The sequence below is a fragment of the Parambassis ranga genome, chromosome 9 (genome assembly GCF_900634625.1).
Source record: "Parambassis ranga chromosome 9, fParRan2.1, whole genome shotgun sequence".
In the NCBI taxonomy this organism is placed as follows: Eukaryota; Metazoa; Chordata; class Actinopteri; family Ambassidae; genus Parambassis; species Parambassis ranga.
In genome coordinates, this window is record NC_041030.1 from 10,974,373 (window position 1) to 11,036,267 (window position 61,895).

Below are 61,895 nucleotides of genomic sequence, written 5' to 3' on the forward strand. Positions count from 1 at the left end.
CACACACACACACACACACACACACACACACACACTCTGTGATTCTTCTGAGCGTACTGAACTGGAATGCAGTTGTCAGATGCCGAACTGCGATTTGTTTCAGGACAATCAAGCTTCATGACCACAAACAATCACATCACACAGCACACAGGACCAATTTCCCCACGGGTCAACTCCCTGTGCACGGCTGATGAGATAACAAAGCAATGGCGAGAGCAACATCAACAAGTGTGTTAAACAGTGAAGCAGGGCAGAGTATACATTCTGCAGCTGATATTTATTATTATTATTAGTTGCAGTCTTTGACATGAGGAACTCAGAGGATCTCGTAAATCAAACGCCCTGATTTCACTCATGGGAAATTTATAGTGTGTATTTTGTTGTACAGAAAAAAATATATAGTATTATATATATTATATATATATAGTATTTCTCAATATTTGTCAGTTGCAATAAATATTAATGCTCAAACTAATGATTATTTTTTTATTAAGAGTTGATTGTGTTGTTTAATCAATCAGTCTATTGAGTCTCTATACCAGCACAACAGCTGTGATTGTTATTTAAATGTGTTGCTGTTCCAGTGACACTAGCCCATATTTTGATTTTTAATACTTTGATAACTATCTGTTGTCATTACACTTTCCACATAATGAGAATCAGACTGGATTACTATTTGTCAGCGACTGCACTGCCAACCTTGCAAAACTCGATCCCAGCTCAGAAATAGAGCAGTCTCCAAACCAGAGCACCAAAATACAACCAGCATACAAGTACATGGACCCTGGAGCTGTTAACTTCTAATTTCTCCTCAAAAACAAATATGTAATTAGTGGGGAAGAGATTATGATAAATATTTAAATCCTATCAAAGGGTATAGTTAAGTAAATTAAGTGTTATTGGGAGTGTCAGCAGAATATGCACCAAAAATGCACATATCTCAAATGAGTTTAAAGTCAACAAATTGCTGTCTAATGTTCAATCTTTTTTTTTAGGTTGTAAATTGTAGCTCTACTACAAAATATGAATTCCTTATCAAACATTTTGTCAAAGCCTGATCATTAAGCAGCTAAAATATGAAGCAAAGCAAGGAACCACAGACCCCAGCACAGCCTAATAACACTGCCAAACAGGAGAGGAAGCTGCCTTTGAAAGGGGGGAATTTTAAAATTTGTTCCAAGGCCCAGCAGGCTCCGACTGTGAGGCATGCAGTAAAATAACACTTCACCAACACAGGGACATTCACACAAACAATAAAAAGCAGAGTAACCAATTTCTAATTCACAAGAAGTCCAGCCACGATGACTGTGACTTTAGAGAAACTGCAAGATGAGCGAGAGTGTTGCGTTCACTTACCTGTACCTGAAGTAGTCCTCTGTCTTTTACGAGGAAATACAGTCAAAGCGTCCAGCTCTTCATTGTCCCGTTTTCTACAGAGGCTTGGGACTCTGTTTCGCTTGTTTGTTTGTTTTCCTTTATATGACTTTCAATAAAAGTCCAAAAACACAGCCTGCATCGCTGCAAGCTAATCAGCTACGTTAGCAGCAGGTCTCATTAGCACTTTACAAACTTGATAACTCTCTCGATAACTTCGTTTAAAATGATACAGCCACGAACTTTCTTCTCTTGTTACTGAATTTAACAAGGTTTCTCCTCAAACTTCACACACTTCACTGTTTCAATTCACACCGCATAATTTGATCATCACTGTGCACTGGAAGTGACGCCACTCAACCACACAGCTGATGTGTACGCTCACTGCATCCCAGGGGGCGCTGTTTCACCAAGAAAAAAAATCACAGCATTTATCACTGTTGTGTCATAAGTAATCTGACATCAGCAGAACTAGGTAATAATGTTATTTTTTTATTTAAAAAAACTAAAAAATAATATGGCATTATCTTTATAATAACAATATCTTAGATACCACCCCAAGCAAGAGCCTTTCATCATAACACAATTCAGATGATAGAGGGAAGATGCTGGCTTGTTGAGTTTGAAGGTGGATTGCTGACCATGAAGATAGTAATAGCACAAGGTCCCCTTCTCAAGGTGAATTCTCAGGGGGTTTTCAACCACTCCTTTTTACCTTGGTTCGAATATGAGTGAGCCTTGTGCTTTTCTGTGTTATATCAAGTTTATTGTGGACTACAAGTCCGAGAAGTATTCATACTTAAGAAAAATACCACTGCAAAGGAATATTCTATTTTAAGCAGACTAAAAAGTCTAATTTAGTGAAGTATACACAGCAATAAAATGTAGCAAATGTATTAAATACTGACAGACTTTTTTTATCACTATACAGCTTTAGTTTTATAAGATAAACAACCCGTCAGATAAATCTCAGGGGTCGTCAGATGATTAATGAGAGAGGAAATAAATAGCACAGATGAGTTTACAGTTTTTGGATATTTTTTAAATCTTTTTTCTTTAATTTTTGTAGAAATATTGGCTCATTTCATTATTTGCTCAACTGAAGACAGATACATCCTCACTTTGTGGAGCTGCTAACAACTCACAGAGACATGTTTGACCCAGTGTTTGTAAATAATAAGAGGACAAAAGTGGTTCTTGTACAATGTGTTCTATAGCTAAATATTATCATATCAATTCTGTGAAACCGTTCATTCATTTCTCTAACCTGCTTTGTCCCCTGCAAGTTCAGTGACCCTGGGTGGGTCACGGAGAGGCACACAACCACTCATGCTGACACTCACACCTACAGCCAAGTTAGAGTCCCAGGTTTACCAAACATGAATCATTGGAATGTGGGAGGAAGAGTACCCAGAGTAAAATCCACACTGGTACAGGGAACATCATGCAAACTCCACACAGAGAGGCCCCCAGCCTTCTTGCTAACCACTGCCACAGCATGCTACCTGTGTACAGCTGTGACATTGTTGTCATAGTAAAAAAATGCTGACAAATAAATGTATTAGAGTGAAATTACAGTATTTTCAGAAAATCTCTAAAATGTAGTAGAGGAATACTCATGTTAAGTACTTTCATGTGAATGTATGTGCTTCCCACCATTGAGCAGACACAGTAAAGGTGATATAAGAAACAGTATTATAGCAGAAAATAGGTAGCCTGACGACTCATTGCTGCCTTCCACTGTATCCAAAAAAGCACACTGTGCAGAACCAAAACCCATGAAAACCAAAATAAATTGCAAAATGCCATGTTAACCCCTGGAGGTGTCACATTTATGAGAAGTTTTTTTTTCCACTGTCCTATAATCCAGCTGCAGTGGGAGGGCAGCAGAAAGACACACACACACACACACATGGACAGACTGTGGCTCTGCTGCTCCAGTGGAGCACAAAAAGTAAAAACCAAACTTATTCAAAGAAATATCAATTCCCACTAGTTTCATCTCCTGGTACCTTAAAGCACAGAGAGAGGGGAGCTAGTTTTGGAGTCTTCATGTAGGTCATTTAGATCACAAAGGCTTTCTTGCCCAATCACAGTGGAGTTTTAATGAGTTCATTTTGGACTTTAAATTACAGTATATGGGCTTCAACTCGCGTGTGTTAAATCATGCATGAAGCAGAAGAAAGCTGTCCTTACATTGCCCTTATACTTTTGGGGACCCTCATTAAACAAGTCTGCTATAAAACAGGAAATAAATTGATTGTTTAATGTGTGATGCAGCTCCAGATTACAAATAACCTGCTAACTAACATATTTGTTGATTCAGCATGGTGTTATTTAGCAGAAATAATTTTAGAGAAATATAAAGAAAATAAACAAAATATTAAAAATAAAATTAAATGTTTTGAACAATTTTGAACAGATCTGTATCTTTTGATTGTTTCTCTTATAAATGACAACTGAATCTAAAAATCTAAACTATCCTTTAACTACTATTTGGCTGGACTGCTGTAAGTCTCGGTATTTACAGTCAGATTGACCTGATACATTGGTACAGACATTTTAAAGCTCTTATGGTTAAACTCTACAATACAACACAGATATCCACTGTAGCATCACATCCATCCCATTCTTGTGATTTTTTACAATTTGGAGGTCAAAGGTCACCGTGTCACAAACACCTTTTAAGCTATAATTTTTACTTATAACAACATTTCACATATATTTTGATGACATGAATAGAATTTATTATGTGTGATCAATTCACACCCTGTTCAGAAGTGATGGTTTCTTTTTTCTTCTTATTACTAAATTAAATTTTTGATGTCAGTCCTAAAAACAAAAGGTCTCTGTTCATTCATTAATTGTGCTGCATGCACAACAGTTTAAACCGAGAACAATTAAAAATATTTAATCTTCATCAACTTCAAATAACCCTGATTTCAGATGTTTTTACATACTTCTCACCTCTCTGTTCTAAAAATGAAATAGTAACATATGTGTCACTGGGACACATTTGTACCTGCAGCTCTGTGCTTCTCTTTACTTGGTCTAAGTTGAAATTATAAGTTGTGTGTCAACTGTTGAAGTTAAGGAAAACACTGTATAAATATAAAATATATAAATGTTCAAAAATTAACCTGGTAGACATTTTTCGAGGGCCTCGAGGGAACACTTTTATAATTCTGGTTTGATTTGTAGATATGTATTTTGGCAGCCTCTAAATGGTTTGGTCAATAACCAATTTCAGGTTCATACTGAATGCAGCACACAGAAGAACCAAGGTGATTGTTATATTTTGCAGGGCCAAATAGTACTTTTTGTATTTTTATATCATGTATAGACTGAGCTTTCATGGCAGTTGGAGAACAGATACATGGTTAATGGCAGCATGTTTGACTGTAATGAGTAAGACTGAATGACAAATCGTGGTGTGGGTGGTGGGGGGGTTAGGGTGGCAGGTGTTAGATCCAGGAAAAGGACAGCTGCTCTACCAGGTGCTGCTGAATGATGAACATTTTTAGGCATTTATGTAGTTCCTAAAAATGTGCTATGAAAAATGAAGAAAGACATGAAAGATTGAGTCTGTAAAAGTATTAAAAGTCTGTTGAAGCCTATTTCCAGACAAGGTTGTGGTCTATTATGCACTGCTGCATTTTTTCCATGAGGTTTTCTAGCAAGGCTGCCAATATGCACACACAGAGAAGTCAATCCACAGTATATGGGTATATGTGTGTGGAAAAAAGAGCATTAGTGTAGGAGAAAAAGTGTCAGGGATTGTGCTGTGAGGTTGACCCAAGTGCAGGACACAAGGCAAGGTAGAAGCGAACAACAGTCCTTTTAATCAGGCTAAGGTCGGCACACGTGTGGTCAGTCAAACAGGGGCAAAGTACCAAAGGACGAGACAGGTGGGTGGTCGGACATTGCTGGAGTCGGTGCACAGGCTGAGGTGACAAAAGGCTACGCTAAGGCTAAATCCAGGCAAAGGTCATATACAGAGCAATCAGATTGTCGAGGTACAAAGGACTAAGGCTACGGCAGAGTCCAGGAGACGGGTGAAGGTCATGCACTACTAAATTCACATAACCCAAGGAATACACTAGAAACTATGTTGCTCGGTTACACACTAGAACACACAATGCAATCTGGCACAAACAAAGGAGGTAACAAGACACAGGTGAACACAGGGCGGAGCAGGTAATCACAAAAGGTGGGAAACACAGGAGGAAGTAAAACACATGGGAATACACAAGGAAGACGAGACTTTCAAAATAAAACAGGAAACAGACCAAACCACAGGAAACCCAAGAGCAGAAAAGAAATACTCTAAGTACAAATATTTAAAAAAAAACTGGAAAAAAAGACTACCAGGCTGGTGATACAGTTTAGTAGTAACTAAATGAAACACATGAGCCAAAATATAGAAATACACTATAGCAACTCACAGCAACATGATTCATCATAATCCTGCCGGTTATCCCACTGATACTTCAGGAATATTAAATTATTGTATTGTTGCAGTAATTGTAGGTCACGGGTAACATGTGAATAGCAGAAACAACCAATAATGAGTGTAATCAAACCCAATCAAGCCTGGGGTTACAATCAGCCCCAACTGTGAAGGAATATTTCACTTTAGTCCTGACAAACAGCAAGAAGGTCATGAAGATCTCCAGCTGTGCAGCTGATTGCAGATGTTGTTGTAACGATGCTGATTGCACGACCTGCCAAGAGCCAGGTGCGGCACAAAAGATTTAACAGACTACAATGGCCATGTGCTAATCTGTTAATGTCTCAGGGGAAAAGAAAATATCTATTATGTTCTGTAAGTGCTTCCTAATTTGATGGAAAGACAGCTAGAAGAAGACAGATGCCATAATATTTTGTATCTGTGAAGAGGAACTTCTGTGAGGACCCACACAAAGAGGTAATATCACAACAAACCACTGCGAAATGAAGGTTTCTTCTATAAAAGTACAAAATTAGTTAACGTTTAACTTCCTGCTGCTTCATATGCTGCAGCCATTGTCCACTGTGTGAGACTGCCTGGAGGAAAAGATTGAATTTTTATGAATTTTTGTTATGTCAGCTTGATTGATGTCATCCCATCCCTGCCATTATCATGGTTACTTTCTATCTAAAAAAAGTTTTTTTTTGTTCATTGTGCCTCTGGCTGTTGTAGGCTTGTGCTTCATTTTGCGAATCAGAATTGGAAGGTTGAGGACGGCTCCCAAGGAATCCATGTGTGTCGTCCTCTTGTACAAAGAACTGACAGCCTCAGAGCCTCTTGGGTTAGAGAAAAGGGCTGAGAGGTGATAACCTGTCCAGGGCCACCAGGCATGGAACAGAGAAGCTGACCTGGTGGCTCCCATTAGCAGCAGGAGGAAATGTCTCAAACGCCCACAGAAGAATGACACATCGGCCACAGTCGGCCCAGTCTCTTTATTCTCTTATTCAGCAAGATCAGTTTTCCTATTCTTTTATGTCACATTGTCCCTGTTTGTTTTAGGACTACAGGAAAATATTATAATTTCTTATCTCTGCCTCTCTCTCCCTCCTCTCTACTATGAGCTCCAGGCTCTGCAGACCTAGAAGAATCATACACAGAGCCAGGAAACAAGGAAGTAATGGTCAGATAATACCTATATCACACACACACACAGTTTGTCATTTGAACTTAAACTCCTCTCTTTTCTAATACCACCAAATCTCTTATACGAACCTTTATCATCAAAACTAGTGAACTGGTAACATTTATTAGACAACAAATTGTCCTAATGATTAACTTAATACATTTTAGAATTTAGAAACTTAAGGTATTTTACATTACCTGTTTTTTTTACTTATTCATGGTTATATTTGTTAATGGTTAACATATAAATGAAATATGACAACTGTCTGGTGACACAATGGTTGCATGAATGGGTGAGCTCCAAAATCATGTTTTAAATCTATCCAGTTTTTGGGATTGTTTTTGTTGTTTCCTGTAATTAAGGTTTATTGTTTTTTTATGTATATATAAAAAAGGATTTCTTAGGAGGTATAACTGTAGAATTGCATGAAAACATGTGACCAGTGTCTGCATAGACTTTACATTTCCATGTATCATAAGTCCATCAAGCGAATGTGTTTAGGAAATTACATGAATGAAAACCTGGATGATTGACAATCTTCATCAACACCGTTTTGTTCCCTCTATTCCTGCATTATTTAATGCTTCGCTCTGGTGCATTATACTATATATAGGCAGCTGTTACCCGTCCATTTATATTGTATAGAACCGTGTGGCCGTATAGAATACGTGTGGCTTGTAGATGGAACTGTAAGAGCAAAAAAACAAGGCAACACTTTCCCCATTTTGTCCACCTTGCTCAGTATTTATTTAATTTAGCTAAATCCTGAAAGTTTATTTTAATGACCTTGCAAAATGATTTCTGTCTTAAAAATGTTAAAAATCCCTTTATTGTTTTTTTTTCAGTGCAAACAGAAACATGTGCACAACGTACAAACAAGTGAAGAAAAAAAAATCAAATCATCACCAGCAAGCAATCTCATCAGTTCTTTTTAATACAGAGCTTTTCGAAAAGGTCAGGGTTTCTGCAGTGGCAAAGAGACATCTTTCTCTCACTGCGGTTTTCTTGTTTAGTATTATTTGTTGACCAGCTGTCAGTTTAGACAAGCCTAAATGGCTCTGCAATGCAGCAGAGGGTGTGATGTGCAGCAATTAAACAGTGCAGCAAACGTATTGAAGACAAGGATAACTAGAATCTGTGGTCTGCATGTTAACTGCAGGCAACGTCAATGCTGTATGTTAATCATTAACCTGCGAGTGATAGATTTCATCTGTAGCGCTATGACACAAAGGTAGATAAAAATTGAGGCAAAACCCAGCAGATAGTAAAAAATAGAGCCCTTGGTGTTGAAGCCAAGAATAATAATTTATTTCCTGCTCCTCTTCCATCCTCTGGATAAAAATCAATGCTGGAGTCAATAATCTCTTAGCCGCTTGCTGAAATACATGCTTGTTCCCCACCTCCTCCTAACTACCAGCTATAGGTGAGTTTAGGAGGAAGGAGCTCAGTTCACAGGGAGATAAACTGACACATGGAATGACACGCCTTCTCTCCCCTCCTCCTGCTTTATGTGTAATTGCTTTGTGGTGATTGACAGCCTCAGACTTCTCCTTCTTGATTGGATGGGTTCAGCAGAACTTCACTTTAAATGGTGTTTAGAACCGGGTGGAGGCTCCAGCCGTGTCAGAGGTTAGATATTATTAAAAACTGCTAACAGTGTTTTTCATTTTTTTTTCATTTCTCCATATGAATACTGCATGGAGCATCCCCTTCACAAAACACAAACGTCTGAACAAAACCATAAAAATGAATATTCCTGTAGTTGTGATGTTTTTGTCAAAAATAAATCATTTGCATGTGCTTTACAAGTGCTTTTGTACCTACTCAAAGGTAGGAAAAAAATCAACCATTTGCATGTCAATGGTGCAATTACTGCAAGCAACTTTCAGATAAAATGTTTTGTCCAAACATCAGCATGCAGCCTTAGACGGGAATGGAACCACCAGCTTCACAGTTAGTGGTTAACCACTCTCTGTCGATGTCAGTGGGCCTGTAGGTCTATAAAACAACTCTTAGAATAGAAACATAACATCAGTGACATATTACACGCAGTCAGCTGCATCTCTATGTGTTCAAGGGGGGTGGAGACTCCCAGAGGTAGCTGGAAATGGTGACCATGTTATCCTTGTGAAGCCCATAGCATGGGTGGGGACAAGAAAGACTTATACTTACCACTATTTGAGCTCTACTTTACCTTCTGCTTGTCATGGCCTTTAATTGTTCAAACACACTGGAAAATAAATCATGAGATGCTTATTATCTTATGGCAAAGGTCTAATCGGCCCTGTGGATTTTAGTAAACATGGGCACTTATGGCTGTTACGTTATGCTAAACAGCACTATAACATAAAATATTCAAATTCATCACGACTGCCCAGAGACTTCCCTGAAAATTCATGCCACTAATGGTTCTACATCAGAATATGGTAATTCAGCAATGAGAAGATGGAGAGATGTTGGAGGCCACTCTTCTTTCCTTTTTCATTAGGAATGTAATTAATGCCAGTGCAGATGGATCTGCTGATTACTTGATCTGGAATTTAGAAGCAGCCTGCTTTATATATTATAGGAAAAGAGGTGAATTTTTTTTTTCTTAGTAGGAGAGGGTGTGCACTATAAAAAGGAGGATTTCATAAGAATGCTTATCATGTTAGGGCCTTTTTTATGAAATTTGTAATGGCCACAGAATTATATAAAATCAATCAATCAGTCATTTTATTATTTACAAATGATTGAATGATGAATGTTAAAATCAGATCTCATTTTATTGAATAAATACACATTAAAACCGTTATTTTTATAGTAATAATATATACAATTATTGTCTGTGTAAGTAAATGAATTTAGTAACAATTGAAGCATGACCATAAACATTTGTCTGATAATAATAATAATGGTGAGACACTAAGACACTATTTTCCATGTTTAATTGTTACTAAATATTACTCTTTAATAATAGGAATAAACAGAAAAGAAGTAACAAGGACATTCATGTGTGTCTTTGCTTCTTTTTATGTATTTATCCTTTAACAACATAATGTAATCTGTGATTTTAAAACTCAAGAATCCTTTCATAAAATATTTTAATCCTTTAAAATTCAGGCTTGGAATGTTTTTCAATAAAATTGAATATACTGCATTACAATATCCAACTCCACCACAGATGCTTTTAGAGAACCTTGGAAAACATAGCACATGTCTATTAAGTAGCAGCTTTTGCTGCAGCCATGCTCTCGAAAGTTGTTGTTTACATGTGTGCAGAAGAAGAAGCTAAGACAAGACCTTGACCTTCTAACTGTAAGGCAAGATCCACCTTTTTTTATTATTCAGTGTTGTTTCCCTGGCAACAGAGACTTGATATATTTGAACCAAAATGAATTGATGTTGGTTTTCTTGGGCTAATTAGCATAAAAAAAATCTATCACACTGTGAGCAGTTTGATGTGTGTATCACATGGCAGAGATATTTCTGTATGTTTCATCTTGTTTGAACTGCCCTGGCAGCACAGACATGTTTATGTGCAGCCATGTCAGTACCACATTACATACATAACGACGATGATGTAATCTTGAATTTATGACCCCTTTTTGGTCATCTACCCACAGGTCAGGTGAGCATTTCACTGTAATTGGGCTGACACAGCTGCCACTCTTTTTTTTATGGAGTAAGGAGGGAGCCACATTAAATGAAGGGCAGTTCCTCATTTGTGAACCAGTGCATAATGTTCCATTATAATTTTACTGCAGAAGAAGAATCATTAATAATCCTTGTCACCTGCCTGCCTGTTCACAGCAGTGAGGATGCCACCAGTGCTGCTAGGTTTAGCTTTGTTGGATATGCATCCCTACATGTGGTCTATCTGTCTGACACTCTATTCTTAGAAACGCTGTTCTGTTTTAAAAGGGAGATTGCGTGTTGTGCAGGGAGCCTCCTCAAGCAATGTGTCATCTGCTGCCTGACAGAACACACACACACACACACTCACACACATCATGACCGGTTTGGTCTGAAACAAGAAAGGGAAACATCTCTACAAGTAAAAATGGTCAATGCTTGAATGCTCTGTTACACAGAAGGACACTGGATGTCTTATTTCGTTGTTGTGACACAGTTACATGGCTGGAATCAATATCGTTTCACTTGTTGGACATCTTGACCTCTTGGTACCTTCATTAATTCGGCAATTATTGTGTCTGTAAGTTTAAACTGAAGTACAGCGCCTGCAGTTCACTCACTACATTTTTCATTTCTGTCAAAACCCTTTTATCTCTCAAGTTCAAGTAACAATTGTCTTTATTCACGGAGGACTATTCAGTGTAAAAAAACATCATGTTGAGACATTTGGCTGCCTGACTCAGACCCTCCCATTGCCTGCTCTGTTCTTCAGTAAGTCAGATTTAATATAACTGCCAAGTGACTCACCGCCCTCACACTCAAGATGTCAAAAAGACAGGAGTAATGATCCACGTCCACAGCAAAACGTCTGGCCGTGTTCCTAGATGGGTATGATCTATCTATTTATCCACCAGGATGGTTCATTTCTATCGATCCATCTGTCAGTTTGTCCATCCTTTCATTCGTCTCTCTTTCTGTCCATCCATCTGTCCATCCAACACTTTGTTCCTGTCTCCATCCATCTATCTTGCCCATCTGTCCCTCTGTCCCCTGATGTCTTTCTCTCTATCCGTTCTTTCCTCCATCCTGATTGTCCATCCATCTATCCATCCCATGCATTTGTCTGTCCTCTGTCCATCTAGCCTTTTTGTTTTTTGTCTCACTCTTCGTTTATCTATTCTTTGGCCCTGTGTCTCCATTCACCCATTTCTGTCCACTTTATTTGTCCATCCTATCTGCCCATTCATTGTTCTTGTTTCCGACATACCTCTTTCTGTCTGTCTAACTCTCTACTCATCTATTCATCCACCATACTGTCTGTCTGTCCATCAAAATGGATGTACAGTATATCCATCTTTTTTCCTTTTTTGTCCATCCATCCATCCATCCATCCATCCATACTCTGAACTTATGTCCATCCATCCATCCATGCACTTTTCCTTGTGTCATTTTCTGTCCATCCATGCATCCATCCATCCCACTTCCCTTGTCTTACTTTTTTTCTATCAATCTATCCACCCCTTCACCCCTCTATCCTTCTATCCTGCCTTTGTCTTTTATTTCTGTCTTTAGTGTGTCTATTCACACACTCTGGCCCACACTCTCTCTTCAGAACACATTATATGATTTTCCTGAGGGCTTACACTAGCCTTAAACCAAAGGACTCACTTTTTATCCATTCCAGCAATGTGGCAGTGTAAGCACATTGTCCCCACAACACAAATAATGCAAGTACACAGTACACACACACACAGTATGGTGCTGACTATTCAGAGAGGCTGTGACTGAGAGGCTTTGTTCGAATTGGCACTGCTCCACCTCCATACAGGAACTTGATGACTTTGATGCCTCTTTTATGTCTGAAATCAAATAAATAAATAAAAGGATGACAAGCCTATTGCTGTGCTGGTATTGACACAATGGCACAACACAGCTTTTAATTTTACAAGAGAATGTATGTGCAAGCACCCATGTGTAAAGACCCACACTGCACATGCATGTAAAACTTTAAAACCATAAACAGTCTGCATCTGCAGTACACGGGTTGCACAACCTGGCAGTGTGATCAACAGAGCATGATGGCCTAGAACCAAAATAGATCTTTGGTAATTACACAGCAGTGTTACAATTCTGATTTGTAAGCAAGCTCTCTGCACCTAAGCCAGGCAGGTAGAGAGAGTCTCAATACACTGTATGAGTGAACAAACAATATAAATCAACTTGCATTCAAAGCATAGGTTACATCTGCTGTGCGTTGATGGAACATGTGCTTACAGCTAAAGCTCAGACCTCACCCGGCAACGAGAAATTCTATTTTTTGATTGGCCGATATGTCGCTCCAGACAGCTGTACAGTAGGCTGTCTTTGACACATATATGACAGTCTATAGGAATTTCTGTGTGGTTAAGTGACTCATTTCTCCATGTGAGTAATGCCATGTGTGGCGTGTGAGCCTGTGAACTTGCTGACATGCGTGTGTCTCACACTTAATGCATGAGACTTGAGAACCCTGATCATCTATATTGCCATACTGTGCTCCTGGAAACTTCAAATCCTGACTGGGTAAAGGGATTCATGGACATAGAGATCCAAAAATGAGAACCCCACAGGTGGATCCACACAGACGGACTGGTTTGTTTGAGGCTAGCTGACATACACACACAATGTAGAGCCTAATCCAAACATTGCAAAGTATCCAAGAATTAGTGAGTTAGTCTGATTACACAAACTAAATTGTTTGCAAACAATAAGGACATTACCATTACAGTATTTGATGACTGCTCCATCTTTTTAGGTACTTGACCAACATCCATCATATTCATCTAATTGAAGTATGTGATTGCTGGTTGCCATCATCACACAAAGAAGAGCTCCATGATGTTGTGTTAGTGTAAGAGAAAACAAGGGTTAACAACTAACATGTGCAGCCTTTTACCTTAGGCCACAAACTTACCAAATTGCTGACTTGATTTACACTGAGGTTTATGGTCAAATTGGACATACAGACTGTGTTTTTGTCCAGCAGCATTCAAACAAAAAAATGTAATGTGATCAAAAGAGCGTTAGCCAAACTCAACGAGCAGTCTGTAATCTTTGGCTTTGAGTTGTTCTTTGAGATCACAAAGAGTGCTACGGATAATAGTTTTAAGCCCCTCTGAGAGCAAAGTAAATCAACCTTGTAATGTGAAAGGAAAGTAGAGAAATCTAGAATCAAATGGAGGGCAAAGTCATTTTGACCCCAGGTCTCATGAGGCACCAGCTACTGCTTCTCTGTCATCACATCCGTGGGGTAAAGCCAGAGTATGTGGTGATTACAGTCAAAGACACACAATGGTTACATGAAGGTTCCCTGATGGAAAAAAGTTGTAGTTTAAGGTTAATAATAATCTGAAAAAAGTTGAACTTCCCCTGAACTGCTCAGCCACTATTTCACACCTACAGACTTCTGACAAGCGACAGGTGACAGGAGAGTTCCCACCTCGGGCATACATGGTGTGACAGAGACAGTGCGATGCACACACAGCACTCCACTAGTTTTTAATACATCTTGCTTGACAAAGAACAAAATAGGAAAAGACTGCCTCTGTCACAGGTTGGTCTCATTGGTCCAAAAACATAAAGAGACATTCATCTCCCTGCTGGCTCATCTTGATCTTTCTCAGTTTGTTAAGCAGCACGGTTTGACAACATCTTTACGTTTTGACAAGAAATGAAATGGAAAATTGAAAATGAACATTCTGTTCTACTTCTGAGTGCCTCTATATGCAAGTCTAGTTTAGTGAGGCATCTGTCTGTCAAATACAAAACTGAAAAGAGGAGATGGATTTTTTTTGTCTACTCTGAAAGCCACAATATACCAAGGCCCTGTCAATTTAGAAACTGCATGTGAAAAAATAAATGGCGCCTAATGATTAGCAGAAACACAATTCTGTTCATGGTTTCAGAAAAGAAAACATCATTTAAACTGATTCCAAGAATTGCTTGCTTTTCTTTCCTGTTACAGAAAGTATCTATTCACTTTCATGGATGTCTGGAGAGAATATTATTAGCTCTGGCCTCATGACAAAAACAGCAAAAAAACCATGGAAGAAGAAGAGGCATCCACAAGGACAAGCAGGTCACTCCGGCAGGAGGTTTGTGTACCTATTACAAGCTTCACTGTATCCTCACAGCAGGTGACATACCTGCTATTTAACCGGAATATTGGAGGACACACATTGGGTGTTTAAAGTCTAACCCAATCTGCCCTCCATGATTTAATGGTTCTTTGAAAATAGAAACACAGAGATGGCGGCTGTGATATCCGCTCTTTAAGAATGCCATTTTCATGTTTCTCCCACTTGGCGCTGGCCTGCCTGGGTGACTCATCCCTGCCTAAAGACCCATTTCCCACCATTAATCTCAAAGAAAAGGTGATTACAAGGAGACATAGCATATGAAGATGATGTCCTCCTGTTTCCTAAATGCCACAGAGTAATAAGAACTGATGATGGCCATATATTCACATGATTCATTTCTCCAAAAATAGAGCACCAAAGAGGTTTGTATACTCATGGGGACTGAGTATTTACAAAAACTACATGTTTTTTAACATTAAAACATGAAAAACATCAATATATTAATGTAATTATTCCAAAAAGTATAAAATGTGTTTTACTATAAATAATAATTTTACTTTTAACAAGTGTTTTTTAACACAAATACTTTTTCACTTACACCGATGACATGTGTGTGTGTGTGTGTGTGTTGCCAGTCTGTTCTGAATGAAAATCAAACACAACAGTTATCTTATTAAAGAGTTAGGTTCAAATGTCTTTGGAGGTGCAACATGCCCCGAGACAGTGAAGGAATTATCATTGTTATTTTCTACCTTCAAAATCAATCTGGTTCCAAGCAATTGGATTGCACAGTTAAGGTATAGTGTGTCGCCTAACTGCCAACTGTAAATTAGGCTGGTGAAGAAAAACTGCTCTATTTTCTAATAGGAATTTTTCACACTGCCCGGAATAAGGGGATCTATATCTCAAGGGACTGATTTTTCACTTTGAATTACTCCTCTGGTCCATTCATCTCCCGGCCAATAAAGTCTAAGATCTTGCAGACGCCTTGTCATTTTGGAGATTTGGTGTCAGTCCTGATGAATTACATTTCATCTCTGTGCTAACACCTTCCTAATGCCCACAGCAGACTGATCCTGAGGGTCCAGAAAGAGCAAAAAGTCATGCAGAATTAAATGGCAATACAAAAGTAAACAGTGAAGAAAAAGAGGAGTCGGACCAGCTAACATATCTGTTTGATTGTTTTAACTTCAAGGCAGGACTCTTTGCAGAGCAAATTGATCTTGGATGTTTTGGAGCAAATGGAAGTCATTTACTGACATGAGGTAATGCAGACTGCATTGAATCTGTTGCTGATTTGTGACTATGGTAGAAAATCACAAGGGAACATCAACAATAAACATCAACATCAACAATAAAGAATGGGGTATTTTCTACATAACTACTTGGGTCATCACCTCCTGAACATAACAACTGAAAGCAGTCTTTTATAGTAAACTATCCATAGATGTCTGCAATATTTCATACAGCTATACAGTAAATAAAAACAGAAGCAGCTGTGGACACCATCAACCCTCAGCATCAGCTTCTGCCTGTTCTGCTACACCTCCTTTCTCCCAGCGGACCCTCAGCAGCAGCAGCAGGCCCTGAAGCTAATAGACCTTCCTTGTAGAGCAGACCTGGGCAAAGTACGGCCCGCGGGCCACATCCGGCCCGCTTGCGTCTTCAATGCGGCCCGCGGACTCCTACACACAATAGAAAAAAAAAGAAGGCATCAAAAGTCCATCTACTCTTTGGAGAGACACGGTCGCGCTGTGTACACTTTAAAAATGCTGCGCGACTATGCTGAAATGTACGGTAAAGCGAGAAGAAACGCCACGGCGCATTCAGATGTTACCGCGGTGCTGCAGCCGACATCGTCATCTGCTCTTAAAAAGCTCAGACCTTGTCCAACTTTCAGAGCTTTGGGATTGTTTTTAAAATTAGTTTTAACTCTAATGGTTTTCTTCTGTAAAAATATCTTTACATCATCTGTGCTGCTCTGCACTGTGCGGGAGTGTTTTTCAACATACAACCAGCAACACTCAGTGGACCTGGACACACACAGAGGACAGAGGAGTGAGCAGTAAACACACAGACCAGTTCACATCATCAACACCCTCCGCCACACATTGATTCTGAGCCTTTTTTCCGCCAATGCGACTTTATAATATCGCTATCTTTCCATTCATTCAACTCCGCGCAACTCTCTCTCTCCGTCCCGTCCGCGTTCACACACACGTACACACATAAGCGCGGATATGTTCACAGAGAAGACGAACAACGTTCTTGATAATGGAACATCGCACCCTAACTCAGCTCAGACAGAGCTGGTAACGCAGCAAACATTATAGGTGATTTAAGGGGAAACGCGGTTGCGGTTGAGACGTCACGTCATATGACAATAGTCACATATGAATAATAACATCAAAAGCTGTTTTATTAATCAGTTAGTTGCCTTTAGTAGTTCCATATATCTGATTATAGTATTTATGCTGTTAATGTATTTATGTGGTTATATCACATTATTTATTTTAACCTTTATTTTACCAGAAAATGTCATTTTACAAAACAAGAACAGGCTGATATATGAGGTCAGTGTTGACTTCATATAGTGAAATAAAAACCTTCAGCTTCAGATGTTTTTGTATGTTTTTGTGGCCCTTTGCTTTTCTAATGGAAGTCTATGTGGCCCTCGCAAAAAAATAATTGCCCACCCCTGTTGTAGAGGATCAAAATTACAGACTTTTCTGTTTGTGTCTGTTCCCAAAAGATGCTGTTTTGAGCTGGTTTCAGCAGGTGAAACCAACCAAATAGACACACAGCGAAAACAGACAGACTCTAAACCATTATATTCCTCAAGAAGAAAAACAAAATCTGGTGCCAGTGATGATGACACTAGATCATGGAATAAAAATTCTATATGATAACAACTAGTGTGCATATAAGCAGAAGTATTTTAGCTTTCTGAGCTGTTGCTGAAAAATCCATCTGTGGCTGTACAATAAGAAACAATTTGAAGGCATAGAGATTTAATAATGGAATTTTTCTAAGCAAGGTCTTGATACAGCTGCATGGTTTTTGTGCTACAAGTCAAACATACATTCACAGTTAACGATGTGTCAAAGTGTCTTTTGTGCATGTCCTTAGAACATCTACTCCTTTATGGTGGTGCAGGAATATAACAGTGATTTATGTAGAATAAAATTTTGAAGACATTCTTAAAGACGAAGCATCTGTTTGTTTTACCGCCTTACAATAACATAGACAAACATGTTATGAGGATCAATACAGGAAATGATATTGAAATCTGCAAAAACACATAGAAACATGGACATGTGTCCTTGGAAGCTCGACAGAATCTACCAGATGAATTAATGTGATGCATCTATGACAGGTGATGCAAACTAAAGAGGAGCACAGCTTTCCTGTGTGGTGGTGAGTTTACAGTTGTTTGTGTCTTTTGTTTGTCATTTCACTGCTTCTTTAATCTGGGGGCGGGACCTTAAAAACAGCTACACTTTTATGATGTTCACGTTTGTCAATACAAAGTCAGAGTCAACAGTTTTGTACAGTTAAAGGCTTGTATCCCTCGGGGTTGTGGGTCGCTCTCTCGCTGTTTGTGCTGCTTTTGTTTATTGGTCTCTCTCAAGTTCTCTTGCGCGGTCCCTGGAGATATCAACATTAAATTGCTTTTTTGGTTCAGAAGCTACTCAGTTGCATTAGAAGTTGTAATGGACTTTGCCTTGGTGAAGGCATCAGTCGGCGTATTGATTGTGCCTACTGGGTACAGCTAAAACTGCTTCACACCTCTGAATAATTCATGTCTCTATTACAATTATTGTCCTAATTGTAACAATGTTTGGATGGCAAACTGTGCGGTTGGAAGAAAGAACTTATTTCTACTCTCTCTCTCTCCGCTTGCCCTATATTATTTGAAGATGTGAATAGTAATGTGATCATTTTTCATACAACATTATAATCTTATCCATTATGAAGATGATAACTTGTGTTGCCTGAAAGGCAAACAAAGTTTTAGACGGATCACGCCTCTTAGTTTTAATTAAAAATCACAGACAGCTTAATTGCAGTGTAGTTGTGCTCTGCTGGCCCGTGATTGCTTCATAAACTGAAAGTGAGATTGTAAGAGGGGAGGGGGGGCTTCTGCTGATATCGCTCCGCGTTTCCTGCCCCAATGCCCCCCACCCCACCCCACCCCACCCTCCATCATCAAGCCTGGACTCTGCAAACTTTCTTCAAAGTTTTTTTTTTTTTTTATCAGGGTGTAATGAAGTCTCCTTGGGGAAAATATTCTTTAAATCGTTCTTTGATAGGTAGGTGAAAAACTACTGGGACAAAATGTCACTTGAACTCATTCAGTATGCAACTCAGAGTCAAGTGAGGCACTTAAGGTTCTTCTGCTCTTTGAGACTATTTTGTCATATTTGCATCTCATAAAGTAAGCTGCTTTTGAAATGTACCTCAGCAGAATTATGTATTTCTGAATTGATAATGCTGATCTGTAATTCACTGCAGGCTCTTAACAATATGTAAGATGCCATACATATTTATGAAAACCTCAGCCTCTGGCTTACATTTAGCTGATTGTGCACTTCCACATGCAGTCTGGTTTGGTCATAATCCATCATTATGTCTTGAAGTAGAAGCTGTCCCAACCTCTCACCTACACACACACACACACACACACACACACACCTCATTAACCCTTTATTATAAGAACTTTATGAAAATATTAAAAGTAGGAGTTTGAGACTTTTTGTTACTATCGTGTCTTTTCATTGTGCATGATATAAGTTCAAAAAAGTATATTGACAATTTACTGTGTTTATTTTATCTATGTCTCTTGGATTTCTGTGTTTTCCTTTCTCCTATTGATAATGTTTTGCTTCTCAGCCGCCGGCCTTTCAGCATGAAAGTCTTATGTGTCCCCACAAAAGTGATAATCACAGTAATCACAAATGTCTTGCAGTTCGGGAACAAATCAATCATAACCGATAAGAGCTGGCATCTGCGTCAACAAAGTAAAATATCATTTGTACATCACGAGATGTCAGCGACTTCACAAACAAGCATTCATTGGCCTGTTATTTGATATGCCTGAAAAAGGAACAAACATTCAGAAGCAGACAAAACATTATCTGATTGTCTGATACACACACAGCACAATGGACATGAAAACAGACTTTAGCTCCCTTAACTGTGTCAAGATTAGATGTTTCACCTCAGCACAAAGTGTTGCCTGAGACTTGATATCCTCAGTCATTAACCACAAAGTGACCACAGTGACACACCAGAATGCCACTGTGATTTGGTGCTACTGGTATAGCTGCTAATGTTTCTATCTATGTCTGTCTGTCCATGGGTAGAGTAGAGTAGAGTGTATAAGCCATGCCATGCCATGCCATACCCATGTTGACCTACTTTGTGTGATCCCATTGATGGTGTCCTGTTCTTAGACTTGTTCAAAATGAGTGAAAACTTTGGAGGCAATAAGGATCTTAAGTTCGTAATGGTTGAATTGCATTTACTTTGTGTTATTGTCTCTTTTGTGTGTGTTTGTGTGTGTCTCTACATGACTCCTGGGATGCCTGTGTGTGGATGCAAATGTAAAAGATGAAACTGTAGTTTAATTAAGAACAAAATAAATTTGTTTACAATGTATTTGATTACTCTCCTATGCAGAATATGTGTCATTACCTGTCCCTTAATACACTGTTATTTCATTCCAACTATTTTGATTAGGCATATCTAATTTCCTCCCAGCTTACTGTTAATGAGAATAAAGCTTGATTGTAATCTGTGACCAAATGTAAACAGTGCTGTAGGCCGATGACTGCAGTTCCATGAGTGTCAACTTGAACCCATTTTCAAAAGCAATGTGGAGTCCTCAGAAAGACTATGGGTAATTGTCATGGAAAACATCATCCATCCATCCATCCATTGTTGTAGGGGGCCGCAGCCTAAGCAGGGAACTCACTATTCCCGGCCACCTTCTCCAGGTGTTCCCACGCCAGCCTAAACATATGATCCTACCAGTGTGTCCTAGGTCTGCCCTGGGGCGTCGTCCCAGTTCGACTTTTGTAATGTGATTTAAGCATCCTAGCCAGATGCTCAAATCCCTTTTACTGGCTCCTCTCAACATAAAGGAACAGTGACTCTACCCCAAGCTCTAAGATCCCCCAGCTTTGCTTCCTCTGAGGAAGGCATGCTGATGGGATTGAGAAGTACTCCTTACGCAGACTGACGACCTCAGTGGTTCAGATCGGCAGCACCTCATCCTACACTGCACAAACTTGCCCATATTTATTAATTGTGTATTAATGTCATGAAAGTGTGTATTATATTTCAGTAGATCTTTAAAACAGGTCCTAGTATTGATTTGTAGCATCAGTAAATGTTTAAACATAACATTGCGTGTCTCTGTTATGCATTGTTGTGAATATATGAGTACATCTAATTGGACACATGTCAGCAAACTCAGTCAATTTTGCCCCCTAGCACTGATATCTGACATATTTGGTTATTGTTCCTCTGGGTGGTTAGCAGAGCAGCTGAAGCACACAGTGTGAATACATTAACTTGGGGTCAGTTGTTTGTCTTTGAGTAAAAAAAAAAACAAAGAGTAAAAACTTGAGCCTTGGTTTGTCTGCAGTTAATGAATTCCATGTTGATGAATTTGTTTAAACATGAGGCAAACAAGAGGAGTGCCGACAGAACAAGGTCAAATCATTCACCAGCTGAGCACAGACTCTTATGCAACTTTAAATGGAGCAAGGTTGTCAAACACTGGGAGTGCAAACTACTTACTTCCACTCTTTATATACAGTAATTCTACTTATTTGTCCCATTTCACAAAATGAAAAAGCCCTAGTAGTGCAAAACTTTATGTACAGCAACAACCAAGGAACGTTTAAAAAAATAATGACTGTAACCTGATTTCTTAACGCAGGAAGTGCAAGCGTGCACGGTGAAGTCAGTTTGTCGGAAGCTTTGAATTGTCATTGTGAAGATTAATAAAGAATGAGCTTCTTTAATGTTTCGCCTGAGCGAGCTCATAAAAGCCGACACGTAGTGAAGGAAGAGATGGAATACAAATAAACCAGGGCCCAATAAATGTCACTACTTCTCTTTTGTGTTTGCAAGGCATGCAGGAAATGGGAGACTTGGGTGTCTACGATAGGAAGACAGGAGAAAGAGGCAGAGAAAGTAATTTTTCACAAGATTGGCAAAGGCCATTGTAAAATGCTCTCAATTTGTCATACACAATTGGCTGCACGCTTTCAGAAAGCTGAGGGAAAGGGTTGTGTTTTCATGTAAGGCCCATGCTTTATCTGATTCCAGCTCATCAGTTGCGACTCAGTGAGAATCTGATTGCACACTGGAGCTTTTGTAAATGTGCAAAACTGTTCCTGGATCCACAGAACATTTTGTCTGCGCACGCCATTTCTTTTTGCTCAACTCCACCTTCAACTCACGTATTCTGATTCACCACCTTGTACGCTCTGGTGATTCAGTTGAGTCTTGAAGCATCAATCTTGTGTCCATGCTGAATGAGATTCTAATTGAAGAACTACTTTTTTACAGTGAGGAGCACCTGTGAAAGACGAGCAGCTGTTTCACAGAAAGGTTAGTCAGTGTGCTGAGGAGTTTTGAGGGTGGTCAGTTTTTGATGGTTTCCTTCCACAATTCTGCATAGCTGTGACTGCGATGTGAGCAAGCCTTTGTGGCCTTGACCATTTTCAATTCAGAGAAAACCTCAGTCACTGGTTTGAATTCTGGAGAGACTGTTTGGAACACAGTCCTTTGAAATACTGGAGGCAAAAAAAAAATGTTTACACTTTTATAAAAGGTATTTTTTCCTGTCTATTTCTGTCAGTATTGCTCAGTTCTTTCAGCTTCTCGGTGGAATGATGATCTGTCAGTTGGCCAGCCAATATGTTCATCAGAAACAACATATTAATACACGTCAGATTTGAAATATTTTGTTTTGATATTTGAGAGCATTATATGCGCAAAAAATGCTTCACTCCTTCATATAAACGCAGACATTTGCTTGTTTAAAGGTACAAAATGTAATCAAGGAGTGTTGCCACTTTCATCATGATGCCCTGGTCTATAGTCACATCTGTATATTTGCTTTTATTGACACAAAATGTCATTAAACCATTGTATGGGAAGTGTAAAGAACAATTATATGACTTTAACAAGTGTATTTCTGTCAGTATGAAAAAAAGCTGAGTAGATGTAGCTGAGTGGTCGCTTTGTCTGCCGATCATCTCACTGAAAAGCACAGTCTGCTGGAGTACAATCCAATTTAATCCACTGAGGAAAACATTAGAATGCAGGATTTGTTTTGAGCTTTAAGCCGAGCACAGGCACACGTCACTCTGAGAGGAGAGCGAGTTTCCTCTGCTTTGTGCACTGCTCCCCAAGCCTCTTAACTCCAGGTACCATAGAGGAAAGCAAGTGGAGATCATGCAGCTTGTCGCTCAATCATTTCCCATCTATACATGAACACCAGTAACTCCAAACCTTCATCCTCTCTTCCTGGACTGAGTGCAGGCTAGACACTGGGTTGGCTCATTAAATCACCTATTGATACAATGTGACAGAGAGCAAGCTGGTTGGCATGCCAACTTTCATAGATACCTCTTAAGCATAACAGCATATCTGTTGCATAGTCAGATCTTGTGGATACAGTTAGTTCATTTTTTAATGTTTCAAACCTTTATTAAGGTAGATTTATTACATGTTCTACATTTAAACATCCCTACAATCCTGCTGTGTCTTTGTACTCACTACACGTTCGACACAGGCATCCACTCGCAGAGTCAAAGCCAGCAGCATACTGTACATGAATGAAAAGAAAAAGGCTGTTAACAAACCTCTTTGATACACACACATGCAGGAACACACTCCTGTGTTTTTTCAGGTCTGTTCCCCCAAAGCCAGTGACCATCAGAGGAACAGAAGACACACGTGGAGCCCTTAAGCCGCGAGGGCCCTGGGCCAAAAAGCAACCTAAATCAATTCCATTTGATTAGGTGCCACGGCATACACTACATCATTATAATTCCATTAACGCAGGGATGGATTTTCAATGAATGTAACTGCAGGCAAATGGTTGAGCATAATTGTGTGAAATGAAATACAGCATAGGTTTGGAATATGGGTGTGAATTTAGTTCTTTTCTCCTTTTTCTCCTCCCTGTTTCCAGATAAGGACTGCGCCTCATCCTAATGCTGCAGTCTTGATCTATTCCTTTCTTGTGACACTTCTTTTCCCCACAGCATCTTAAAAAGCTTTTGGAATGCTTAGTTTAAATTATTTCACACTTTATTATATCAGCCACGGCTCAGTGGGCCGGGGGAAGACCACCATGCAATTGCCTGATTTAGCCCTAAATACTGATAAATAAATACTGTATATGTGCAATTAGTTACAGCACAGAGAGGTTAGGCATTTTAAATTTGATGCATTGTTATTTCTCCACTTTTTTTTAGTCAGATAAAAGTGTTGGGCAGACTTTTAATGGGATTACACACATCACCTATAAAGGCAAATGTCTGGTCCTCGGAGAACATCACAGCAGGAGTGAAGTGGTGTGAGTTTCAAAGACCCCAGTGTAAATTATCTATCAGGAAGCCAGTAAAGACAACCAGATTTACTGCATGACTGCTGCAATTTTATGCCTCACTAATCAACCTTTACTGTATACCAGACTAAGTTAAGGGCAAGGATGTTGGGACCTATGTTTCATGGCACTTTGGTCTATATAATGATTTGTCCTTTCACACCAAACACACCAAATAAGAAACTGGTTGTCAGTTAATCATGTATATATATATATATATATATATATATATATATATATATATATATATATATATATATATATATATATATATATATATATATATTGTTGTTTATATGTATTGTTTATTTTAAAAGTCCAGTCCAGCAGATGAACCTACACTTAAACTCCTGGTCTGTGTTTTTTAGCTTGTCTTTTGTATTTTGTCTTTGCGATCACTGATCACACTCAGTTCAGAGTAAACCGGTCCTTAAGCCGCTGCAGAGTCTGTGTCGGACACGGTGCTGCATCTTTAATATAGTGCTAGCTCGGGGACTCATCAAATATTTGTGTCTTTCCCAGTCAAGCGACACAGTGCTTACACTGACTGAATAACTCAGTGCCCTCATGTCCCTCCTCACAAAAGTTGTCCTGCAGTGAACTGATTCTGCAGACCTCTGCAGTGACAGGAAGTCGCTGATGAAGGTCAACAATCCATCAGGCCTTTTAGATGGAAAAAAAAGCTACTGAGTGAACATCCTAATCATGTGAAATGTAATAACATATCTTAATCCTGATATAGACATAACGCTTAGACAGCATTACAGTTAATTTATTGCAAAAGCCTTTTTCACCTGTTATCAAACAGTCTCATCCCATTACATATAATAATCACATAATATGATCCATTGTTGTCTTCACATGCTTGGCATTAGGGATTAAAACTAAAATAGCCTGCTAAATGTGCTTCAGACAATCCCAACTGAAATGCAATGCAATGCAAATTTTTGCCGGGTGTCACGAAAAACAAACATCCATGTCATTACGTATGAAAAATTTGCAAAATAATGTGATTACTTCATGTTATAGGAAAAGACCCGGTTGACACGGCACTCCTCTCTCTACAACATGGTTGCACAGTTGCATTGTCACCCATTATTAGCAATAAAAAGAAGCCATGTGTGACTGATAACAGGCCTTCCATGCTCATTTAGAGGCAGCTTTAGGTTGTTGATTCATGGTTGGTTTTCACACCTTGTTTGCTGCCATTTTCTATCACTCTTGTACCAGGTTTAGCATTCAAATGCATCCTTTCACACTCAAGGGAAACTTAATATGTGTTGAAAGTCTCCTTATGCCTCTTAAGAGGTCACTTCTTGTCATCATTTTGCCACTGATATCAATTGATGATGGCCATTCAGTGACCTGACAACTTTTGTATCACCTTCTATTGCAGCAGTTTAGCTTGTCAGGGTACATTTGTCAAATATTTCCAGCTCTTACTCACCCCCAGTCTCAGGTTCTCATAAGAGGAAAAGGATCAAACTCCAAATCCGCTCGTACGAATATTCATATTATTTAATTCATTACAATAACAGATGAGCAAAACTGTACCGTAGTTTGATATTTGGCTGTGAGGCAGCAGAGCTTGCCAGTGAGGGAAGGGAGCAACAACTGTGCCAGTTTATGTTGAGCAAGGGGAAATCAAGGGGAGATTTATGAGCATAATAATGAATCCTATGCCTGCTTCAATTACAACAATCCTGGACTCTTTGAAGTCTGCTGTTGCAGCTGGAACGCATTTGCCTTGTGTCTGAGTCCTTTACACTGAACAGATAAACATGGATCAAGTATTAAATTTGCATGTTGGATAGAATTTTTTTCCTCATATTTGTCAACATCAGTGTTAACAAAGTGCAGGAAAGGGAGCTTAATTACCAGCTCCACTTACATGTGTAATACAGGAAAGATTTAAGAATTCACTTTGACTTTCATTGTCTATTATTGAAATTGAAGCTGAAAAGGGAGCCTAACAAGGTTTGTGAGATACATTATGCTGTACTATTAGCAGCTCATGACTCATAAGAACGGATGTATTCTGAATGTCAACCTAGCATCGTTTTGTGGGGCAAAGAAGAACCCTGCGCAGATGCTTCTCACCCGTCTTGTCTCTGATGCACCTGTCCCTGCCGTATGTCACCACTGCAAACCGAGCCACACAAGGCAAATTGATCACAATCAGTGCCAAAGCAGGTGTGTGACAGTTCCACCTGTGTTTCAGCAGGGCCCTGGCTTCTCTTTTTTCCATGCCCAGATAAAGAGTCAGATCTCTGGCACAATAAAAAGGATCTGTCAGCTCTTGGCAGGTTAAAGCTCTCCAAAGAATCAGACTCCCACACCACCCGCCTGTTCTCCCTCGGTTATTCTGATAGGTGAGGTAGAAAGGGGGTTCCAGCTAAGTTGTTTTTGATTCTACATTTCCATATTTTAACATTTGGCCTTCTTCGTAGGCTCATACTGTAAACATTAAAGACCAAATAATAAGATATTAAAGGAGAGGTGTCCATTCTCAGAATGATGAAGAAGTGGGCTGCTGAAGTAAAATGTGACAGAGAGAGCAGGGAAGATGAGACTGTCCTGGAAGGCAGGTCTCCCCACAAGAGAATTAAGATCCATGATTTAAACTGGGCAGATCAAATAATAACTTATTCACAACAAGCTCCAAATGGCCGACGTGTCACCTCACTCACTTCTTGGGAGCATAACAAGAAGCAGATTTGACAGTCTTGACCATTTTTAGGGAGCTATTTATGCTAGATGAGACCTGGGTCCACCACCTTTATTAACAAAAGAAAAACTGGAACACTAATGATGGAGACAGGGAAGTCTCCATCTCCAAAGACAGCAAGACAGGGTGATGGTCTGTCTCTGCTGTATTGCCAGACTACCTGGAAAAAGCTCACAATTTTAAAGCTTTCTACTGCTCTGATCTCTTGAGACAGCTGCAGTAGCACATCAAGAGTATTTGGTGTGGAAAGGTTAAAAGAAGAGCTTTACAATACTACATCTCATTCCACGAGGAAGTAGCTCCATTTTGTGTGAACCATTTTCTGTTCTCAGATGGCAACTTTGGGGAAGAAAGGATCCATATGCTCAACCAGTGCTCCACTGAGTGTGTAAACGTGGAAGAGGTTTCTGAAAATGTGCTCTTTTCTAACACTGATTTCCACGACCGAGGCCACAAACTCATGAGGTTTTGCATTCTTAACCATCAGCGCAGTTAGAAAGTGGAACAAATGTATTAAAAAACCAGCAGCGGCGTGCACCAGCTGGGTGGAAAAGTAGGTCTTAACTCTTATGCCGGCTATGGCTGCATCCAACTTCATAATTGGAATTAATACCAAGTGCACCTAGCATGACTAACCATGGTCATAGCTGCACCTGGGCTTAAAAAGCACGTCCATGTGCATACATGCAGAGCCAGGAGTGTTGCTATGCAACATGTATATATCCATGCCCTAAATTCAGATATGGACTACATGGACAACAAAAATAATAATAATTAAAAATGAAAAAAAGCTATTAAGACTTAGAGCTGCATGCAGAGCAGAAAAATCTTTATACAGCCAAAGCATATTTCACAAAGTATGGTGAAAGGCCCTGTTTGCATAAAATCTGAGTGACACATGTAGCAGTGCAGGGGAGAGCTCCTCCATTAGCTCACATAGTATTTGCCTGCCAAAATGAAACCTCTCAATCAGCTCACTGTCTGAATTGATATATAATCTTGCACAGCTCATTCCAGTCTTAAGTTAACATTTTTTTTTACATTTTTAATTTGGTATTTTGATTGTGTGGTCAGTTCTCGATTTAATTCTGACTGGGGCCTTTCTGTGTGGAGTTTGCGCATTCTCCCTGTGCCTGCGTGGGTTTTCTCCGGGTACTCCGGCTTCCTCCCACATTCTAAAGATGTGCTTGTTAGGTTAATTGGTCACTCTAAATTGCCCATAGTGAATGTGTGTGAATGGTTGTCTGTCTGTATGTTGACCTGTGATGGACTGGTGACCTGTCATGGGTGTATCCCACGCCTCTCACCTGTAGATAGCTGGGATAGGCTACCCGTGACCCTGCACTGCAGGACAAAGAGGGTTCAGATGATGGATTGATTGTTATGAGAAAATCAGGAGATCCAAGGGCAGGCTCAATTAAACTATATTTATTTCTTTTCAAAAATAAAAGGTAAATAAAAACTTCCAAGGAGAAAAAAATCAGCAGTGAGCAGGTGCTCTGGCAGGTGCAGGCTGAGCTGGACTGGACCAGGTTGGGCAGCATCTAAAAGGAGAAAAAATGTGAGTACTAAAATGACAAAAAATGTCTGGTAGAGAGTTGACAACAGTCTTGTTACCATGAGGTAAGCTGAAGAACTGATGATGAGGAGTGGTGAGTGTCATGACCTTCCCTGGTCACCCCGGATTGTCAGATTCCGTCTCCTGTATTCAGAACATTGAGTGAAAGAAAATACCCTGGGTTTTGTAGTTTCGCCTTTTGCAAAAGGGAGAACACCTAGTGAACACAGGCCTTTCAGTCTGCTTCACTCCCGTCCATACGTGTTCTGCCCTTCCCCTGGACACAGGCTTGTTTTATTAAAAGTTGAGGTACATTTGCATAATAGATAAACAGTTCTTCAAGACCCTCGTAGGTATTCCCATATTGGGACATGTTGCCCTTTTATCTCCACCTACTAATTATAATAATTGGTCTAACATATTTATGACTATGAAACCCTTTGTCCCTTCTATGTTGGATGATTTATCTTAGTCCATGCCTCCTAGTGCTTCGGCCTTCACCGCATCAAAGAGTTCCTCCCTAACTCTCTGTAAGAGTTATATATGTGTTTTTCTCTAAGCGTAAGCTTATATAATCAAATACATACATGGTCTGTATCATGTCATTGCGTAAATAACCTTGTATACTTCACATGAGGCACCTTAAGAAGGCAGCAGGTAATGAGAGGAGTGGACACAGGTGTGCCTAATCCGCCTGCGCTCTGCCCAGTCAGCATTGCCACCTCACCAGAACACCTGAAAAACAAAGAGGAGAGAGCCAGGATGAGCACGGGGATAAAAACAGGTGGCCAACAGAGGGCAGTGATAGAGCTCACCACATGGATGGATTGTGTTACACCCAAGGGCGACCCATATCGAAGGTTTAAGTCTGAGTGGTGCACTAGTCATAACTTTAAGTTGGCTGTAACTTTTACTTCTAAGTAACTGGTTTGACCTTGTCTGACCTTGACTGTAATGGAAGCAACTCTTTTTAATAAGCCCTGAGTTAAAACAAAAAACAGTGAAGCACTCCTTTAAGTGCAGCACATCAAACAGTATAATTTATATGGTGAATCATCAAAATATGCGCTATGAGCTATAAGCTCTTCAAACTCACAGTAGGAAACGTTTGTAATGTTTAATTCATTTATAGTACATGTTCATAAGAAGTGATGCTGGAGACAAATTCATATATGATCTATTTATATGTGATAAAAGGGTGTCAGCAAACCACTGACATTTGCTTGAACCAAAACAACTTTTTTAAAATCTTTACGTATTCTCACATCACATCTGTTCGCACCTCTATATTCTGGGATTTCTAATCACTACTTGACATGTAAGAACTGCTGACTCACACCATAAAATGACGGCAGGTACATTGTGATCCTCACAGCACTGTGTCTCTGCACATGAGATGAGCAGCACACAATAAAAATACCCTGACCTTCAACTCAGCTCATCATCTGTAAAATCGACATTTTATCATGTTGCTTCATGCACAGAATGTTGATACCATCAATATGCTGCACATCTGTTTGGCCAATTTATTTCAATAGTATCTCCACTGTGAAAATCTGGAGAGTGCAAATATTTCCTTTTTACCTTGAAGAAGAATTGTTCATTAAAAAAATATTTTGTGCAATACTAACTATAAAATGCTACAATAGAGATGTTAGAAATATGTCCCGAACTTTAAACTGTGTTATTAAATATGAATTCAATCGATGGGTCGGTATGAAAGATGCCTTTACTAAAGAATGATCATATCAGAATTTTTAAAAGATGCTATATGTGTGTGAGGTCTGTAGGAATTCCGTTGCCAAAGACATTAGAACAGACTGGCAGTTTTATCAAACATGCATATGCAAATAATTTTATGCAAATCGACTCTGTGCCATCAATATGTGCATTTGCATGTAATGTTTTTTTTTGGATAAGTAGCAGCTCTTCTGTGTGAACAGGGAGTGCTGACAGGCTTTTATGATGGACTCATTACCTGTGTACTGAGTGTGCAGTATGTGAAGTTCAAGCTGCATTTCAGCCAGCACTCAAAGTGGATCCTGTTTTTACCAATTTATTCTATTCTTTGTGTGTTTTATTTATTTATTTATTTATTTATTTATTTATTTATTTATTTATTGCCAGGAAGATTTTGTTGTTGCGGAACAAGGTCAGAGCCCCAGAATACTGCAGGGGGGGAAACATGTTAAATGAACTGAGAGGAGCCTGAGTGAGCTTGATGGATGCTTGGCAGGTTAGAGTGGAGCGCCTTAAGAACTCTCTTGCTCTCTCTCTCTCTCTCTTTCTGTCTTTTACCCACACACACACACACACACACACATACACGCTGCTCTTTTCCGGAGACGGCTCAGGGTTGCACAGCCTGACTCATGGCATCAATCAAGAGTGCTCATGTGAAATTAGTAAAACTACAGGGAATGACATATTTTTCTCTTAATGGCTTTACGCTGGGATAAATGTGTTATTAGTGCTTTCTGGGCTTGTTTGATTTTGCTGAAATGGACTTCCATCGCCGCGACTGAGCAACACTGGCCTCTGTTGGTAGCCAGCTGAACAAAACTTAACATGAGGAACAGCAGGTGAAAAACTGCATTATTAAAAATAACAAATCTCTATCTGTCTGCCTCTGTTTTTAGCTTCCTGTGTGTGTGTGTGTATTTGTTACAGTTGTCTTTTCTTTCTTTGTTTTTTCATTTGTTTGTTAACATGTCAGTGCATGGCGTCGCATGCACACATCTGTTCTCTTTGTGGCTGTGTTTGTTAATGTCACTCAAGACAGCCAAATTGAAGGTGCCATTGTTAGTGCCGCAGGGCAACCGGAGTGCATTCGACAGCTTGACAGCTCTCATTAGCGTATTAGACACAAACAGTAGCACAGATGCTCCCGGTCAGTCCTTGGTCAGCCTGGAGCTTTGCTTAACGGACCACTGACAGGTGGCTTTGTGGCACTCTGTCTCGTGGTTGACAGGGTGGCAAAGCATGAGCTCATCTTCAATAGACTGCTGGGATCGCCAAGGACGATAGATATTTTTCAGAATACTTGTAGTATATAATTGAATGACTCGTGAAGGTTTGCAAACAGAGATACAGAGGCACAGAAGCTCATTCACGTGACCACACAGTTATATATATACAGATATGAGAGACAGATATGTGCAGCAAATATTGACATAAAAATGTCACATTTATGTGATTTGATGTATGTGTATATGTTTGTCATGTCACACTTTCAAAGAATAATAAGGGTAAGCGTTCATATGTTTGTGCTCATACACACATGTAAATGTATGTCTATAGTGCACTGCATGTGTGTAAAGGGCTAATGTTCACCATTGTGGGGACACCAGGACAGGTGGATGGTGCAAAACCAGTCAGTCCTCATAAAGATTTAGTTTATATGCAAACATGCATAATAGGAAGAAGAGTTCTGGTCCAATGGTTTCCTTTAGAGTCAGAATTTTGCTTTCTGCTAGCTATATTGTCATTTGTTAAAGCACAAAGCTCAAAAGTTCAGTTCTCGCTTTCACTCCCCACTCCAGCTTTAAAAAAAATATCAATGCCAGAGGCAAAAGAGTTCTGTTAAACCGAATAAAAGTTAAAGGATTTTTCCAACATACCTTTTGAAGTGTGTGCAATGCCTCAAGGGTAGTATAGAATGGGGTTTACAGTCAATGATAATCCTGAGCAGGCAAATACTGTAGTTTGAGGAGAAAAAAGTGAAAGTGGACCAAAAGAAAAAAAAAACAACAAAACTAAACAAAACAGTGTGACCTTGTGCAGAAAGTTTTTTTTTTGCTTCTTTTACTTTATTTTGAGTTTGAATCAGATTTTTAACAGAAATGAGCATAGTGGAAATTTTAAAAAAGTTTCACAGGAAACTGAGGTTATTAAGTTTATAAAGGAGTGTTTGGTATATTATTTTCATCAGATTATGACCCCACACCTGCCGTTTCTTAGATTTATAGTACAGAAAAAAACCTCCACCACTATATGCATCCTAGTAAATCAGAAGTGAAGCTACATCCAGTTTCTATTGAAACAGTAAATAAATTGCTGATACATGAGAAATGAGAAATGCAAGAAAGTGTTTTCACACCTCACATAACCTTCAGAAATGGACCTCATAAAAAGCTTGCTGTGGCTGGACGGGTGCTTGCGGCCAGGAAAAAAAGAGGAATGACAAAAATTTGTCATGTTTACCTCTGCTCTCCAGAATAATTCTAATCTAATCTAATTCTCTTTCCAGCCTGGCAGGTTTAATGTAGAATCCAATCATCAGTGCCCATTTTATTTCAGAAGAACAGCAAGTGGACAGTGGAGTGGGGGAGGGAAGGAGAGCCAAAACAAAGCTGCAATGTTGCATGAACACAAATCTAAGTATGTATGCTTGTTATTTTAGAGGCTTCACCATGAATGTGTAAGGGCACAGGCCAGTCACCTTGAGAGGGCTAGGTCAGCTACAGGTCTATGCAATTTCCTCATAATCTGCTTTAAAGATTAATGTCAAATCCTGCCACTGTGTGCATGCTATGAACTCCCATGGTGACCTAGCTGCAGGCTATGTGTGTCTGTGTGCATTTACTGTAAACATGTATGTTTCCCTCTTACCCAGACTGAGGTCCCAGAACACATTCTGACAGGCTGAGCCACTCTGGACCCCGTAAAACAGAGACAGTTTGAAAACACTGCTGACCTGGTTTAAGTGCAAAACTCCACTGAACGAGGAGACTTTTGGAAATGAGGGCACAGTCACCCAATTTCACTACTGTCATAACAACTTTTTGTCCTGTCAACATTTATGTGACTTTTGGATGCATAATTACATATCTGCACTGTCTCAAACATAGACTGTAGATACAGATGGATGATAAGGTTGTTCTGTTGTTCTGCCTAGCACCCAACTATTTACACATCAAGTGCATACACAGCATTTCTTCTTTGAAATTATAACATGTACGGTTAGTACAAAAATCCTGATGATGTTAATTTGGTACATTTTCATTTATTTGTGATTACAGTATTGGCACCTCTCTCAGTTTGACATGTTTTGCATGAAGCAATGGTTTAATGCAATTCTTTGATTAACAAATAATAACAAATTAGTTTGCAAAAAAAAAATAGGTTGGTGACAAAAGTATTGGCACTTATTATATTCTGTTAACTTTTCAAGAGTGGATCATGTTAGAAGGCTTCACCCAGAGATGAAAAGGGGAACAGCCAAGTTCTATTCACCTTGCACTTCCCTACTAGCTAAGCATCACGGTGAAGTCTAAGAAAGTTAGAAGTGAATTGTAACGGAGTACCGGAAAGGGAACAGCTACAGGAAAATTGCAGAAAAGTTCCAAAGGCCTAAGTCAACAGTAGGAGTAATGAAAGCTGATTATTTCTAAAACTAGGATATAAACACTCAAAAACATTCATCTAGAGGGAGATGGATTTTGCTTCCGATCCCTTTTTTAGATTAAAAACTGTGTTAGTATACAGAGAAAAAAACCTCAGCAGAGCTCAAAAAATGCAACATCCAGTGTTACCTTGGCCCTTTAAATCAAGCTGTAACAGAGTAAGACCTGATGAGGTGATGTTTCATCACTGTAATCAGGGATAAATGTAATATATTCACACAAATAATTCACTCTTCTCCTTCACATTCCACAAAACAGTGTAATTGTACAAATCAGCCCATGTCGGCGGCAATGATTCAAGACACCCTAAACTGAAGTGCTGCTGCCAAAATGAACTGTCCTCATTGATTAACACTATCCATTACCTCTCCACTCCTTTGTGGATCATTGCAAATCTAGACAAGGAGAGAGATGCTGTTTACGTTGGTGTTTCGTCTGCTCTTCATCATATACTGTAGCAGATTGGTTAATAACTCCAAACAGCATAAAACTGCGTCTTTCATTCAGCTGTATATTACACACAGCCAGTCTGTCTGTGAGGACTCAAGCGTGTGATAATGTTACCATAATTATATACATGGCTTTCTATATTATAATGCACAGTCATGTACAGGGTTGATTAAAGGTTTGCTTACAGATATGATTGATGCTGCGTTTCACTGAATGCTAATTGGCAGACTTAGATGAGAATGTGAGTTATTATTTTAGATGGCAGTTCTGAGTAGTTGTTTACACAGTGTGTTTGCACTCCTCTTTTTCACACTACGGCTCTGACATGGCTATTGACAGAGCACTCTGGATAAAAACAGCTTGTCTCATAAGCAAGGGAAAGTCAATAGCAAGAAATTAAGACAGTCAACAAAAGTAATGTATGAATCTGTGAGGCTGGATGGATTTAAGTTACCAATGCCACCAACATCAATATTTATGGTGATGACACTGTTTGTGGTGGGCACTAGGCCCCTGGATGATTCCCAATCCTTCATTTGTTTTTAACAGATTGTACTGACAATGAGAGGGCAGACAAATGGCAGCAGGCCAGGTGATGACCCTGAACTGATGGATGCGGGCAGCCATGATGATAGTAACCAGCTGCCCGCATCATAGCCAACAATGTCAGAGCTTCCTCACAACTTGTCAGGAGCATTTTATTAGCTGACAACACTAAAAAAACATTCACTTTGGACTGAGACATGATCAACGGATTCTAACATTACAGGCATCACACATAAATATGACTTCACAACAAGTCAAGGCTATAGACTCTGCAGGGAACAGTGCCTCCATGGTATCTATTAATACTAAAGCTTGCAGTGAATGGTACTGAACATAGAATTTCTTATTCACCCAAAGAAATAAGAGTAGTTTCATGCAGAAAAAGAAAAAAAAAATCAAAGCACTCAAGACCTACTTCATTTCTCTTCTTAAAAAAATAGTATGTTTGAAAGTATTCCCACTGTGGACTTCAAAGTAGTGAACCAACTCAAAGGATTTCATTTTGTGAACAACGATTGTAAGTTGTTCTGTTATGAATCATGCATTTTCCAACTCATTCATTAAAGAGAGCATTCCTGTTGTTCATTTTTTAAATAACCAGAAAATGTTTTCAGGCCATCACTTATTGTGGAAAATATTACATTGATTCATACATAAAATTATTATAATAGTTGGAGCTCTATTAGGCAAGTATTATAGAAAAAGAACATTCTGTATTGATTTTTTTTATTAAATGTGAGTTCATATAGTTATTTTGAGCATCAGATTTGTCCTTGTGTTAATATGAAAAGGAAATACATCCAAAAAAAGGCTGAAAATCTGGTGTTTAGAGGGCTTTGTGTAATCATGTAAAAAGCTGCACCGCTACTGTCAATCATAAATGGCCTTGTTGGTGATAAAGTGCCAGAAAAAGACATGTTTTAAGCTTTTAATAACTTTTTTGGGAAACAAAGAATAACCACTCAAATATGGACAAAATCAGTGGTGTGTGTGTGTGTGTGTGTGAGAGAGAGAGAGTAGTGTAGTCAGTGGACAGCTGGAGAAAGAGCAAGGACATTTACACCCTCAGACCATCCATGCATTGAAAGCAGTTTTTGCCAGCATACATGGCCACCTGTTATCAGATGACTGCTGTAAGCTAGATCGATTTGTTGAAGGATGCATGTTAGAAAATGTACCTTAAAATGAACTCATATATGAAAACATCAAATGTCAACCCAATGCACGTGCTTCAGATCTGACAGGGAACAAAACTAAAAACAGGCAGTTTGATTAGATTCTTTGTTCACTCGGGACAATGCTACATACATATAGTTTCTGACAGTTAATCCCTGTGGATGCAGGCAGACACAGTAGAGGCATAACCTTTTTATACAGATAAGATGACACTGAAATGTAACGTGAGGTAGCCTATAATATTTAATGCACCTGGACAATGAACAAATAAAATAGAGAAGTAGTCTCAGACACACACAGACATGATGATCGCAAGGTTGCACTTTTTATCTGGCTCTATCAAAACAGTAATACAATACAACAAAACAATCACATTTGCAGATTTGCCTATTAAGTGATATCAGTTTGTTTGTTACAAATGCCTGTTTTTATAGTCGACATACTTATAACATTTTTTTAATCATATATTAATACGGGATATGTCTTAGGGGTTATGAGTGTAAAAAACACACTAAAATAGCGCCTGCTAAATTCGAACTACATTTCCCACACCCAATCGCATAATTTCCTTTACCCGTGATCCTTTGCGCTATCCTACCGCTCACAGGAGGAATAAGAAGGTCGCACTTAGCAGCGGAGTATCGAAGCAGACGAGAAACACAGGCTGTAATCATGTTTGGACAAGCTGTACGACGATTCACCACGTCCGCAGTTCGTCGCTCACACTATGCTGAAGGACCAGGGAATGTAAGTTAGTGTTCTTAGAGCAACATTGTCATTTTACATGCGGTATTCTGCGACGCGGCCTTGTCTATATCCGCAGCCTGAGGTTGGCTAGCGTTACTTGGAGGTCATGCCCGTAATGTGACGAGAGCTTGATTGTAAATGCTAGAAGTTAGCCACAGATTCAGACAACGTGTTCTTTCATTCACATGATAACAAAACAATTTAATGTGAGGACATACCTCAACAAAATGTGCTTATTAGTGAATAGACCGTCTAAAAAGGCGGTCTGTTGATTACCATTAGCGGAGCTAGGAAAACAAAGCTAACTTAGCTGATTAATAGTCAACTCTAAAACCCACATCTTAAGCATTAATGTTTGTCTTAACACGTTGCAATGTGCTGCCAAAACCCAGACAAACCTGCATCTACAGTAATATATATATTGTCAGCGAGCTTGGCCAACTGGTTTGAGGTCATCTTGATTGATTAGGTCTGTGACGCTCTAATGACACGATTTTAAAGTACGGTTTTGACATGAAAATAAGCTTGTGAGTTTTTAGTCTGTAAATAATAGTAACAGGTAATTGAACAAGTCGCCTGTTATTTTCATCTAAACTGAGTAGATTCATTCATTCATGTTACAATTTCTCACAGTTGTTGAACGCCCTGCATGTTGTGCTTATTATTATAAAAGTGGTGGGGCACATGTTCTACTTTGTGAAAGAACTAAGCCAAATGATTGCATTAAATTTATTGTCATAATGTCTGTATGTCTTTACAGAACATGCCATTTTCTGTGGAAAACAAGTGGCGCCTGTTGGGCATGATGGTCGTGTTCTTCGGCAGTGCGTTCACCTTCCCCTTCATTGTCGTCAGACATCAAATCCTAAAGAAGTAAAATGGCCCAGTGTGTGGTACTCAGCCTTAAAGGTAATTATACCTGCCATTTCTTTCTTTTTCTTTTTTTTTTTAAATCAGCTTTCATTAAAATGTCAGTATGATGTGACATTTACTTCAGCCTTCGTTTGTACAGTGACCACAGATAATCGCAGACCTTCACAGCGACTGTTTAACCTCTGCTTTGTTGTGTAGCAAGCTTTTAGTAAGTTAACGTGACAGGTTATTGCAGACATTGATATGTATCAGGTGGGAGCAGGCCAGAGTTGTAGCTGTCACATTTATCTTCTCTAGTGTCGGCTCAGAAATTGCTTTTCTGACATCAGATGTACGCATGTCCTCTAACTACTTTCTGCCCTGTTTTGTTTGTCTATGCAGGTTGTCAGCTGGAACGTATTTATCCATCAGCGTTCTGTCCTTGCAGAAGAATGGGAATCAATTAATTTTCTTTGTAAATAAAGTCTCCTTAAATATTAACTTGTCTCTTCCTATTTTATACTTTTCGGTAATTGCCGCAGGTTTGTTGCCTTAGAAAAAAGAAATAAGCTAAAGCTCATCTTAGATCAATATAGCTTGTGGTGTTTTAGACATTTGTTCAATTGAAAACTGCCACTAAGAACTAAGGCTACCATTACGAACGGTTGATTAGACCACATCCACAGCTCCCCTTTATTCACTCAATTTGGCACCCTCAGATTTGTAGCGTACTTCTTTGTTCAGTGGTTATCTTATTGATAATTATGTCATTGCTGATTTGGACCACCTTCTGGGAGACCAAGATGATGACTTCAGGGTGTGCATATATAATTTAAGAAGTTAAAAGACAAATGTGTCCAATTTTATGGAATTTACTCTTTACTTTAAGCCACATACATGGAAGTCGGCTATCTAGTGTGACCTGTGAGTAGTCAACAAGGAATTTGTTTTTTTTTCCAAATATGTACAGGCGTAATGTTATGACGACAAAGGGCTTGTTAGATATTCAAGTATAGTCCACAGTATTAAGTGTGATTTCTACCTAAAAACGTAATGCACCACAATTACTAATGCTGTTGTCACTTCAAAATAATTCAGGTAAATCTCCAAAGATTCAAGGTCCCCATGTTGGTGGGAAGGGAACATGCTGTAAAAGTTAATAGTAAAACAAATAGCATTTTAAATTTAAACCCCTTTCCAGCAGCAGCCCCTCGAGCCAACAAATAAAGTGGAGAAATGTAAAATGGAGGGTTTGTGATTGCGAGAGCTTGCAGCAAAGAATCCCATCCTGGTGCTCTTACATCTATTCAGATAGGCATTGTTCCCCCGCTCTACTTGAACTCCACTGAGTAACCTTTTTAGTTCAATTAACCCTGTGCTTCTGGGTATAATTATCCAAGGACAAAGTATTAAAAGGGTGCTGTGGCTGTTCAATTGGTGAAGAGGGCTGAGGTTTAAGGGTTTCTCTGCACCTCTATTCAGGTCTGCCTTCTGCCTGTAGTCATTTTTAGAAACGAGCTAAGGTTGGTTTTTCATCTACTTGTGCTGTGCAGCAAAGCAGCGCCTGGGTTGGCCTAAAGACATAAGGGTAGTCATATGGGGACAGGCTGTAAGCATGAGAAACAACCTGCCGTGTACCCTTTGTGACCCTCTCCCTGATTTTTTTTTTCCACACAACTCAAAGCAACTTGTAAACCTGTCAGGTGCTTTTGTGTTCTCTTGCATTTGTAATGATGCTGTACTGTTTGTGCCTTTGGGCTTCATGGGTGGAACAGCATTCAGGTCGTGGGGGCTCCTGCTAGGTGGTGATAAAGTTACACAGACGTTTAATAGGGTCAATAAGTGGGGGCTCACGTATTCATGTTGTACTTTTGGCATTTACAGGTTGACCTCTGTAGCTCAAGAATACAACTTCTCACATTGCAGTTTGTAAATGTCACATTTTTTGTCATTAAGGATACACAATTAATATTCACAAATGGGCACAGCCCTAATATACTGACATCCAGTTTATATGCACCTTGAGGCACAGCTAAATTCAGGAGGTCAGGCAGAGCATAGCTTGTCATTGCCATTCTCCTCAAAGATGTCTCAAGAGCTTCTCTGTTTACCAAGAGCTCAGTCCAGTGCCTGAATGGTCCTTATCAGTATGTAATGAACCATTAAGTGTATAAGCCAGCTAATTGATGTGCTTCGGCTCCTGACATGAGTCATCCTCCACGTTGACTCTCTTTGAGCACATCGCAAAAATTACTCGTCTCTGCTCTGAGAGAGAGAATGAGTTACTTGGAGAGACAAATACGCCACACTGAAGTGACACTCCTTCCAAAGTCCTTCTTTTAAGCATAAAACCCTTTGCAAGGTGGTTGTTACAAAAAAACCCTTTCATATTTAGCAAGTCAATGAAATGACTGCAGTATCTTCGGGGCACTTATTTTTGTCCTTAGAAAGCAGATAATTTAGTCCAGAGGGGTACTTTAATGGAGCAGTAAACATTTAAAAGCTCCACTTTTGTGCTCTGAACTCCTGACAGTATGACACTGATTGAATAGAAATGCTAGCAGCTACTTTAAATTTTACAAATGGTTCACTTTGGTGCTACTGTGCACTCCTCCTTTCAGGGTGCTAATTTGGGAATGTCCCCGACATCTCAACCCTTTTGCAGAAAAAAAGATCACAAAGAGACACACATTTGCTTCCACTGAGAGTACAAATTTAGACTTGCATTGACACATAAAGCAATCGGGTCAGAGAGGAATGTCACATTATCTGGGCATCCAAGAGTAAAAAACATGCACTAAGCAGTGGGTCCTTTTTAAAGTCATAAATGATCTATTCTTCGCCATTATGTACTCTAACTGGAGCTTTTAAGAATCCTAGATGAAGCCAGTCTCCAACAGTGAGGACCAATTAGACACAATGGTGTTATCTGGACAAGGACCAAGCTGCAGTGCAGTACTTATGAAAAGTACATGAGGGTGTGCTGGCACAGGACATATTGCAGTGGGTCCTACGGTGCCCACAGTAGTCTTCATCACACATTTTTGACGGAGTTGCCACGTCTCCTGTGCGTGGCACTTTGAGTGGGAAGCATGGGGAGACAGAAAAAGAATACATTACAGGAGGATTACGCACCCTGCATGCCAAGTCTCTCACAGGAGTTTGTCATGCTGCATTTAGTATGTAAGTGTAGGGGGGAATGAGAGAGAGTGTGTGCTATTGTGTCACAGTGTTTTTTCATTTACAGTCTTTATATCTGTGTATGTCTGGTTTATTTACTGTTGTCATTTAAGGTAAATTCTGCTTCCTGTTTTGAAGCAGCTTCATGCCATTACACTCCGGGCACTGATGTTTATTTTTTGAATGTTTGTTTCTGACTTGTTTTTCGTAGGTCTAAAGGTGGACTTTCATAAGTCCATACTGGGCAAACGTTTGGGTCATATATGGCATAGCATGGAGTGACACAGAGTAAGAGCAACGATGTGAAAAAAAATGCAATTGATTTTGCTCTATCATGCCTTTTTGCATTTAAACCTCACTTAATGCATCCGATCAGCTGTTTTCAGTAGCAATGAGCTAAGAAAGCAACAAGCCCTGCACAATCTGGGTGGGCCATCTGATTTCATTAATCATTTGATTCAGATTTAACATTAAAAAGTGTAAATGTAGCACAGCACCCTGTATAAAGTAATAGAAACAACAAAAGCACTTTTTAAAACGATAAAAGTCGAGTTCACATCATCTAAATGCAGGTGCCTGCTAATACACTGATCACTGTGCTGCAAATAGAGACAGCTCCTATAGAATAGCCACATGATCACTGCTTTTCATTCTAACAAACTAATATAGTTTTGTGTTCTCACACATATGTAAATCACCTTATTTGCAGTATTTGTGGCCATTCATCGCAGCCCCTGTAGACTCCTCTGCATCTCACATGTGGAATCTAATTATAGACTCATTTGCACTACAGAGGAGAAGATTGTGGGTTTAGCCTGGTGTAAAGCATGCACAGCCAACTAATAAAAAGGCATTTTACTGAATCCCTTTCACTAGCGTTTCACATCCAGCTGCAGTATTATAGTCAAACAATTACTTTTGTAACTGTTGTTATGAGCAGGCTCAATAGTGATTGAAGTTTATTTAAACATTTACTAAATGAGAGTGAGTTCCTGACAAATACTCCAAAGACTAAATTACCCCTTTGAATGAAGTGGATGACCTCTAATCAGCAATATACTGTACTAGAGGTACTCTCTGGATGTGGACCTCTCCCATCATACCAGCCTGATGACAATCAGAGGTGAAAGCAGCTGTCTCCAGTTGCTGAACAACATCCTGACACCGCACTGTCAGTCAGTAAAGTTTCAAGGACACGATGAACTCGCCAAGTTTTCTGCTAAGCCCATCCTCTCCTCTGTTTACTACACTTTACCTCAAAGATGCTGACTTGTGGAGAAGCACGGAACTGTCAGTACAGGAAGATGAAGTGTACACACACCTCCCACTTCGTCAAGAGTAGGGCTCCACTGCCTCAGCCAGGAACTCCACACAATTAGTCCAGAACCTCCAGGGGATGCCTGTTTCACAGGAGATGAATGCTCACAAGAAACAGCTCATATATGTGTGCATTTATGTATGTCACAGAAGAAAAGTACAACACAAGACTTGACAATAGCAATTAACAAACTGTCCTTGTTACACAACATGGACATGTCGCCCTCTGCAGCCTTTGTGTTCATTAATGCTGCAACACAAATGCACTTCAACTACCTTAAGGATATCTGCTCCCTTTTTTTAACCATGGCAAATCAGCTCCACCAGAGGAAAAGTATGGCCCTGTGTCGCTTTTTTTATAATTTGATGTAACAATAAGGGGTACAGGAACCTGGCAGGGATCTTGGTCTAGATCTGAAGCTGGCATAATCTCTACACCCGCCTCCAGCCCACTTTAGACCCCAGAACAGTTCAATAATGTAACACTACACACTGCCACAGTTAATAGCAGCAAATTTCAGGGTGAAAAAGTTTTCATTTTAAATAATCATGCCCACCTCAGTCCACGCTCTACCACTCCAAACCTTATTAATATGCTTCTGCTGGGTCGGATGTGCAGTTTCCCATCTTACTTCATACAATATACAGTGCATTTTTGAATTTAGCTCTGTTCTCTCTAAATGAAAAGCTTTTATTTTTATCTCACACCTTAGCTGATAGAAAAGTCTTCCTGGCATATAACTAAATAAAATTTTGATTTGGACTTGAAGTGTCCCCTGTATAAGACCGCATTGACTCCTGGTTGGATAAGTGAAAGATATATTTTACTTGATTGAAGCATCTTTAGAGATTTCTACTGCCGTAGAACTAGGCTAGTGTAGGGTGAAAGTAAGTTTTGAGTGTGAAAGAGATGGCAGAGAAAAAAAAGTAGGTTGAGTGGATCATTTGTTGTTGTTTTGTTGTGTTATGGGTTTTGTTTCCTCCAGATAGAGAGAAAATATTTGAACCTTTTCTCAGCCAGAATCTGTGTCTGTTGTTCTCCAGTGGTCTCCCTCCCTCGTTGCTCATGCTGGAAACATTCAACCCGAGGCATGCTGCACGCTGAGAGGCATCTGCTACAAAACCTTCATATTCACATGCATATTTCCCCACACACACGTGTAAGCCCTGAGACAGATGCACAAACACAGTCTGAGTACAGCCACTAGAACGCTGCTGAAATATGTATACAGTTTTCACGCTTACACACGTGTGCAGCCATGAGTCTGAAACCAAAATGTGCCAAATTTCTTTTAAATCCACACATGTGCCACACATGCAGACAAGCCTGTGTATGTGGACAGAAAAGAGCTGAATATATCATATACTTTAGCTGACAGCAGAGTGATATTGATGGGTAGAGAGTACAGAAATGGACAAAGAAAATGCGCAGGTACAGAAACTATATATTTACCATTGTTCCCTATTGGAAACAAACACAGTGCTGAAGTCTGAGAGTCAGCACTTTCATAGGTTTTGCAGCTCTGTTTACCATATTTGCAAGATTTCAGATGTAGTAGCTCTGCAGCAGTCTCCCAGGACATAAATGCAGAGGTACAGAGTTAGAGAGGCTATACAGCAGGGCTTCTGGGTAGCCTGACAGCTCCCCCATCTGGAGGGAAACAAACTTTTAGGCTTTAACTTGGAATGAATTATGGGAATACTTGACAGTGTCAAGGTCACAGCTGCAGCATGATTAGAAAAATACTCTGCTGGAATCAACACTCTTTGTAATTTCCACAACTTTTTAGTTGTTTTTTTTATCATACACACACGCTTTAATTGTTACATATCCATATTAATGACTCATAACTTGGGGCTGATCAAACTTTGACAAACTCATTAAATGAAGTTGAGAGCAGTGCAGTAAGAGTCCACGCAAAACGCAATTTGATCACATCACACAGTTTTTGTATTTGTTCAGAGGGCAGGATGCGATCATAGTTGTTTCCTTTGAATGCAGGAACAGAGCGCCAACAGAGATACAATACAAGTCACAAAGGCAGGGCTGACTGTGCAGGGGAAATATGAATGAAAGGCTTGTGTTTCTCACTGAGGCAGGGGGGGAGAACTGGGGCAGAGGAAGGCACGGGGTGCTCAGAATGGTTTATTTTTTTCTGCACACCCAGTCTCCTCCAGGTTGTTCTTTGGACACCACAGATGTTTGGATATAACGAAGAGGCACAATTCGACTTGGCTTGAGTTCACTCGTGCTCTGTGAATGGTGCTTTTCAAAGCCTGGCAGAACCACATGGTGCCCAGGACTTCAGCCCACAGCCTCAAACAAACTCAATATTGCAAACATAAAAGGGCCAAATATTTTCTATTCCTGTTGTTTTAAAAAAATCCTAAATATTTTTTGTACAAATTACAATTTATTTATGTATTTTTGTGAAACCTTTGCATGACATATTAAATGAATGAAATAGCATGAAATAACCTGGCAGATAGAAACCTCTCGGAGCATCCCTCAGATCTGCTGTCAGGGGCGAGCTGTTTAAAGTTCTGTTTAGTAAGCGCTAAAACTTCACTTTTACAGCAATTGCTTAGAGTTATACAAATTTAATTACCTTTCACTTTTTAGCAGGATATAGACCACTTCAGAGTTTTATAAGTTCTTCTTCTAATTAGATATTCCAGCTTTAACCATGCAGGCTTATCAGTTGAGAATATCCTATTCCTCTTTGTAATTATAGATGCATAAGATACAGAATAAAAAGCCTCTTCACTGGTGGAATCATTACCTCCTTATTTTAGTGCGGAGGTCCACATAAACAAAACCATCCCAAGGCTCCATAGTCTCTCCACTCTGATAGGAGAGGCCAAGATATCCAATTAATAAAAGAGGTTAAAGTTGACTTTCCAGTGGCTGGTCCAATCAAAGTAGGCTCCTCTGGTTAATTTGCTGAGCAAAGTCAAAGGCAGGGGTGGGTGGCAACTCAGGAGAAAGTGAGGCAAAATAGAAAGAGAGGGGATGGATGGGAGGAAGCATGATAAGGACTGAGGGAAAGATTGCGGCCCCCTGACAGCTGACTGAACAAAAATATTGAATCTGTAATGCGAACAATCAGAGCACTTCAGAAGAAGGCCAGATACAACGGAGACCAAAACAAAACTTTTTTCCTCAGCAGGTCCACTGTACTGAGTCGCCTATATATTTTATTCTATGTGTCCAATTTAGTCAAAAATCACAAATCAGCCCAGGAACAAATTGTTGTCATTTCATCTCTTTTCAGTCCAGAGCAGTGTGACATGTTCAGAAAAGCTTTCTAATGTGACGAGCGGCTCTCTTTATATTGCATGGATACACAATCAAAAGCATCGCTCAATTGACTCTCCCCAGGAAGCCGGTGACTCTCTGCACAGAAAATACAGTACCTCAGCTGGCAAAAAGATTGATATACTATGCTATACCAGCTCTCACTGTGACTGCCATGGACAATATTTAAGCATATCCACTTTTTTTTCACAGTCATCGAGACACACTGATGGCAGTTTTTTTCTCAGCAGGCTAAGAAATATTCAGTCTACTGTCTTTGCTTTCTCCGTCTCTCCTTCCTCCGTCTCCCACCCTGCACCCCACTGTCTCCGTCGCATCTCTTTGGTTTATGTATCCAAACTGTCGGCAGGCAGACTTCATTTCAAACTTTGAGGAAAAAAAAAAAGTGACTCTGAATAGAACATGTAGCCCTTCGGCTCTTGGGGGCTCCAAAAATCTCTGGAGCTTTATTTGAGTGGTGCATTTCAAAAGTGGAGACTATATTCAAAAAACAAAGAGTGTGAAGAAGCTGAAATATATATTTGTATATTTTCAAGAACTCAAGTAATGATAGCCCCAGCAGAAAGCACTAAAAATAAAGTATTTCATGAAAGTTGGGGGATTGTGTTTGTTTAATAAAAAAAAAGAATCCCTCGCACAACTTTAGCCACACATTACCAGAATTTCAGTGTTGTTTCATCATTTCCAGTGGAGATCATCGAACCTATCGTTATAAGCTCTTATTAAAGAAGGCGTTCTCAGCAGTATTATCTTGATGCAATGTCATCACATCATAGGGCGCTCCTTTTTTCTGAATAAATGTTTTCATCTATCCTTGAAAAGCTTCCCCTATGGCTAAAGCATAATATTTCATTACTTTAGTGTAATTTTTTTGTTGGAATAAATTGAACAAAGTATGAAGGCTTCATTCGATGCAGCTATGGTCTTTTAGAGTTTGAAATTGAATTTCACCTACCTTCAAAGTCAGCTAACACAATTAAGCTCAGTTCTTTGACTTTAAATGTGATTTTGTTCTGAAGTGTCTTTGTTCTGAATGTCTATTCTTAGAAGTTAATTGCATTTTCACTGGGTGTTGTTGAGCAGTATAAAATGGGCATTTATGACACCTCACTTATATCACTACTTACAGGCTGCTGTGTTACCTCACCTCGAGGTGAAATTAATACTTTTGTATTTTTAGCACAATAAAATCTGGGTTATAGTGGAAGTCTAAAGGATATGTGTAAATGGGTTGGCGTTTTTAAATTTTCTTTTTTTTTGTTTTGCTGCTAAATTCATTTTTTAGCTACTCAAAATTTCAGTGCCTCATTAATTGGCTTTCCTTTACTAAGATGTGAAGGAGGTCTGTTAAAGTTAGAGTGCCTGCCTTTATGAACAGGAAATGATGGTCTAATTAAACTATGCCCTCCACCATGGTATTTAACCTTTGACTGTGTTTTAATGACTCACTCTTATAAAAGAGGATTGATTTATATTCCATTTATTCATGACCACATTAATGTGAAAAACATTGGTCCTAAGAGCAGCCCTAACCTGGGGTTAGTGTATTGAAGCAATTACATTCTTCCACAGTGAGAATTTAAATATCTCTGTTTTAAGATCTACAACATTAGACACTGAAGTCGTGTTCACAACACATACTGTACATGAATAAAAGTGTTGCCACATTTGTGATAGCTTTTAAGCTCTGCACGGGTGATGAACAGGAAAAGTAAAACAATGGCAAGTCAGTTAGGCTTTGTGAATACACATATTATAGCTGAGTGTCCAGCAATTTGGTCCTTGTCTCTGGAGCCTCCTCAGCAGCCATCTGTGAGGGATGCAGAGAGAGTAAGCAGTGGGGAGTTTGTGATCTCTGGAAATGCTGAATCAAATCTGTAACCAGCTGCAAGAGGAGGAAAGTAAGATGTGGTGGCCTGGGAGAGAAGGAAGTAAAAGAATAAATAAACAAGATGGCCTGCTTTTTATTTTGTGCTTCTATGAAATCCAGTTTGTTGTCATCTTGTACATGACTTTTGTCTTAGTATCTGGCCCTACATGTAAGGTTTCAGTCTCCAGAACCTGTCATCATGTCACTTTGTTGAGGTGTTGTGTGGTGAGTTGCAAAAAAGTCTGAAATATCATTTTACATCACAAGGCTGAGCAGATTTATAAAACATGCATGAGTGTGGCTAGCAGTGGATTATCATGAGGGAAATGCAATAAACTTTAAATTGTGCTAGACAGTGCTTTCAGCAAAAACTGTCTAAATGAAGCTCAAAACAAAATGAGTGTTTTTGCGTGCATTTACATAGTAAGAGATTTACCAGCTGAGCAGGAGTGAGAGGAAGGGGGTGGGGGGGTCAGGCAGTGTGAGAGGGAAGGCCGCTCTATCATCTCCACCCAGACACCACTGGGATTTAGAGTGAGAGACAGTATGGCACTGTGGAGAGACAAATCACTTCTCTTGACCTTTGAGAGAATAGCTACATACAGTAATAATCCACTGAAGGGTGGGAGTTGAGCTGGCTGTAATATTGGGGTTTTCACTTTTGCTACAGAGAAGTGCTCCTCCAACATACTGCTGAGGAAGATAAGACTGGAAGGATGGAGGCCTGAGTCTTGCTTATATATGTTTGCTGGTGTGTGATCTCCTGGTTTAAAAGCTCTGATAATTATGTGAGTTTGTCATAGTTTGAAACTAACCACAATGCGACAGTAGTGAATGATCAGACCAGTTTTTTTGTTCCAGCTGGATCAAAGTCTTTGTTATAGTGCTTTTGGTTGCATTTCTTTCCTGCCTGCTAGCAGTTCATCGAGGTCTGAGATTGCCACTTTTATGTGCCTTCATTAAATTCTAAATAGCGCCATAATTCTCCTCTCTGTGATTTAAAAGCTCTTCTCTGCACTTTTTTTGCCATACAGTACTACATGTGGGATATAGCCTGCATGATATGTAAGCAGTGTTGCAGTATTATGGGCCCTTTTTTTTCACCGTCTGCCACAGTAGAGAGGTTAGCGTGATGGACTAGTCAGTGGTGGTGCCTGTCACTGTAGTGTGCACTGCACTCATCTACATCGTTCTGGGCTTTAAGTACTACTTCATGCCCTGAGCAATTATGGGTTGTTTCACTGTAGTCAGCCAGAGAAGAAGCTGAAGATGTATTGGTAAGAACAGTACAGTTTCTTCTCTTAAATTATGTATCTGTTACATTACTGTAGAAATGATTTAGATCTTTTTTTAGGATTGGTTGATTCACCTGTAATTTCCAGCAGCTAACTCACTCATGCTATGGTCCCACACTGTTGTGTCATACATGTTCATTTTTTACTATGTAAGTGTAGATGAAGGAATTGTTTTTATTTTATCCACCTTGTAGATGCTTGATGAATGGATGGAGATTACACCTGTTTAGAGTCAATGCATCATCTTTAATCATCTGCCGTGCACAACCCAGTCAGTGTGTTTAGGGAATCCCTCCGAGTTACTCACTGGATCTGGTGCTATTAAGACACATGTGATGACATCATGTCTTACTGCATGTTCCACTGAACACAACAGTGCAGTGGCACCTCCTTCATATAGACAAATTAATAACTGCCACAGAGACTGGAATGACTTATGAGGTTGTAAAAAAGCATCATCTTCTGTGAGCGGCGCACTGTACAACATAATCAATTTCAGGAGAGCACAAATATATGCCACTTTATTATTACAAATAATAAATGAACATTAGGTGACTGGTAATGCACCCAATTTGTCTTTCTGAGGGTCGCTAATGGCGTAAAACACTCACCAGAAAGAACTTTGGATATTCTGGCACTTTCCATTAAAAATTGAAATGCAATCAGTGTTGTAATCTTCAGCTGCAACTCCTGCTGAAGTCAATGGTGCTGAAACAACAGCCAGCCAGTTCAATCTAATATCAATCAATCATACAGGATTGTGCTGGCTGGATGAAACTGCTGAGACAGAGGGATGGAAGCAGGTTCTGCTGCTACTACACTGTTCTACATAGGGACAAATGTGAATCAATTTAGTCAGGAGCTGACTAAATGTTCCCCATAGCCTACCTTTGCATTATGAGTTGACTGCTTTGAACTGCACTTGACCTCCCAAAAATGCATTTGTTTGTTCTTCAAACTGGGGACGACCTTGCCTGTGTGCTCCATTGGCTGCCTACGCTCATTAAATATCCCCTCGTCAGGTCACAGGGTCATGGGCACCGGGCTGAGCTGTCTGAGTTGTCCGTGGTGCAGAATACAAGAGGAGCCCAGCCTGAGTGCCACTCAGACAGAACCACCACACACACGTACACACACACACACAGCTCTAATGAATGAGATGAATTATGGCTCTGAGTTTCCAGAGTTTCACCGAAAGTGACTTTCGCAAGAGCCACAGTATAAACTTGTACCTCATATCCACATAGAGAGTGGCAGTGGGGGAGGAGGGCTTCAGGGTGTGTGTTCTGCAAACACTGTGTATTAGGGAGACACACTCTATACACACACACTGCACACCTCCTTTCTCCTATGTTTCAGTGGCTCTGTAAAGCCCAGATGTCGTAAACAGGATTTATGTGGTTTAATTAAGCTTTTGTACAATTACCTTTATTTACAGCTGCATGAAGCGGGCAATGGGGAACTCATGGCACGTGAGCCAAACAGGAAGGGGGGTCGTAATTTCTGTCCTTTACTTTCATTGTTCCCCAGATATGAGAACAACACTTCTGAGTATGTAGGTGACATGTTTTTGTTGGTGGAGCTGAATATTTACTTGTATCCTCATTCAGTTCATCTTGTATTTTCATTTTAAATGATATCCTTCTGTTATCATGTCCTAATCCATCTTTCTCCTTGGGGGCAACATCAGGCTGATTTGTGTCATAATGTAGATGCATTCTCTCGCTGCAATTTAAGAACACCTGCTCCAGCCTTAATGTAACAGTGCCATCTATTGGTCAGTCAGAGATATTCCTGCTTTGGCTGGTTCCAGCCACAGAAAATAAATCAAAACATGTGATTCTGTGTACCATGCCTGTTTGTTTTGACATCAACAGAGGCCCTCTCTCTGACAACTGTTCCCATCTCTGTGTCAAACCATCCAAACACATGGCAGTGTCTGTGTGAGCTGGCTCTCTGCCACGTGGCAGAAAATCTGTGACTGCTGACATTGTTGTCACTCCAGTAGGATGTGGAGTCTCATCAACATGAGCATTGTGAGGCAAGAGTCACACAATGTTATTGCTGGAGATGTCTCATTTTAGAAATGACCCTCTAATGTGAGATATATTGGCTATTTAACAACACGTCTTTGTGTACATTATCTGCCATTACAATTACCGTTTTGAATATTTGCAGTTGGGTGTTTGCCAATGAACGGTGCATTGTGTCATTTTTAATAGCACAAAACAGCTCTTGTTTCAGGGTTGCAGCATCTGACCAGAAGAGGGGGCTTTATCCACACATTTTATCTGAGATTTGGCATAGACCGGCATGTTGTAGTAGGGGAAGTAGTCGGAGCCTTCACTCGGGTAAAAGACCAATACAGCAATGTATTCACAAGGACAAACAAGCAAATTGTTACTACTGTAGCTGCTGGGGATTCAATTCTGTTCAATTCAATTTTCATTGCATATTTTTATATTTTCATGTTATTCATAGTCGAAGTTTAGTTTGATCTTTCAAGTGCTGTATTTGAGTTTTATTCCACCACTGCTGCAGTGATATAGATGTAAATCCAGCAGCGGTGCATCTTCTTACTGTTACTTAACAACATCCAGTTAAGGACATCTTAACTTTACTTGTAGTGAATCAGTATCTCTTTCCCTTCACACCACAGGCCTTGCCCCGTCCTTCCAAGAATAGCCTGCTGTTTGCCTTTGTCGTTTGTGCATCCTGCCCTTTCGTCAACCCTTCTGAATGGAATGGGACATTAAACTAAGCTCAGACATGCAACAGGCCCTCAAGGCAGCAGAGCTGAATGCAGAGCTTTACTTCTTATTATGGTCCACATAAAGAGGCTTTTGGACGCCGTTGGCCCTGTTACATCAATAGAGAAAAGTAAAAAAAAAGAGAGAGAGCAGAGCGTGTCACAAGATGAACATGACAATGACAAACCTATCTATCTATCTATCTATCTATCTATCTATCTATCTATCTATCTATCTATCTATCTATCTATCTATCTATCTATCTATCTATCTATCTATCTATCTATCTATCTGTCTGTCTGTCTGTCTGTCTGGTCTGTCTGTCTGTCCCTATGTGACTCCACAACTGCAGTGCAGCTTTGAGAGAAGTTTACACTCTGTACTGCCTCGCACATAATGTGTTCAAACAGACCCAGATTATGAATTCATACGCTGTCATTTTTTTGGAAAGTGAGAGGAAATGAACAGCAAAAACATCTCCATTCACTCTACAGCTGCAGTCAGCATCTCGGGGCGCTTTTACGCTGTTTTGGAAGACAGTGATGGAACGGGCGATAAAAATAGTTCCTGTCTAGCCAGTAATGATAAAACCACACTTCTTCATGCAAAAGCTAACCTTCATCTTTCTCGTACTTCTGACTTATTTAGTCTCACTACTTATTCTACAACAAGTCTTTCTTGGAATTGATCTCACAAAATGTGCCAGAAACGGTATATTTTCATATTTTGTGTTAAGAATGCAGCACTAAATCTCGCTGCATTCTGATTACAGCTGCTGAGGTGGTGGGAGCTCCGCAGCTGCAGGGCAGAGAGGCTGTCTGTCAGAGGCTGTTTATGTGTGTGTCCTCTGAAGTGTGGTGAAAACATGAACAAATAAAAGCAGGGGATAAAGTACTCTTTAACTACGGTAATTGTAGAACAAGTTTTGCCCCCAAGCGATAAAGAAAGGAAGAAAAAGAAAAGCCCCTGGTTTGTAAAAATAATCACTGTAGGCCTTTTTCCAGTCAAAGTGGCAGCAGTCTAAACATCAGGATACTTACAGTGAGAGCCAGAGGGGCTACAGGTTCGGATAAAAACAGTTACAGACGTGAAGATGAACAGAATATTGGATGATATTTCTCTGCTGTTTTTGCTGGCTTGCCTGGGTTAAGCACAGAAGATGAATTTCCCTCTTCTAATGGCTTGTCCTAGATTTCCCCACCTGCAGTGCCCTTATTTTTCACTGTGGTGTCTAATCCTCCACCGCTCCTCCACTTAACACAAAACAAAGCCTCCTACAGTGTTACTCCAGGCTGCCCATGGGAGCTGCTCTGTTGAGACCCAACTTCATCACATTGCGAGTAACACACTTTTTAAGACTTCCATTCCAGGGAGAGGATTATGCATACATAGATAGCAAACACTCACCTCCTGCCTCTGAGCACACTGCTGATTTATAATGCAATGTAGCCTATAATCTAAATTTGTTTTGCATTATTCATGCATGTAAGGACTTTTTTTAGAGATAATTTGCTTGTTATTGAGCTACTGAATGATGTAAAGAGCTTTACAAGAGGAATTGCATATAACCATATGATATGGGCCACTACAGTTGAAGTGAGAATGGAAAGTCAGTGTGAGCACATATAATGCAGCAATACACAGTATTAGCTTTGTTTATTTATTTATTATTTTACTTCTAGCTACATTTCACATTGCATCAGCCTTTGATGTGGAGGATGGTGAAACAATCTGTCCTTCTGCTTTATTGTCAGTAGAGGCTGGCAAGTGGTTTCTTTGCCTCCGTTTGTCTATCCACAACCTGCTTTTCACTGAGAGTTGTGCTTCACCCTGTAAAGGTCACCAGTCAGCTTGATTTGCCAGTTCAAAATGTCAAAATACTGTAAGTTCCCTATATCTGATAAAACAAACTGTAGCCTACATCATATGATAAATAGCCCATTCTCTAATGTTCTCTGAAACATGAGAAGTGCCGTGGTATGCGCAGGAACAATGCTGAAGGTTGAGTGTGTGTTTACGCACACATGCTGATTCTATTATGTACTGTATGTAGGTTCCACCAATAGCCAGAGGGAGACAGATCAAGCAGAATTAAACAACATAAACCTCAGTGGTGAACAGTAGGGGGGTTACACAGGTGACTGTGAACCTAAGTAATGGATTTGCTGAACATAGCTCAGATCAATAAACACACGTCGTGTTTCCAGGTTTTTATCCCTCTAAGACTTCCTGTGTGGATCTGAACAAACAAGTTCTTCTCTACAGCTCTCTCTCTCTCTCTCTTTCTCTTTCTGACATTTACATACATGCACACACAAACATGACAATTCATTTTTAGGCGTGTGTGGAGGCATTACTGTAAGACGTTTATTATCTCAAACTGCATAATGCTTACTGGTCCATATATAGTGGGTAATTGTACTTGGAAAAACAATGTCACTCAAACCAAGCCCACTACACACACACACACATACATCTAGAAATGACAGAAAACAGAGTGGTCAGCTGAGATTCTATTTACTCTGTTTTTTGTCATTGATGACTCACATTGAGTCAATTTATAGAAAGCCATAAGCATGACTGATCTCTGTAAACTGATAATGGAAAGATCCTGCAGGGTGAGTGATGATGTTGTGGACAAAAGAAGGCAAATTACACAGACAACATGACACTATCCAGGCTTTGCCACAATCCATTCTTTATTGATGCACAGTACACAGAACAAACCTCCTAAAGCTCGACATTTGAGTAGGACAAAGTAACCTTTGTTGTGTTTGAGGAACTGCACAGCAATGTTTCACAAATATATCACTATAAAGACCTGCCTCTGAAGACTCTCCTGTGAGAATTAAGTGAGGCCCTTTCCTACTTATCGCTACTCTGATTTCTCATTTTGCCTCACAATGAAATTGATTTGTTCATCCTGTTGTGGGATTTAAGGAAGAATTTCACAGATGGGATAACACTTAAATACCACCTCTGCTGTGTATAATGCCAATAAAACGCCCCAAGGTGATCAATAGTAAAGATTTTAGTAGTGGGTAAACTTTGTTTGTTTGATAAATGAGCTTTCTTTATGGGAGATATAGTATTTGTGGATGCTATTGAATTTTTTTTCACTTATGTATCCATAAAGAGTAAAATCACCACCCCTGCAACTAATTTCTATTCACCATATGTGTAAAAAATAATGTTATGAGCATGCCGTATGTTAGAAAGGCTCAGCAACACCATCGTTGTTCTATCCTCTCTGAGGGAGCTTGCTGCTGTGACAGTCAGCGTTGAACATGTCTTTGGGGATGCTCCATTATTTACACCGTGCCTTCCTGTGGCCCCGATGAGACATGACAGGAGCCACAGGAAGCTCATGAATTAAACAGAAAGTCCTAAAAGCACAAGGGGAGGGTACAGGGTGATGGGGGGGCCTGAGGACACAGCAAAGCACTGGGGCTGCAGATTGCAACGCACATGTCTCTGCAGCCTGAGGGGCTGGAGGGGAGGTGAGGCGGGAACGGAAGAAAGGGACGCACAGGAGCAGAGGGAGATCAGAGAGAGTACAGAGAGAAACAGAAAAAAATAAACAAATAGAGACAAGGGTATAAAACTGCATTGACATATAGGTTGTAATCAGACAGACACAGTGGAGAGAAAAGGCTTAAAGAGGAGCAGCAGTCTTAATTTAGCCAGAGAGACATTAATCCCCTCTGATGCATATAAAATACAGGATGATGTCATGCATTCAGTGGACAGTTAGTGGGGTGTGTGATGCCTCAGCTGTTGCTTAAATGGGCTGGGCAGTGAGTAGCTTCTGGTGTCAGCCTGCATGTCCGAATGGGATAACCTCATTTAGACTGTGACTCATCACCTGATGCAAAGCAAACCAATACATGGTCGCTGTGCTCAATAAACATCCCCAGTAATATCCTATCACATTTAAGCACTGTGATAAAATTTGACTAATGGATATTGAAGTCACATTCATGAATGCTAGATTTTGAAGATGAATTTCCTGTATGTATTTATATCTGTATCTGTGCACTGTGTGTGTGAGTGTGTGTATATATAGTAATACTAAAGGCTACCATCTGCCTCAGGATTAACCCAGGATGCAGATTAGTGTGAGATCTCAAATACAATGGTTATTTGTTTGCTATAGTACCACTTTTTTTCTATGTCCTTCTCTCTAACACACACACTGACACCACACCCATTTGTGTGTTTTATGAGTCTGATATTTGTAAGTAACTTTTTACAGGAAGTGCCTCTAATGACAACCCCCTTTTCATTAGCCCCCAGGGTGCTGCTGTCCATCTCTCATGGCATCCCCAGACGGGAAAAGGAACCGCCCAGACCACTGGTGCCAGGGTGATATCATCTGATAATCAACCTCAAACATGGGCGCTGAGCCACACAGTGCATTTTCATATAGTGAAAGGTCTTCATCCTTCACTTTCGCCTTTTTATACTAAAGTTTTTTTTCTCCTTCAAATATTGATCCTGGAGAACAAGTGAAATTGGCTTGTCATATAAAATGGGAAGTTGTGAGTGTTATATACATTTGAATGTGTGCCAAGTAAATTAGGCTTATTAACTAGAATCACTGTGATGTTTTTTTTTAAAAAAAAACTCAACCTGAATGTAGCTTCTCTTATTGATGCAGTCCATTAGTTGTAATAGTAGTCTGTCTGTGGAGTATCAGTTGTCATTTTACTTGTGCTTGAGTGCTCTTAATTCCCTCCAGAGCCCATCTGGACAAGCATCTTTTCAAACAATATGAGAGACAGGCTTGATGCAAGCTGGACTTTTACACAGGCATTTCAGTTTTTTTCCTGAATCAACATTTGTAGCCTTAAATATGGTGACCTCAGTTTACCATGTAAATTCAAATGTACCATTTTCAAAGATGTTTGTATTCAAACGATGTTTATATGTTACACACCATGTTAATGCATTTACATTAACAATTTCAATTTTCAATGATGTTTAAAGCATATGAAATAGTCTAAATATATCAACGAAACTGCCAAACAGTAACTATTGCTATTCTCTTAAGGAAAACTACATAGAAGCATGTAAATGTCAGTGCATGTGTGAAAGAAAGGATTTTTGTTCATCAATACGAAAGCACAGAAATCATTGATGCTGCAAGTAGCAAATTCTACTCAGTTTCCTCAAAGTTTTGTCGTGTTAAAAATCAAAAAGCACAGAGCTGCCCACTTTCTAAAGCCTCTCTTAAAAGTGTGACTAAGAAGGCCATGTGCTTTCTGCCCCTCCACCCCATGCGCCCCCTTCTCACCACCAATCATCCCATATGTGCATTCGAGTGGCAGCTGCAAACTCCCCCGCTTGCCCTCTCTAAAAAGAAAGTGAAAAACAGCCCTCACTGCACTATACAGCTATAAATGTAGGAGAGCTTTTCTGGTCAGCCTGTGTCTGGCAGACTCTCTGAGAGTGTCAAGAAGAAACAAAAAGCAAAAGGAAGGACAGATAAAAGGCTTTTAGAGTTAGTAAAACAGTCATTTGTAAGGCTCTGTCATCTGTATTTATCTGTAAAGAGAGTCTCCTTCTTTGTAATTTCACAGTTTTTATAAATAAGCAGACGTGTTAATCATGTTCCTGTGTGCACACAACACCACACACACAACCTGCAGTTATCCATTATAGAGCACCACATTGGCCTTTCCAGCTGCCTTCCCCATCTCCCCCCAGGGACCACAAGAGATGTAGCGCAGAAGGCACACGTGTGCACATATTTGGGCTGAGGAAGCCTCATCCAGCACCAATTAGAATATTACAGGACAAGCAGGTGAGGATGCACATGCAGTCATGTGAAGTCTGTGTACTGTGCACACAGACATGAATATGCAAAAAGCCTCATTCACACCTCTGTTTTACATACGCCACAACACTTGCTGAAATGTCATCCCTCTCTCACATACACACCACAGTGAGACAAGGACCTGTTGCCTCTATTCAGTGTGTGCAAAAGAGGAACTGAAGTGTGGTGTGGTTTGTCTGTGAACTAAACAGACCACAGAAAATATAACTAAAGATCTTTTATTCAAGGCCTAAAAAGCCACCAATGCTATGTTCACTCATAAAATGAGATTTTAATGTAATGGGTTATTACTTTATACAATTTCATGACCACAACTTTTTATATTTTTATATTTATATAGACTGTGCAGGTTTGCCTGAATAACTACATGTAGCTTTAAACCGCAAATATATTTTAATGTGAGCTAATGAATGTTAACAACAGCAGGCACAACAGTACATGCTGGCACGAACTCAGAAGCTTGACAGAATTCTTTCTTTTTTTTTTGTTCCAGATGACTTGACTACTCAGATGACCCAGTTTTTATGCCACCATCTTCAAATTCACATTGTTAATTCACACATGAGATTAAACTTTAAGCATCTGGTTAACATTGGACATGGCATGGGAAGATTTTTATAAATCCCATGAAAGTAAGCACTGGAAAAACCAGGCTTCTGCTTTAGAGGACCTTTGCTCACGCTATCCATCCATGTGTCACTCACTCCCCTTTTTTAAACTTTCATGTTAATCCAGTGAATTATTCACGCAAGCCCTGATGTGGCTACAAGTATCCCCTGATTGAGAGGGCTTGAGTGAAAAAGCAAGTGGTCCTGTTCACTGACCCAGGAGCATGGAACATATCTGCTAATGCGTTCGGCTGCAGGCACTCGCCATTCTAGCAAGTAAATGAGACACTAAGGGGTTAATTGGTTGACACATATTATGTGTGTATGTGTGTGTCTGTGTGTTTCCTGCCCCTTGTTGCCAGTTTGTTTTGTGAGTCTTCCATGCGACACAGCCGTCCAAGTAGCCTTTCTGCTCTTGTGATTTTTCCCTACGTGTTCTCGAGTAAGTTTTGGATTCTTGTGTTTTTTCCCTACGTGTTTTCGAGTAAGTTTTGGATTCTCTTGTGTGTGACTTGTTTTTTGGATTTGACTACTGCTTTTTTGCCTTTGCCTTTTGGATACCTTTGCCACGTTGACTGATCACCCGTGTACCGAACCCTGGCTTATATTAAAGGAACTGAGTTTGTTTTCACCTCCGGCTAAGTCTGCGTTTGTGTCCGCCATCTCACAACCCCTGACAGATGTGTCTGATGTGAATGGCAACAAGGGCATAACAAATACCAAAGATTCATTCATACATTAACAACAGGAAGCTCATTTTATAAATTAAAATGAAAGACATTTTACTGTCTAACAACGTCACTAAATGTGAATGTAAATGTGTGGGTAGAAGGGGTAGAGACCCATGTGCTGTCTTTGAGGGGCAATGAAGTGTTATGATAATATGACAATGAATATGGTTGAGAACCCTCAGTCGACACCAAGTCTAGCTCCCTTGGTGCTCACATCAGTGCCCATCCTCAAATCTGACAATGTAGTTATGGTGAAACAGAGCAGAACAGCCAGGCTGCCATGCCATTCGTCTTCACACACTCGTCCTCCCCTTGGCAGTCTGTCAGTCCCAGCCTTCCCTCTGTTCTCTAACACACATGCAGGGATACAGAGATGAAGACAAAGTCCAAAATGTGAACACGGATGGAGGATTACATTATACACAAGCTCACATTCGATGTCAGATTTTGGACCTGATTATTCAATCTCTGCAGGTAATAAATCTTAGGTATTTTTTACAGGTTTAGTGTCAGTGTTTGAACTCAGACATGGCACAGAATGCACCTTACAGCAGGTGCAAAGCTGGCCCTCTCATATCATCTGCCTGCCAAGGAAAGGCGATTAGCTGCATCCTGTCTGCAATCTCATTACACTCAGTCAGGGAGGATACACATGACACTGCCATACAGAGACAGAGGATGATCCAAGTCCTCCACATTACACCACCATATAAGGCTAAATGAGGTCTAAGGACTGCTGGACCTAGATGCAATGAAGCTTAAAACCTTACACTAAATGCAGGGGTAATTATTTCTTGATGAAAAAAAAGGCCATGCTGTTGTGACACTTCAGGAGACCACTTACAGTGGAGTGTCTCATTTAATGAGCATGGCTGAGTGCATGATTATGGCTGGCGGTGGATGTTTGTTTGCATGTTTACAACTGAGTATTTGTGTGTTTCAATTGGATTGCCTGTGATGGTTATATGACAAGTCAATGTCAGCCTTTACATTTCACAGTTCACTGAGCTTCTGTGTCACAGGACTAAAGGGAACCCTGTGCTTTAGAAGAGAACACAGGCACCGGCTCCCTGTCAGCAGAGTGTGCTTCCTCCTAAGTGGCCAGATAGTTTGTTACACACCTTGGCCTTGGACACCTCACAGTGCATGCAGCACCACTATGAAAATGGAGAGATAGGGGTCTATCTAGCTATATAGGTAGTGAAGTGAGCACTGGCATACAGTAAAGGCTTCCCAGATAGCCCATCCTTTTTACAGCCTGAAGATTATAAGGCAGAGACAACAGCAGCCAGCTACTGGAGACACCCAGTCAGTCCTGCCCTGCTTCGCTGCCATCTTCACTGCTTGCTTGTATTTTAATAACAGCATCCTTATTTGCAAGATAACACAAAAATGCATGAAGAAATTTTAGACCTACAAGGCATGGCCAGCTGGGCGGATGCCCTGGGGCCAACCCATGCCCTGCTGTGAGGGATTTTATACCCTGGCTGGCCTTGAAGTGCCTGGGGATCCTCCAGAAGGAGATGGGGGAAGATACTGGAGATAGAGGGGCAAAACTGCCTCCTCTGTTGCTTCCAATACACTGAAGAGCTAAAGGGTATGGAGAAAGCATGGAAAACTACCAAGAGAAAATAATAGGAATGAATACAATGACAAAATTATTATTATTTTTGGTTCATTTAATATTATTTCAATTTATTTATTAGGTCATTTATTTATTTGACTGTTTATGGTCATAAGTTTGACTTGGCCAGTCTTACATCTGACTTCTTTGCTACTAAACTAAATGCAGAAGATAACTGCTTATTTATATTGCCAGGATGCTCATGACTATTGTCCTGCTGCCCTGTCCCAAAACCTCGAAGACTATGTGCACAAACAAGTAAACATTCCCACAGTGAATGGACCCTATATGGTACAAGAAACACTGAAAATATTACAACCAACTGAAAACCTATTACTGTCCTAATACTTTCAGAATGCACTGTAAGCTGCTCCTCTGTATCTGTACCAATCAGAGGCCAAATCAATCAAATTAGAATGTCCTGTTGAGTGGAACAAGTCCCTGTCACAAAGCCAAGAGTCAAACTGTGTCAGAGTGGCAGTTAAAAACTTCAGCTAGTACTTGTCATTCATCCGAACAGAGAATTATTCAAATGTAGCGTCAAGTTAACATTTTTAATATCCCCGCATATATATTATGCATGTAAACTGCTGGATCTTAGTGTTAGGCAAATAAAAGCTATAGACCAACAACAACATTTTTTTTTTCACTGTCATTATTTATTTAGCAAAAATGAAGCCAAAAAGAAAACACATCAATACTAAGTACCCCCTTACTGTTTCAATGTGATTTAAGAAGGTGAGCTGCAGCAGGCTGCTGCTAATCATCAGCCCCTGATGAGTTGATCAGCATCAGCGCAGACCTCTATAAAAGCAGACTTTTTGGCAATTTGCTGTTCTGGAGCATTCAGGTGTGTATTGCCATAAGCGTTTTGTGTTAGAGAAACAACTGTTGCTGCACATCAATCTGAAAAATCTAAAACCATTTCAATCCATTTGGAGTTCAACATTCTACAATGAAAAGGATTATACACACATAGAAAGCATTTCACAAATTCACCCCAAGGCAAGACCATCCAATGCTTAGAGAAATACAAAAAAGCTACATCTTAGAGCCTACAGGCCTCACTGAGCATGTTCAATGTTAATGTCCTTGACAGCACAATTAGAAGAATGAACAAGTGCAGTTTGTTTACAAGTGCTGCCAGGAGAAAAACTCTCCTGTATAAAAAAAGCACATGGAAGCATGGCTGAACACTTGTGGAACAATCTGCTATGAACTGATGAGAATAAATTGGACTTATTTCTAAAATGCTCAGCATTTCAGCAGAAACATCTCACACCCATTGTCAAGCATGACGGTGGAGGGTTGATTATGGGCTTGTCGTGCAGCCACAGGACCTGGGTAACCTGTGGTCACTAAGTCAACCATGAACTATATTTCATACTAGAGTATTCAACTGAAGCAATGTGAAGATAAATGGCCCAATGTGAGAGACTGATAAAAATAATACAGGAAATCATTACTTCAAGTTATTGCTGCTAAAGGTGGATCTACAAGCTCATGTTTTTTTTCTTTTTGGTTTC

The 61,895-nt window shown here is 39.8% G+C and overlaps 1 protein-coding gene across 1 annotated transcript; it reads left to right on the top strand.

Moving 5' to 3' along the window:
* Positions 1-36,825: 36,825 nt before the first annotated feature.
* On the top strand, positions 36,826-38,337 carry cox7c (cytochrome c oxidase subunit 7C). The gene is made up of 3 exons (XM_028414730.1): positions 36,826-36,984; positions 37,745-37,893; positions 38,239-38,337. The coding sequence occupies exons 1-2, from the start codon at positions 36,910-36,912 to the stop codon at positions 37,859-37,861; spliced, it is 192 nt and encodes a 63-aa protein (XP_028270531.1). The 5' UTR covers positions 36,826-36,909; the 3' UTR covers positions 37,862-37,893; positions 38,239-38,337.
* The last annotated feature ends 23,558 nt before the right edge of the window (positions 38,338-61,895 follow it).

Coding starts and splice junctions, on each gene's coding strand:
- cox7c (XM_028414730.1), top strand. CDS start 36,910: ATGTTTGGACAAGCTGTACGACGATTCACCACGTCCGCAGTTCGTCGC. Junction 36,985..37,744: donor ATGCTGAAGGACCAGGGAAT/GTAAGTTAGTGT, acceptor ATGTCTTTACAG/AACATGCCATTTTCTGTGGA.